The sequence below is a fragment of the Gouania willdenowi genome, unplaced genomic scaffold, assembly GCF_900634775.1.
Source record: "Gouania willdenowi unplaced genomic scaffold, fGouWil2.1 scaffold_208_arrow_ctg1, whole genome shotgun sequence".
In the NCBI taxonomy this organism is placed as follows: domain Eukaryota; kingdom Metazoa; phylum Chordata; class Actinopteri; order Blenniiformes; family Gobiesocidae; genus Gouania; species Gouania willdenowi.
Genome location: NW_021144961.1, coordinates 1 through 56,354, shown reverse-complemented (window position 1 = coordinate 56,354; position 56,354 = coordinate 1). Strand labels below are relative to the sequence as shown.

The 56,354-nt window shown below is 39.4% G+C and overlaps 2 protein-coding genes across 2 annotated transcripts; one reads left to right on the top strand and one right to left on the bottom strand.

The window, feature by feature from the left end:
- Positions 1–4,423: 4,423 nt before the first annotated feature.
- On the bottom strand, positions 4,424–10,630 carry LOC114458902 (nuclear RNA export factor 1-like). Its single transcript, XM_028441286.1, has 7 exons — positions 10,540–10,630; positions 7,768–7,837; positions 6,845–6,960; positions 6,584–6,762; positions 4,733–4,908; positions 4,591–4,651; positions 4,424–4,515 (listed from the first exon to the last, which is right to left on the bottom strand). The coding sequence occupies exons 4-7, from the start codon at positions 6,638–6,640 to the stop codon at positions 4,477–4,479; spliced, it is 333 nt and encodes a 110-aa protein (XP_028297087.1). The 5' UTR covers positions 6,641–6,762; positions 6,845–6,960; positions 7,768–7,837; positions 10,540–10,630; the 3' UTR covers positions 4,424–4,476.
- Positions 10,631–35,540: 24,910 nt separating this feature from the next.
- On the top strand, positions 35,541–54,545 carry LOC114458901 (NACHT, LRR and PYD domains-containing protein 4-like; the record flags this gene model as incomplete). Its single annotated transcript, XM_028441285.1, has 6 exons — positions 35,541–35,712; positions 51,667–51,721; positions 51,867–52,074; positions 52,274–54,080; positions 54,158–54,331; positions 54,419–54,545. Coding segments are annotated over exons 1-6 (2,418 nt in total), but the record flags the coding sequence as incomplete, so codon positions are not given.
- Positions 54,546–56,354: the final 1,809 nt, after the last annotated feature.

Genomic DNA, 56,354 nt, shown 5'->3' with positions numbered 1-56,354 from the left:
GTTACACTTACAACAAGACCCTAAAGTAACATGTGCAATAATAACCCCCTTTGCAAAACTACGTGCAATAATCTCTATATCAGCGTCACTTTATTCCCTGTAGCAGCGTCACTTCCTGACAACCTGCACTAGAACTGTAAACTTTTATTCAATTTGTATTTATTCTTATAACTCCATCCCCTTAAGATGTTTGCTTTTACTTAATGTACATAAGATCCCTCTTTTTACTATTTAACTGTCTGCACATTTCTTGTCTATTCTGCACACCCTGAGTGATCTTTCTGAATGCCAAATGTAACAAGTGAATTTCTCCATTGTGAGATCAATAAATGATTATCTTATCTTATCTCTTATCTTAATAGTTACATTACTGTCTAATAGGACCTGCTTTATCTGTGAACACGTGAAATATAATTCAATATATTATGTTTCACAAGCTGGCAACGACGTCGTAACGTCATCCAGTTCAGATGTTGATTTCACGCAACAGACTCCTGCGGTAGGTTAGCAGTGGCACTATCCACTCACCATAGGTTAGGGTTAGCAGTGGCACTATTCACTCACCATAGGTTAGGGTTAGCAGTGGCACTAATCACTCACCATAGGTTAGGGTTAGCAGTGGCACTATTCACTCACCATATGTTAGGGTTAGCAGTGGCACTATTCACTCACCATATGTTAGGGTTAGCAGTGGCACTAATCACTCACCATAGGTTAGGGTTAGCAGTGGCACTAATTCACTCACCATAGGTTAGGGTTAGCATGGCACTATCCACACACCATAGGTTAGGGTTAGCAGTGGCACTATTCACTCACCATAAGATAGGGTTAGCAGTGGCACTATTCACTCACCATAGGTTAGGGTTAGCAGTGGCACTATCCACTCACCATAGGATAGGGTTAGCAGTGGCACTATCCACTCACCATAGGATAGGGTTAGCAGTGGCGCTGTCCACTCACCATAGGATAGGGTTAGCAGTGGCGCTGTCCACTCACCATAGGTTAGGGTTAGCAGTGGCACTATCCACACACCATAGGTTAGGGTTAGCAGTGGCACTACCCACTCACCATACCGCTCGCTATTGGTGTTGGGAGGAGAATAGCCAACGTGAAACCAACTTCACCGCGGTGGACACAGTTATAAGGACTGATTGGAATTTATCTCATCAATATCTCACCATCTAAAGGAGACACGAGCACAATCTCCACCTCTGTGTAAACTACACAGCTGGTTTTATCATTAGAGTCTATCAAACCACGCTAACGGAATTCAGTCACCAGTTAAACACAGTCACCACTCAAACTATAACACCGGCTAGCTAGCGGGCTAAAAGCTAACCACGTGGCATCGCTGTTTCTAGCCCATATTTAACAGTGAATAATAAGATGATCTGCTCCAGCTGTGTATGATAGTGTTGTGAGATGTGTCTAAGGTAGGGCAGCTCAGTGCGTAAATGTGTGTGGCGCGGGAGAGTGACGTAGGTGGGCGCGCGCAGGTGTGTGGAAGAGAGAGAGACGCGGAGACGAGGGAAAGTCCTACACGGCGACTAGGAGATAGCTAGGCGAGTTAAAGTGTGTCAGAGAGGAATAAAGTGCAGCCTTGAAACAACGACACGGCCTGGTTCTTTTACGCGGGCGGTATCAACTCTGCCGAGCGGGTGTTAGCCCCGGAGGAGTAGCAGCCTCCGGCCCTGGAGAACGCGGATCTCCCCTGTGCCTTTCGACCACGGTTGGGAGGCTTAACAGGAAAGGTTTAACAATAAACTACAGGAACATTAGCAATGACTGTATCTTCATCATCACTAAGTCCATAAACATGATGAACACAGACAGGATGCTAACGTTAGCATCCTGTCTGTGTTCATGAAACCTCCACATCAGCCTAAATGCACTTTAAAACCATCAGAGGCTTTCAGTAAAACCATTAAAATAGTGTTTTTACTCTAAAACCATCAGTTAAACCATTAAAGTAGTGTTTTTACCTTCAGTCCTGACGGAAGGTGAACTTTAATCAGCTTCGGTGCTCAAGAAGTGATGTCTCCGTGTTCACAGATAGTAAAAGATGGAGGAGGAGGAAACACGATCGGTTCAACGCATGCGCGGAGACTACGTCACTTCCTACACTTGTAAAAAAAAAAAAAAAAAACTAATAATATTCTGCCGAGATATTTTAAATGGAAACGATCGTAAGACATTTAAAAAATATTGTTATAATATATGTAAATGTTTAACTGTTTTGCGGTGTGTTTAATTGTTAATTACAAAAAAAAATAGAAAAACCCTGATTTAGACGTTCACACTCGTAACATGCTTGTCAAGATGGATTCATCCATATACCAGCAGCAAATAACACGTTAATAAAATACTTATAGATACTAAAATAATATGATTATACTAATAAATAAAATAATAATATAATAATAATAATAATAATAATAATATATTTATATGAGTTATTTATATTTTGTTTAAAAATTTAACACACTCCTTCAACTGGCAATGTTTGTTATTTCAATGATCAGATTTACTATTAATTTTTTTTTTAAAGGAACAACACACATTCATAAACATTTCAGTAATAATGTGATTGATAATTAATTACAATTATGGTGCAATTATAATGGTAATTTAAAAAATCTGTTGCTGTTGTAATTCTAATCAAATTGTAATTGGGTTCAGATAATTGACATTGTAATTGTAATTGGCATGAAAATTCTATAAAAATTGTCAATTACAATTGAATGCAAAACTGGGGAACCATGTTATAGTTCTATGTACAGTTCTACACTATCTGTAATAAACAATTTTTAAAATATATTTTATATCACAAAAACTGCTGGTCTCTGTAATCGTAAATGAATTGTAATTGAAAAATGTAATTGACCCCAACCCTGGATCAGGGGTTCTCAACTGGTCTCACCCTGGGACCCACATTTTACCACCGTCAATAAATCATGACCCACTTTTTTTTTTTTTTAGAATTCAACCAAACAAATTTAGTTTTTCAAAAATAGCTGCTGAAAACACACACATATAATATTTTTTAAATCTAAATCTATATCATGTACAACATGCATTTTGCAGAATGCCTGTCAAAAAAGTTTCTTTCAAATTAAGAGACAAGTCCAAATGAGAGACATTAGGTATTTATTTATTTTTGACTAGCTGTCTGCGACCCAACCAGTACATGTTCAAGACCCACTTTGAGCTCCAGACCCACCAGTTGAGAATAGCTGACGTAGATTACCCAGTGTTTACCAGTTATATAAATAAAGACATTTTTCAAGCCTTTTTTCTTTATCTGCAAACCTTTTCAAAATAAAATAGTAACATGCTGACTTTGTGATAAATAGTAAATAACAGTTTAAATAAATCCAGTGATGTTTGGTTGAACCTGAGGAATTATTTACATTTTATTTTTATTGACAGATGTTTTAACTTATTTTGAAAAACAACAGGTTTTGCCGCTGGGTGGAGCTGTTTTATATACTTGGGTTTCTTCTTCTCCGCTTTTCTCCAAGTTTGAAGCAACCATTCCTTTACACAGGTGGTCGTGATGACGTAGCTCAGCCTTCTTCTTCATCATCATCATCATCATCATCACTGTCCGTCTCACTCAGCTTCACTTCCCTCCATAATATTTCTTCTTCTTCTTCTAGTTTAACGGTAGTCATCATCCAGCTCTGTCCGTCCTCCATTTCACTGCTTTGTTCCTGACTCTAGCTGGTTGCCAGATACAAACGATGATTCCCCACATGAAATATGTTGAATATCCACAGAAATGCCCCAAAAACCATCCGTTCATCATCCAAATAAAACATATATATCACCTTTAACCAACGTTAAACTGTTTAATCACTAAGTTAGTTATTTTATAATCTCACAATCAGCGGGAAAATACTCAACCTGGCAACCACTCAACCTCTGCGCTGACGTCACAACCAACTTTTAATAAACTTTAATAACAAACCAGTCAGAATAAATGTGTTTAATGGTGATTTAAGAGTGAATAAAGTAGTTACAGCCTGAAGGATTTGGTCTGTGGATGATTTCATGGATTTGAGAGATAATTTGTTGATTATAAATTAATTTATGAATAAATTATGATGGTTTGTTCTCTGAAACTATAGAAAAAGATCTAATGAATAAATATTTAATGAGCAGTGAAAGTAAAGTCACTGTAGATCACATTAAATCAACAGTTGCTTTTACTTTATTTGAAAAAAAATGTTTATTAAAAAAGAGAAATAAATTATTTAAGCAGACATTGAACCATAATGTTTTTCTTCTTCCTTTGAAAATAAATATATTTTAAAAGGTATTAACTTTGATTTTAGTGGAAAATATTCGGAAAATGGTTTTAAAAAATGAATTTGGAAAACGGATTAATAAAAAAAAATTAAATAAGTATTCAGGTCAAATATCTGATCAAACGCTTCACTTTGACTTTATTTAATACAAAAATACAAAGACGTTTTACTTTAGGAACGCCACGTCTGGGATCTTTCCCACCGTCTGAAACAGAAACAGTTGCTACTTTAGACATCAGCACATTTAAACCATGACGTAGATTGTTTAGAGTCGTGTCACCTTTAACTGAGTGAAGATATGTGCTGCTTTGTTCAAGTCCCACTTGTTGTCCTGCAAACACCTGCAACACACAGACAGTGTTTACCAGTGAGCTGTGACATTCATCCTAGTCTGGTAGACGTCATTAGGAGAGGACACCTACTTCAGGGACCATTCCAGGTTCATGTCTGACTTCAGGGAGAAGGTGCTGAGCATCTCCTGCTGTGGGGCAGTGAGGGTGGGCACTGGGCTGGAGGAAGGGGGCGGGGCACAAAAGCTCTGCTGATCTGCTCCGTTGTAGCCAGTCTGATGAAGAGCTGGTCGTTGATGATGCACAAACTGTTCAAGTATGAACGAGGACCACAGGGTTCAAAGGTTAGAGACTTTCTATGGTGTTAATATTACAGTAATATAGGTCACACCAAGGCTGTGTCCCAATAGTCCCTCCTATCTCCTTTCCTATCCACTGTCCTTTAACACCTGGAAGTGTTTAAGTGGTGGCCATGATAAAAGAGCATTTTCTGAGGAAAGGAGGCGTGGCCGTAGGATTATTACATCACCTAGTGGAAGTGCGTCTGATCGTCAAAACAAACGTGGTCACCTTTTCCTAACTCCTCTCCTAACACCTTTCCTTAACGCCATGACATCTTCCACAGGGTTAAGGAAAAGTGGATAGGAAAGGAGATAGGAGGGACTATTCAGACACAGCCTAAGCCTTAGTTCATCTTTAGTTTGACTGTGAGCAGGGTTTGGGGTCAATTACATTTTTCAGTTACAATTACATCTTCAATTATTCATGTTCAATCATGATGACAGTTACATTTTATCCAATTACAATGATTTTTTTATCCTCTGAAAGTCAGTTACAATTACATTCTCAATTACTAAAGTCCAATTACAATTAATCACAATTACTGAGCCTGAAATAAATAACCTATTAAAAGTTAACACTAATACACTAAATATCTATCATCTCATTTATTTCCTATATATTACAAATAAGCTTCCTAATCAATGAAAATATAGGTTTTAATATTTTTAAAATGATAAAATATGTGAAAGCTTGATATGAAACATATTGTTAACTACATGTGTATAGAGCTGTACATATAGAACTGTAACATGGTTTACCAGTTTAGCCTTAAATTATAATTGACAATTTTTATAAAATTTTCATGGCAATTACAATTAATTAGTCAATTATCTGAACTCAATTACAATCTAATTACGATTATGACAGCAACAGAGTTAAGAAAAATGACAATTATAATTATGCTATAATTGTAATTAATTATCAATTAAGCAATTATAATTATATTGTTGCTACAATACAAACAGATGTTGGTTTGATATATTTGTTAAAGTTGTTCGTTATTATTATAATCATTATTATTATTGATATGAGAAATAAATATGGTAATAACTGGAATATTTTGAGATTATATTATTTAATATTTACTACCACACAAAAGTAATAAAAAGTGGTATCGTTGAGTACCGATACTGATTTACGAGTAATGAGTATGGGTTTAAATGTGAAAGGTGCCCATCCCCAGTAATCTCTACAAGGGGAGTGGTGGCCTAGTGGTTAAGGACGCTGGGCTTGTAATCGGAGTGGTTGGCGGTTCAAGCCTCAGCTGGGCCATCACTGTGGGTTGTTGAGCAAGTCCCTTAACCCCGAACTGCTCCCCAGGCGCCGCAAAAATGGCTGCCCACTGGATGGGTTAAATGCAGAGGACAAATTCCATGTATGTAACAACATTACATGGCCAATTAAAGGCGAAAACCCTGATTTAATAATTTAATTACAATGGTTGTTGTGTAAAAGCGTTAATGTTTATCATTTTCTTTTATGGACAAATAAATATACATTAGGTAAATATAGGAATACACAGAAAACACATGTGGTGAAACAGTATTTACTGTTTGTTCATTCCAGTCATACTAGTGGAGGCAAGCATTATCTGAAGCTACAGCTGATAATGAGCACTTTTGTTTTACGTGTGTAACCTACCCAGAATCCACTGCTGGAACTGTGATGAAAACCTTGTAGATTCTTTAGATTTATCATCTACAACAACTGAAAAAGCCAGGAAAGCGTTAGTGAGAATAGATGAGTTGCAGTGGATCTTCTTATAACCATGACGACTAAGATTTGAAGACTCCGCCCACTGTGAATGACAGCAGCGTATTCTGTGAAAACAAAGCAGTTTGGCTGAGAGTGAACAACACAAATGATGTAACTCAGTGTGTGGCAGATCAGACATGAACTCACTGTGTAGGCGTTTATGTCCACGGTGAAAGAGATGATGTCATGCTGGGTTTATGGCAGCTCGTTGAGGAGCGTCACCACATTCAGTCGTGTGTGCTTCAGCAGATGGAAACGCATCACTAGGACAGTTAAAAAACAAGACAAACATCAGATGGGCTCCATCATTACTAGGGTTGGGTATCGGTTACTACTCGCTACTTTTTCAACGCTTCTGGTGCTTAATCATTATTTTAAACTAACTTCAAAATCTCAAAATGACCTTTTATTTCCAGAGTCAAATTTAACACATTTAACTCAAAACAACAAATAAACTATTATTAGATAAACTTAACATCAGCGTTTCCCACACATTCATTTATTTATGGAGGATAATGTCACGCACCTTCTTTCAGGACGTGTTTTGTGTATGTGCTACGGTTAGAAATGAGGTCATTGATCAATGATCTGAGCAGCGGCAACAACGTCATGTGTGTCAAGTAATGTGTGGCACCGACATCTTTGTTCTTATTGGGCCCGCTTACTAGCGTTTCCATGGGAACTGCTCCCATTCTCGTTCCAGGTTTCGGCACCAAACCCTAATCATTACAAGTCATACGTTGTAATGAAACAACACAATTCTTAAGATTTTAAATATTTAAACCACATTTTAAGTAATAATAATAATACATTATGAAACCAACTGTAATCAATGAATAATAATTCTAACCACTAAAAATGTAAACTGTATATAAAAGTATCACCTGGTGCTTCCAGCCTGTTAACCCAGTAACACAAACCATTTAGATTGTGTTTTAAAAAGCAGTGATTGATAAATACTTCCACTATATAAAACAACACATTCACAATCCAAGGTGTTTCCTTTGAGATGTCAAAGGAAGTGGTCAACATTGTGAATAATCTAAGGCCAAAAGATGTGGTGTGGTTACCTGTGTCTGTGTGAATACTGTTCAGATCCAAAGCTTGTTGTGATCCATCAAAACGTTTAGACATGCATTGCTAGAAAAGAGAAAAAAAACATCTTTAAAACATTCTTTTAAATCAGGGATGATCATAGTTAACTATTTAACCATTAACAGACAACAACTTTGACCAATTAAAGCTCTTATTAAATAAATAATAGCTCTAGTCCAGATGGCCATCCTTGACTATTGTAGGAAATTTAAATTATAAACTCAGATCTGCTTTTTTTGATGATGTGGACATAGACTAGTTTTTAATTCACTCTCCATGTTTAAAAAAGGCGTCATAACTTGTTTTTTTCTCTCCATACACTTATGTGTATGGTAATTACAGGTAATTACCTGTAATTACCATACACTTGTGTATGTAATTACAGGTAATTACCTGTTTAAAGGATGATGTATCATGCCTTATATTACACTTTATATGATTAAAAATGTTATTTAAGCATTGGATTGACACCTCAAGTTAAATGTTGTTTGTATTTAATGATCAGAGAAATGTTGCACTAAGTGTTCTACTAAATAAATGGAGAGTAAAGTTATTCGTCTGGTCTTTTTCTTTTTTTCTGCTGATCAGAAAAATGATCCGATCCGTGAATCAAAACCGTGATACGATCAGAACCGTTCGTTTTTTGATCCGTTGCACCACTACTAGTCAGCATGTCAGCATTACAGACACCAAAGAATTATTAAGTGCTTAAACAGGTCAGAAATACGCTCCGTAATATCACCCAGGCCTAATGTAACCAAAGCAGTAACGTTTTATCTTATAAAGGATATGATTGTATAAACTGTGTGAAATGAGGCGTTTAAACACTGTTTAAAGTAGGATTTTATTATTATGAGTGTGTTACTCAATAACAAACAAATCACTAGACTGATATGATGCCTTGTTATGTAGCAAGTGATGCTAATGCTACACCACTTTAGTTAAACAAAGTAAAAAGACTGAGACTAAAATAACTTTTTTTTAAAAACATGAACATTATAAATTCAGTTAATCACATGAAAGTACATTATCTTACTAAGGGTTATATTAAAAGCTCATTTACAATACATTTCAATGTCCAGTACAAACAATGACAAATTAAGTCAAAATAGAATGCAATTCTATATTTATTCATCTTTTGTTATCCAAAACCATATGTAATTGCTGCTTATTACATTTCCAGATGACTGATTGTAATACCAGAAATTTACACATACTGCAGCTTTAATGTGCTATAGGTTTCTATGTAAATAGCGCAAAACTCAGTTACTCTCCTGTGCTTCTAGCTATGGCTGGACAAAAAAAATCGATTTAATCGATTCATCGAATTTGTAGATAAGAACGACTTTTATTTAGCAAATTTTAGTTAAAAAAAATTATTTATTATTTATTTGTTTGTTTACCCTTTGAGTAGGCTGTGTGTGTGTGCCACATGTTTAATTTTTTTGTCGGGGAGTAGATTAGAACAGCACCGCTCAATCCACCACTTTGTATCCCTGTCTTTATATTATATTTGTATTTTTTGGCACTTAAAATATTTGTACATTATGTACATTATATTAAGAATTGGAAAAACTGTAATTAAAACTTTTGATCCCTAACTTAATGAGTTAAAAACATGTTTAACTCATTTAGAAAATGTGAAAGCAGCTTTAAATATTTACTTTTGTGAACGAAAAATGTAGTTGTACAAAAATAACACTTTTCTTCATCACAAAATTATTCTGAAAACCAGAATCCAGACCAAAAATGTAATCCTGTAATGAAATCTGTACCATATTTGTGTGCTTATGTTACGGGCCCCGGCTGGCACGGTGTCCACGTTAACAAATAGAATGTCTGTAAAGTACATGTAGAGTATAAGAGTAGGAACCACGCTGCACAATCGTCTTTTCCCAGATTGCGTATATTAATTCTCTCTTTGAAGCTCATTTACAATAATACAGTTCAGTGCTTTCAATATCCAGTACAAACAATGATGAATTAAATCAGAATAAAGTGCAATTCCATGTTCACTCATCTTTTGTTATCCAAAACCATATGTAACAACTGCTTATTACATTTCCAGATGACTTATTGTAACAACAGAAATTTACACATACTGCAGCTTTAATGTGCTATAGGTTTCCATGTAAATAGTGCAAAATTCAGTTACCCTTCGATGCCTCTAGCTACATATATTAAAGGTATTGTAGACGATGTTTAGCTTCCGGGTGGATCATCAAGACTATTGGTCCTCCTAATTGTCAATCATGTTTACTAAAGGCCGTCGTACGTGCTCGTGCCCGGTGCGCACCGGGTCCTTTGAAAATAGATTTTCACTTACCGGTGGCGAGTCTGACATAGTGGGAAAAGTGCAAATCTTCTTTTGTAAGGTAAGCTTGTATGACCGATGTCCACACCAACTTGTAAACAGAGCTGTGCACGAGGACAACGGGACTCGTGCACGCTCTCCCGCACACGTAGGCGTGTTGCGCATGCGCGTTTTTTTTTTTTTTTTTTTTTTGTTTTTTTTCAAAATGTGGAGAAGGCGTTTCTTTTTTTAAACATCGTCCACAATACCTTTAACTATAGCGGGAATTACACTAAATATCGCGATACTACCGTGGTGAGGCGGCTCGGCTCTACCGCTGTTAAAGTCTATAAAACTGACATCACAAGTTGCACAACTTATCAAAACAAAGTGACTTATAAGTAATACAAAGCCTAAAGCTTTCATTAACAGTTGTTTTAAACCAAGCACTAACCTGTAAAGTACATGTAGAGTGTTAGAGTAGGAACCACGATGCACACTCGTCTTCTCCCAGATTACGTATGAGCGGAAACAGGAAGTGAGTCACACTAATGTCTTCTTCTTCTTCTTCTTCTAATGGTTTCCGGCAGGCTGTACACTAAAAGAAGCGTAATGCTGCCCTCTTCTGTTCACTTAGAGTCACTCCATTTTAGATTCTCAAATAGAGGTTGGAAGATTGGAGATATCTCACGACTGCCTTATCTATTAAAATCGACTCTGCTCTTGATGCAAATATTGACTTTATTGAAAACACTGTCAGCCCAAGAGTTGAAAGTTCTTTAAATAACGTTCCCCTTTCAACAGAATAACATCCACAGGCCAATAGAACGTGGGAAATAGTCTCAAGTTGACCACACTGACATAATCCATCCGGATGTTTGCCTATTCGATTTAAAAATGCAGCTAGTCCACAATGCCCCAGTCTTAATCTGGTTATCTTAACTTGATTTGATCGGCAAGTTGCCCACAGGAGTCTAGTGCCCTGCACACAAGGTTGACACTTAAAATAATGCCTCCCTCTAGACTCATTCTCCCACTCCCTTTGCCATTGCTGATACACAGTAGCTTTGAAAACACTGACACACTCAGCCTTCCCCAATCGGACCACATATTCAATTTCCGTCTCAAGAAGAGCCTTCTTTGCTAGCCTATCAGCAGCTTCATTCCCCACAATACCTGCATGAGATGGGATCCAGGAAAAAACAATACTAGACCCCATCAACTCTATCCGGTGAAGGCAACACAAAATCTCTACCACAGTATCTATCCTAGCCCCGGAGGGATGGTCAGAAATTGCCTGCAAGGCAGCCATGGAATCCGAATATATATACGACATCTCAGGTTTATTTCGTTCAATCCAATCTAAAGCCCACCTAATGGCTAACAACTCAGTCGTGAACACAGATACATAATCAGATACACGCATACTTTTCCCAATTTCATAATTCATAATGTAGACTCCAAGACCGGCTTTTCCTGATGTCGGATCCTTAGACCCATCTGTAAAAATGTGACAAGCCGTTTCTTTATTTAGAGCCACAAATTCATTTACTTGGCCAAAAACAAAACTCTTGTCCAGCCCCAGCATGCCCAATTGAACGTCCGGCTCTGGCAAAAGCCAGAATGGGACAGGGGAACACATTAGCTCAGCAACACTCCCATTCTCCAAACCCACGTTACCAGCCAGCTGACAAATATGTCTCAGAAAATGCGCTTTTCCCTCCCTTTTTGCAAACTCCCAACAATCCTCCAAGAGGCAGTTGGCCGCAGATTTATGCTGCAGTCCTGCTAGTCTGGCCCAGTACTGGAGCCCCAGCTTCTGCCTTCTAATTTTTAAAGATGTTTCCCCCATTTCAACCAACAGTGCAGGTATGGGTGTGGTTCTAAAAGCTCCACTGCACACTCTTAAGGCTTTTGCTTGAACTCTGTCCAGCTTTTGTAACACAGTTTTTGCCGCAGCTCCAAATACAAAACAACCATAATCTAATGCAGATCTTATCATTGCTCTATAAATCATAATCAGAGTTGACCTATCTGCTCCCCAGTCACTGCCAGCCAAATTACGAAGTACATTTACAACTTTTTCACACTTACCAACAGTCTTTTCAATATGCGTATTCCATGTTAGCCTCTCATCCATCCACATTCCGAGAAATTTAAACACTTTTACCTTTTCTAACTGGTTTCCATATAAATACAAAGTCATTTGTGGAATTTTCTTTTTCAGGCCAAAGATCATGTACTTACTTTTAGATGCTGAAATCCTAAAACCCCACATTTTTGCCCAGTGTACTACTTGATCCAGGGCTACCTGAGTTTGCTTGATTAAGTGTTCTGTATTTTTACCCCTATGCCAAATAGCGCCATCGTCTGCAAACAGGGATTTTCCAAAACCTGGATTAACACCCTGAAAAATGCCATTTATCATTATATTAAATAAAACAGGGCTAATTACAGATCCTTGAGGCGTACCATTCAAAATACTAACGATTTTTGAAAGTTGATTTTCTACTCTTACCTGTATTGTTCTACCATTAAGGAACTCTTTAATCCATACAAACATTCTTCCCCTAATGCCAGCATCGAAAATTTTAAACAGCAAACCCTCCCGCCACATACTGTCATAAGCCTTTTCTATATCGAGGAAAACTGCCACCACGGCCTCCTTATTAACCACTGCCCTTCGGATATCCTGATCCAATACTGCAACCGAGTCCATGGTATTTCTTCCAAACCTAAATCCGTTTTGATAATTCACAAAATAACCAGTTCTTTCTAAAAAATACACAAGTCTATTAGTGACCATCCTCTCCATCACCTTACACAGCACTGAAGTCAATGCAATAGGTCTATACGACGACGGAGAAGAGGGATCCTTTCCCGGCTTCAAGATTGGAATTACTACAGCATGTTTCCACACACTTGGCATCGATCCAGCTTCCCAAATGTAGTTAAACAAGGCATGGATCTCTTCCAGCACTGGCTCATCCAGATGCTGCAAAATCTTATAACTTATCTCATCTTGTCCTGGTGAAGTATTGGCCCCAGCCTCTACTGCATCTTTAAGCTCCTTAAAAGAAAAATACAGATTAAACGAGCTGTTCGTGTCTTCACTGCATGTTAATTTCCAATTATTATCTCGCAGAACTTCATTTCTCATTCTAAGACTTTCATCCCCCAAAACTGTCGAGTTATGCACTTCTTGAAATACTTCTACACACATATCAGCTTTTTCTTTGCTACAGACAGCTTCTGCGCTGCTATTCTTTAACACAGGTAGAGCAGTATTACTCCTTTTCCCCACCATTCTATGAATCCGAGCCCAGATTTCTTTAACTTGGGTTCTTGGTCCTATCGTACTACAGAACTCCCTCCAACATTTATTTTTTGCCCCCTTAATTGTTTTCCGAGCCAAAGCCCTACACCTCTTATAATCAATAACATTTTCCTGAGTAGGATGCATCCTTAACTTTTTAAAAGCCTTCCTTCTATTGCTTACTGCTTCAGCACATTCCTTGTTCCACCATGGAACAATTAGTCGATCACGGGGCAACCTTCTACTCGGAATAGTCTCTGCAGCTACTCTCATAATCATATCTGTCAAAGATTTACACATGTTATCTATAGACCCGTTACTATCTACCCCATCCAACCCCTTATTAGTACCTTCTCTGAACTTGTCCCAATCCACCCTGGAAAAATCCAATCTGTGACATCTGTCTGATGATTCTACTATAATTGCTCTACCAAAAGTAGCCATAACAGGAAAATGATCGCTTCCGAGTGTATCATCATCCCAAACTTCCCACTTTGCTAACATTGCCAATGAAGGGCACGTAAAACTGAGATCAAGGCAAGAAGTCTTGTTTGTATTAATATCAATTCGAGTAGCTCTTCCATCATTCAAAATTACAAAATTGCTTCTATCTAAAAATTATTCTACCACTAAACCATTTGCATCCCTTTCCTGGCTTCCCCACAAAGGGTTGTGAGCATTAAAATCACCTACCCAAACCACAGAGTTACCTGTCCTCCTCTCAATTTCCTCAAGTTCTGCCAAAATCAGAGGTTTACACGGGTTATAACAATTTACAATAGATATTTTCCCCTCAGTGCTCCATACCTCTGTGATTAAACATTCCAATGCAATTTCACATTCACATTGTTTATAGTGAACACCTTTTTTGATAAATGTAGCACACCCTCCACCAGACCTATGCCCTCGATCCTTACGTAAACAATTATAACCCGGAATTGAGAAATCTAGGCATGGCTTCAGCCATGTCTCTTGGATACACAATATATCTGGTTTCACATCACAATCTCTGACAAACTTTTTAAAATCTTGCCCATTAGCTATAAGGCTCCTAGCATTCCATTGCAGGATGCAGACCATGAAGATTTAAGCTAAGTACCACTGAACCAGGCTTCCAGCCCCCCTTCCTCCATATTACTTAATGATTCCTCCTCTACTCCATCTCCCACCCCACTACTTACGCTCGACTGGATTTGAGCCTCCTGCGTCTCCTTCATGTATTTAAACAGGGACTCGGGGGCATATTCCTTAAGCCCCAAAAACCGGACTGCAGACTCGACCACCCACCTAATTAGATCAGATCTTGAATTTTTGCCACGTGATCCGTACACAACATCCACAATAAAAGCCATAAGGGACTCTTTATTTACAATAGGATCCTGACTAGAACTTCCCCCCGTCTCCATACCTCTTTTTAAGACCCTTGGAGGAGCCATACTTACACTCTGGGCTTGTGGCTTTGCCTCCACCTTTTTCACGGCTTCTGCATAAGAGATCTTGTGTTGCTCTTTCACCTCTTTTACTTGTTTAGCTTTTACATACATTGGGCATTCCTTATAGGATGCCGTATGACACCCTCCACAGTTACAACATTTTGGAGAAGGTACACTACAAGACATAATATCATGCTCTCCTCCACACTTGGCACATCGCCTCTTACCGTGACATGACGCCGCCAAATGCCCAAATCGCTGACACTTGAAGCATCGCATTGGAGGTTTCTGGTAACTCCTAAACGGAAATGATAAACAGCCAATAAACACTCTTTCTGGTAAAGTACTTCCACTAAACGTGATTAATACTGGGGCATTAGGATTTCCACCTTCACGAGCTTTAAACCGTTTTACTTCACAGGCAATCCCACCCTTGATACTTTCCTTTATTTCACACTCTGATATTTCATACGCCCTGAATTATTTCCTTTTTTGTTATTATTGTTGCTTCCACTCTTTTCCCGGCAATCTTTGTTACCTTGGCTACTTTGTCCATCTGCTCCTTGCTTTTACACAGAGCCAGCAGTGCTCCATTTGCCAACACTCGAGCATCCAAGCCCTCGCCTACATTTTTAAGTGACTCGGTGATTTTTAACGGATTTACACACCTAAACCCGTCCCCAGTTTGCTCTTTCAACTTAAAGATAACTCTAAACTCTTCAATTGCCTTTGCCATTTTCATAAATCGGCCTCCGTCTCTTCCGAGTGAGGTGTCGGCACCCCTCTTCCTATTCCCTATTTTACTTCTGTCCTCTTCCTGACTTATCCTTCCTCCTCCTCCCGAGGAAGAAGCCATCACCTCCTGTACTCGTCCCGCCAAACTCAGTGAAATGTTCAACAAACGCGGGTAAAACTATGACGATCTGCCGGATATTTTCAAGCACTTCAAATCCTCCTCAATCTCCGCGGGAATTTCTTCTGCACGTCCGATCCGGTTAGCTTCCAACTACCTGTGTCGTCACTCTCTGACAGGGAACAAACACAGCTGTTTGCAATAGGTGACCGAGCTACGTGATTGGCTGAACGTAATCTCGCGAGAGTAACGTGGAGTGGAGGAAGTGACATCACACGCTTAAAAGAAATGAGTTTTAGCAACAGAGAACCCCTTCAAAACCACCCAACTGAACTTAAAGCTTGAATACTTTATTATTATATCTAATAAATATAATTCTGTATAAGTATAAATTACACTGTCAATCCTATATAAATATATAGATTAATATTATAAATATTAATCACATATATAGTTATCAGGGCTACACAAACAGTCTTAGGTAAGGTTTACAAAAGAACGTATTGTTGTTTGTAGGATGCTGGCAGGAGGTCCAAGGTGCAGGTTCCTGATGTTCAGTGAGTGAGATGTGATCCAGATGTGAGGTGGAGGGGCTGAACGTTCAGTTGCAGGATGAAGTTTAAAGATGACGGTTGGTAAACTGATGATCTGACATCAAGTGGTAGAATGAGCCTGATCTTATACTGTGGAGTGTGTAGGTAGCTTGATTGGAGATGAGAAGCAGCTTTGCAGACTTGATTGCAGACGAGGTGGGTGGAGCCTGTTCTAAGGAAAACACACAGGGAGGAGAAAACATAGACAAAGAAAATAGACTAGGATCCTCACAGTGACAAATATGTACTGTACATTCAGTGTAGTTATTTAAAGAAACACAATGTAGAAAAACAAAACAGTGTTTTATTATATATATATATATATATATATTATATATTATATATATATATGGGATGCACCGAAATGAAAATTCTGATATGGATTTTTTAGGGCCGATGCCTTAGCTGATGACAAATACAAACTGCTGAATTTCTTGAGCCGATATTTGGAGCCGATACTACTTTTGCTCCTTCAATTAACATCATAAAAATGACACTATAATTATAACAATTGGTACAAGTCTATTTTTTTTTTAAGAACATTTATTGAAATTAACAAAGGTGAGGCAGAACGACAACAAGTAAAAAATATAGAATAAATATTAAAAACAGCTGATGTAGAACAAGAACAAGTAAAAATATAGAATACATATTAAAAACAGGTGATGTAGAACAAGAACAATTTAAAAATATAGAATAAATATTAAAAACAGGTGATATAGAACAAGAACAAGTAAAAATATAGAATAAATATTAAAAACAGTTGATGTAGAACAAGAACAAATCAACACAGATAACTTAAAAATCATTTCTAAAGACTGATATCTGAGGTCATCGTGTAGATTCTAAATGAGGGTTTTCTGCTGTTAACAAGTCTTTCCATGGTCCATCAAACCTGGTTGATGTTGTTCAAAAACACTTGGTCACAGACAAATAGATGTGAGTGTGAGGTTGATCAGTGTAACGTGAATACAGATTTAGCATTCAGAAGTTATTGAAGCCCCAGTGGTGGAGTTACCAACAGAAGAGTCCACTTCACATGATGTCATGTTCATAACTTTTTTTAACTCATTCAGTTCCAGCCATTTTCAAATTTTCTACCCCCCTCAGTGCCAGCTGTTTTTGAGCATTTTGACTGATTATAAAGACCCACAGAATATTTTCTACAATGACTATCTGAAATCTGACACCACATTCTGAAAGATTGAAGCCTCTACTGTCATGAAAAAAAACCCATTTGTTTCTGTCAGTGACTTTAAAGCTTTTTTTTTTTTTTTTGCTTTACAACTCTAACATCTGAACATTGTGTCCTTATATAAAACATTAAAAAAAAAACACTGAGACCGGGCTTTTGATGGCAAAATTATTATTATTTATCTATCTGGGTCAGAGTTGAATGGATTTCTTTCTGTATTTTGACATTCCTCCAGCTTTCTCTCCCATCAGTCGGTACACAGACGTAACTTCCTCTTCCTCCCGACACGCAGCAATGACCCGTTTAGCCCGGTTAGTTGATGGTTTTATCTCACGATCACAACATTATCAATAATCTACTCAGGTCCACATATGTTCTGTGTTAGTATGTGGAGCTGTGAGCTGCTGGATACGTCACAATATCACTCTGTAGCACCATAATCTCACTCGTTCCTCCTTCTCCCACCCAGCTAATAGTAGCATCAGTGGCTAATCTCTCATCTAAAGATGCACCGCTGCCATCGTCAGGGCACAGTTGGTCACTACAACACCCCACAGCTTAGATATTGATGAGGGACCTCCGCCAGGGTGTTTTCTAGTAATCCCCGTGAAAAAACGCAATTGACGAGTTTCTCGTCAATGGCGCTGAGCGTTTGGATTTGAAATGATGAGATATCTCATCAATGGCACTGAGTGAGTTAAGTGTTCTTTAACATGTTTGTGAGCAAACTCTGGGATATGTTGGAAATGCTCAGTTATTTTCAACTGTATATTTTTTTCCTGCAATCAAAACTTCTAAAATAATGTTTCATTTTATGACTGTGTTGGCCTTGACAGTGTTGAGGAGTATGGAGTCGTGCAGGACTTGGCAGAGGTTTTGGTTTAGCCTTAAAGCACATGGTCCTGCTTTGACTGAAGAAGAGAACGTCCAGATCATCACCCAGTGGCAGGTGTTGGGAGAGTCTTATTTGTATGTTCAATGTGTTGTTAGTGTCATTTATTGTCATTTTGTGTATTTTTCTTGCTATTATTTTACTTTGTTTTGTTTGTGCTTTGTGTAATTTTGTACTCTTTATGTATTTTGATGTATTTTAAAGTCATTCTGTACATTTTAAATTTGTTAAAAGTTGAATATTACAGTGGCAAAAACAGAGATTAAAAGTGGTAAAATGATTAATGAATTCAAACTGGCAAATAATGGGTATTATACCTGGAACTGATGAAAACGTCTAAAGTCACTGATTAAACTGAGACTTTCTCTGGGTTAGATCATGAATCACACTCAGTTACAGAAGCTTCACTCTCTGTCAACACTCAGCGTTGGTGGAGAACCATCACATGTGGAACTTTGGTCTTTATCAAACACATTTACATAAGAAACGCTTTAGTTGTTTTATTTTGGTGACCGTACGTCACATAAAACCTCTCGTCTATAACCTGAGTTTAATGGTTCACCGTCCTCCTGTTTTAATACACAACAATGTTTTATTCTCACGTAAAACACCACCATCATGTGACCATGTGTTTATAAAGTAGATCAAACCATGTTGGTCTAGAGCAGGGGTGTTCAACTCTAATTCAAGAAGCTCTGGAAAATCACATCATTTTGTGTTGTTTTATTTATTTATTTTATCTAACCACATGAATTCTGCTCTATTTAAACGTTTTTACACAATATGTATTATTACCTAATATAAGTGAACATATACATGTATCTATAATAAATATCTTAATCATACAGTTTCAGAGGTGACAAGTAACTAAGTATAAATACTACTTACTACGCCCAAGTTACTGTACTTAAGTAGTTTTTATGCTATCTGTACTTTAATTGTGTATTTATTTATTTTTAATTACTTTTTACTTTTACTCCTTACTTTTTAAAAATTCATAAATACAGTCATATGCGAATCGATCCACAAACACACTTTGCTCAATCCACAAGTACAATTAAAGATTTATAAATATTAATTAATGATAAATACACACATATACATGATAAAACACATGTAAATTGTGGATATATTTGTGAATATTTGAGACAAATCTATCTCCATATTTATTATATTCATTATTTACACATTTAGGATTATTTATTTATAATATATGAGTTGAATCAGTGAAGATAAAATCTATGAAGTAGAAATAAAAACACTTATTAGACGTATATGAGGTGTTACATACATGATTCATTATAAACACTATGTATATTTATAATAGTATTATTAGGAAAAGCACAATGACAGCTTTGTGATACATAACACTAATGTTCTAATGAAAACATAAATCAATTGTCTCATTCTTCTCTATCAACTATTAATTTTACATTAAATTATGACATTATGGTCATATTTAATTTCATGTTTTAGGATCAATTACATTAAGTTTAATATGAAAATAGTTTTGTTCTCACACAACATATTTTCCAGAACAGAAAAGTTTGTCATTTTATATGGTTTGAACGAGATAACACGTGTTTATAAAAAGTAGATATTTATAGTAAATGAAACATGTTTTATTTTTACATCCTAAGTTCATTATGATGCTACTATACATTTCACTGCTATGTGGAACATTTAGAATGTTACACTGTAAAACATAAATATAGACAACATACATTCTATAATGTCTCATCTATGACTAAATAAAATAACTTTTATATGAGCTGTTTTATTTTAGTTATAGTTTAGAAACAAATGTTTAGTTTTCAGCCCTAAAAAAAACAAAAGGATTATCTGAGAAAGAAAGGGGCGGTCCTCTCTGTTCTTCTATACCAAGGGTTCTTAATCTAGGGGTCCAGACCCCATTTGGGGTCACGAGGCACTGGGAGGGGGTCGCCAGATGCCTTCAAGAAACAGAATATTTATGAACAATTTGAGCCCATTCTTGCTTATTTTTACCTTTTTTCTTCAAATACACCAAACTCACTATATTTGAACCTATTTTCATCACTTTTTTTAATCATATCTTTGCTTTTTTTAATACATTTTTGTTACATTTCAATGTCTTTTCATCATTTATAAACCTTTTCCACCACTTTTCCACCTAATGTCAGACATGTTGACCCATTATTGTCACTTTTAATTTTTCACCATATTTCATGATTATTTTAGTAAATTTAACCACATTTGACATGTCCATTATTTGTTCTCTATGTCTGATATTAGGCTGAACTGTGATCAATAGATCAGCTCACTGACTTTATCTTATGAACACACAGTCCCAATGGTTAGACATGTGTTCAGTAGACCAATGACCTCTGGAGTTTCCAAGGTGAAACATGTCAACGCTTTGGATCCAAAGGATTGAAAAGATGTGAAAAACTGCAGCTTTTTCTCCTTTATCCTAAAATCACAAACTACATGTGATTATTGTGGAGATAGTTTGTCAGAAAGCAGACGATAGACCTTCACAGTTGAGTCTGATCTGAGTGTTTGTAGATCAAATAAATCATGTGAGTACAATGAGTGTGAGAAAAGAACGTGAGCAGCGTAAACACAGCAACAGAAGGAAATATGAATCAGGTGGGATGTAGAAGTGGAATGGAAATACCAACTATTTACTAATGCTGACGTTAATGCTGCTTAGGCCACAGATTGTCATCTACACCAGTGTTTCTCAAATGGGGGTACGCCATGCCACTACAGGGGTAGTAGAGGGAGACAATGACATTTACAGTGATTTCAACTCAATAAAAGACACAGATGTCTAAATATAATACTTTATTATTAAATAAAAAAAACACCTAAAAGTAAATGAGATGCTAAAATAAATGTAAAAAATGAGGGTCTAGATCAAATGAAATAAGTTTTTTTTTTTTTTTTACTTTTTTCAACAAATTTCAACTTTTTCACCCATTTCAAGTTTTTTTTACATTTTTTCAACCTTTTAAAATTTTTCAAAACTTTTTCAACTTTTTCAAACAATTTCTCCTCCTGTGTCCTGTCTGTTGGAGGCAGCTTCTCCTATGTTAGCATCATCGCTACAGGTTCTGCTACTAGCTAAGTTAACTGCTGCTACTAGCTATGCTAACTGCTGCTACTAGCTATGCTAACTGCTGCTATTACTATGCTAACTGCTGCTACTAGCTATGCTAACAGCTGCTACTAGCTATGCTAACTGCTGCTATTACTATGCTAACTGCTGCTACTAGCTATGCTAACAGCTGCTACTAGCTAAGCTAACAGCTGCTACTAGCTACGCTAACTGCTGCTACTAGCTATGCTAACTGCTGCTATTACTATGCTAACTGCTGCTATGAGCTACGCTAACTGCTGCTACTAGCTACGCTAAATGCTGCTACTAGCTAGCTATGCTAACTGCTCCTGCTGCTCCGCTATTTCCACAGAAACAACCTTTAGCTCAGGCTTAGCTTCACTTATTGGCTGAAAAAACTCTTTAAATCCAACTGACTTTTTTTTAGCCATTTCTACAGTTTTCCAAGCTGACAAGACACTTTTTTTGAGGAAAATCACACTTTAGACATAGCTTGGGGGCGTGGCCTGACTTTCCCCTCTCTTCCTCACTCGTGCTCAGTTTTTACTTCAGTTTTTTGTTTACAATGACATTTCCAGTGATTTCAACTCAATAAAAGACACAGATGTCTAAATATAATACTTCATTATTAAATTAAAAAAAACACCTAAAAATAAATGAGATGCTAATAATAAATATAAAAAGTAGGTTCTGGATCTAATGAAATAAGTGGTGGATGTTGTTCTGAGGCCAACCCTGGGGTCAAACACAGGTTTAATGGTGTAAAATAGTGTAAATGTGTGATGTTTAATAACAGGATTATTGATCTCTCTCTCCTCCCTCTGATTGGCTCGTATCACTCAGGTGTTATAAAACATCAACTTTGGACCTGTTGCTCTCAGCTTTGTCTCCGCCCCACTTCCTTGTGTCCCAGCTTTTTGTCTGTGGTTAGTTAGTGGAGCAGGTGTGTAGTTTGGAACTGTTGTGTTTACACACTCAGAGACCAACAGCATTTTCTTAGTTGCTCTCAATGCTGCTGTTGCCCTTTGTTGCCTCGTTGCCCCACTTCACCTGCTGCGTTAGAGCTCACCTGTCCATTCAGTGACACCACCTGACAGGTATGTTTATCCTGTTCCTCCTTTCCCATTAGCTACGCTAAGATAAGCTACGCTACGCTACGCTAAGCTAGTGTTATTAGAGAGGTGGAGACGCTGCTGCTTTGCTTTGCTGTGATTCCTGCAGTCAGGGGCTGTTCTAGTGATTTGGAGGCCCCAGACCAGGGTGTCCAACTACCAGGGCCATCTTTAAAATGCTTCCTTCAGGGAAAAGGTTTCGCTCTTTCAAATGTTGTACTGCTCGCCATTTGAACAGTTTCTTCCCACAAGCTGTGATGACTCTAAACAAGGCACTTTAATTTTGTATGGACTTTGTATTGTACAGAATCGACCCTAAAGTATTTTATGTGGTTTTATGTGACCCTTTATTGCACAATATTTTACCTTTTAGTATTTATTGTGGCATTGATTGATTGTTGTTTTATTGTCTTTTTAAATGTTGACAGTACATTTTAAGCTCCTTTCACATTTTTTTCTAATGTGGTTTTTCATACTGTAAATGGTTAATAAACTGAACTGTTGGTTGAGCCGGATCTGGTAGTTAATCATAAACAGCATAAAGCTGTAAAATCCCTGTGTCAGGTTTATGATGAGAAGTGATCACACACACACACACACACACACACACACACACACACTTATACATGAGAGCAGAGCAGCATTAGAAGCAAGCATAAGATCAGAGGAACATTATTTATTCCAAGTGTAAAATGAATTAAGTCAGTGAGCTGATCTATTGATCAGAGTTCAGCATAATATCAAACATATATAAATAAAGTTACTCTTTCTGTTAGCATCTCTAATAATAATAAATCAGCTGTAAAATACACTAATAAATATTATCTATCATCTTTGTTACCTTGTTAGGCCTCATAAATCTTAATATTGGGATTAATATTATTGGTGTGGTTGTTTTGTGTCAGTATTCTCAGTTTCATTTTTTAATGTTAAAATGACCCTGAAGAAAAGTAATAGGTAGTGGGAAAACTTGATGTGAAACATATTATAATAATTATTAAATACATGTGTGTGTGAGACATAGAACTGTAACATGGTTCACCAGGTTTGAGTTAAATTACATTATAAATGACAGTTTTTATAGAATATTAGTAATTGCTAATTACAATGAAAAAGTCAATTATCTGAAATTACAATTCAATTACAATTAAAACTGATATTTTCAATTACAATTATAATTAAAGCCACAAGCGTCGTAGGGTCAGAAGGAGTGGCCAGAGTCGGTAACCCATGTGTATCAAATATGACTGTTTGAACTTTGTATATGAGAGTTACAGCAGTTTTTCTATTATGGCGTGCAAAATGGCACCAGTTGAAAAAACCCAGTATGAAAGTTAAAATCAGTTAAAAATCACTCTCAGTGAATTTGATGTGAATCCATTGAAAAATAACCAAGATACAGTATTTAGAATGTGATGGTGAAGTATTTTCCGGTGACATTATAGGCCCCTCCCACTGATCACATCCTGTATTTTCTTCATCAGCGACCTGCTCCCATCTTATAAGATTCATCCAACATTATTTTAAAGTCAACAGAACTTATCGTCTTCCCCCTAGAGCTGTTAGCATCGGAGCCCTCTGGGAACGCAAGGCATGATGGGTAATTTTGACATTGAGTCCTGTTTAGGAATGGACAGTCATGTGTATGAAATATGAAGTAGTTTGAACTTTGCATTTGAGAGTTACATCGAAAACATTAACCCAAGATGGCCGACTTCCTGTTTGGTTTAACTTTATTTTTTGTTCATATTATGGTCAAGAATACATGTGACGAATTTCATATGAGTCGGGCAAACCTGCCGGTCTTGCGGTTCCATCGCATTTTTGGGGTCTATAATGCGCGCCATGTGCGCATTTTTTTTTATCATTTTTTTCCTTATGCCAAATTATTTATTTTTTCAGAAGGTCTGAGGTGTGTGCACATTTTGGTGAAACCTTGGTTATCCTAAGGGGTAAACTGGTATCTAACTCATTTTAGTTCAGGGGCCAAATATGGACCAGTTTGATCTCAAGAGAGCCACAGATTTTATGTTGAAAAACCAGTCATTTCAACATTATTGTGCCCTAGTTTGTAATTCTACGTATACATAAAATACTAAATATGTAAGAAACTGACAATATCGAATCAATAAGTGACAGATATCAGTCCTAACATGATCTATACTTTACATTTCTTGGATTTTTTTTTTTTTTTTACCAATTTCTATTTAATCAAAGTCATAATTTGACTGTTAAACATTAACTTAAAAATGACTAATATCAAAATGGGGTCATGGTCCAAAAAGGTTGGAACCACTGAACTAAATACAGTTTATTTCATTTATTTACTAAATAAGATTCTTTAAAATGTGTGTTATCACTCATTCATTCCATCATTACAGTGCTCGAGACTGCGACCAAATTGTGCGAGTAAAAATTTCTTGTGGTCGCATCTGTGCGAGTGTGAGTGAAAATCCAAAAGGAGGAAATTTCCTCATCCTGTTGAGTCTTCCTCCTGTGAATCAGGGTCTGACATGGACACTACACACACTACCATGTCTTCAAACACACACTGCTGACTCACCAACACTGGGGAGAGACACGGTCCGTGCTGCGTTCACGGACACTGGGACAAACACACACTGGGGACAGGCGTCTGGCACACGGAGCAACAGAACGCATGGGGGGCACGACGAGAGCACGTGGGGTGGGGGATGAAGAGGACGGTGGGGTGGGAGAGCACGCTGAGCTCACCGGGCATAGTGACGGAGCGCATGTGGGGCGCTGAGCGGAGAGTGTACACACGCAGCACATACATAATTTCACACCAAAAAGGAGGACCTTATCAGAATCATCATGGAGGGACCAGAACTGATGGACTATGATACCAAGCCAGATGTTCAGCTGTGGTTCTCTCAGAGCAGCTGTCTGCAACATGTGGTTCTGGAGCCTAATGTGGCTCTTTGACTCTTACAGTATACAATGGCTCCCTATAGCTTTAAAAAAAATATTAAAATAAATAGTTTTTTTTTTTTTGCAGAAGCTATTAATGATTAATGACAAACAAATTCTAGATATAACAATTTATTAACCTAAAATAAATCACGTTGTGCAATGACACATTCCTACTTCACCTCCTGTGATGTTTTTGTCTTATTTCAGTGACTCATAATAATGTAGCAGGACTGTGCAATAATTCCATGGTGTTATATTTGTATTCCTTCTATTTTAATGTGTCTTTCTGTATTTAAATCTTATTTGTTGTCTGTAGGTTCAGTGTAAAATGACTCTGTTCAATGGATGATGTGTTAGCAGCTTATTTATGTAGCTTGGAGTCCAAAAGTCATTTACCTACAGGGACACCACAGTGTATCATATGGTGTCTTTAATTGTGTGTGTGTGTGTGTGTGTGTGTGTGTGTGTGTGTGTGTGTGTGTGTGTGTGTGTGTGTGTGTGTGTGTGTGTGTGTGTGTGTGTGTGTGTGTGTGTGTGTGTGTGTGTGTGTGTGTGTGTGTGTGTGTGTGTGTGTGTGTGTGTGTGTGTGTGTGTGTGTGTGTGTGTGTGTGTGTGTGTGTGTGTGTGTGTGTGTGTGTGTGTGTGTGTGTGTGTGTGTGTGTGTGTGCGCGCCTCACTTTATTGTCTGTTTTCTATTGTTCTTTATAGCTTCAACTTCCCCTATCCTTAAACTTTATTATAGTTTTTATTATTATTATTCCCTCTTGCATTAACTACTTCTGCATTTTTAACACATTTCAACAAGTTTGGTGTCAAACTGTTCAAATAATTTAATTTATGCTGTTTTAAATAACTTCTAACTTTTTAAGTTTTTAAACTATTATGTTATTTTTTTTTATTTTCCATCCACTTTTTCAACATTTTAAACCTTCAGCTGTTCATCCATTCTTCAACAGATTTCAACCTTTAACATGTTCAGTTGTTGTTCACTTTCAGATAAATCAACTTTTTATACTTTTTTTAACTTTATCAACCCATTTATTAATTTAGTTTTTAATTTTTCAACCCATTTCAACTTTTTCAAGTTTTTTAAAGCTTTTCCACCAATTAAAATTTTTTCAACCTTAATGCTAATGTTCAGCTATTGCTCATTTAATGTTTAGCTAATGCTAGGTCAATGCCAATGCTAGGCTATTTCTAATTCTCAGTTAATGCTATTGCTAGGCTATTACTAATGTTAGGCTAATGTTTACGCTGGGTTATTGTTAATGTTAGGTTAGTGCTAATGTTAGACTAATGCTATTGCTAGGCTATTGCTAACACTTCACTATTACTAACACTATGTTGATGCTACCGCTAAGCTAATGTTACCATTAAACTAATGTCAACGCTAGGATAATGCTAACACAAGGACAACGTTAATGCTACGCTAATGCTAATGCTAGAATAATGTTTACGCTTATTGTTAATGCTAAGCTAATGTTAGGTTAATGATATAGCTAACACCAGGCTATTGCTAACACTTAGCTAATGCTAACACTTAGCTAATGCTAACGTTACGCTAATACTAATGCTAAGTGATTGCTAATGCTAATGCAGTGCCAGCACCTGCATCATCACTTGCATTTTCTTCAGGAAATGCAAATATTCTAGTTTTCATTGTTTAGTAGTGAATATGTTGTTTTCTTTTCCCTGGGATCCTCAGCATTACCTCCTCTTCTTCATGGTTAGCCTTAGCACTGATCATTTTATACTCACAGTATGCAGCTTGGAGTCAAAAAGTCCTTTACCTTCAGGGACACCACAGTGTATTGTGTAGTATCTTGAATGGTTTCCATGATAATAAGGCAGTTGATGATTGACTATTGTCTAAAGTCTACACTCTGCGTGTGTGTGTGTGTGTGTGTGTGTGTGTGTGTGTGTGTGTGTGTGTGTGTGTGTGTGTGTGTGTGTGTGTGTGTGTGTGTGTGTGTGTGTGTGTGTTTTATTGTTCTTTAATCCTGACATTTCTCATTGTGTACATTGTGTTAAAGTTTTGGTATAATTGTAGTTTGTTCATTTCTCTGTGGTGTTTGCTTTGTCGTTTCTACTAGAGTTTCTAGTAGATAGTTTATTACATTTGCAGTTTTTATTATTATTATTCCCTCTTGCTTTAACTACTCTTGCATTTTCAACAAGTTTGGTGTCAAACTGTTCAAATAATTTAATTTATGCTGTTTTAAATAATGTCTAACTTTTCAACTTTTTTAAAAAAAACTATTTAACTTTTTAACTTTTCATTTTTCATCCACATTTTAAACATTTTAAACCTTCAACAGTGAACTTCAGCTGTTCATCCATTCTTCAACTGATTTCAACCTTTAACATGTTCATCTGTCTGTTCACTTTCAGATAAAACAATCAACACATTTCAGCTTTTATCAACTTTTTCAATGCGAGGCAATTGCTAACACTAGGCTAATGCTAAAGCTAATGCTAATGCTAAGCTAATACAGTGCCAGCACCTGCATCCTCACTTATATTTTATTCAGGAAATGTAAATATTCTAGTTTTCATTGTTTAGTAGTGAATGTGTTGTTTTCTTTTCCCTGGGATCCTAAGCATTATCTCCTCTTCTTCATGGTTAGCCTTAGCACTGATCATCTTATACTCTGTTCATTTTCTTCCCTTTTTGTGTGAATGCAGTTTCTAATGGTTTTTAAAAGTTTTAGTAATAAAGTCACTTATGAAAAGGGACCATGTTAACATACAGGTCTGAGTGTCGTGTTATATTTTGTTGGGTGAAAGTCCAAAGGTGGCGTTGTCCTCCGTCTTTGTCCACATACTGGTGCCACACTGTAAACTGGTGATGGACCATGTCATTGTGATACACAAAGGAAAAGACAAGCACTGTATAGCACAAAGACACAGAAAAAAACTACTCAAATGTAAACATATAATGGACATTCCCGTAAGAGAAAACTCTACATCACGTGTGTCAAACTCAAGGATCAGGGGCCAAATCCGGCCCCTCAGTGCATCCAATTTGGCCCCCAGGAGAAAATGAGGTCACACTTAACTTGAAGTTTTATACATAAAGGCTGACATTATGCTGTTTTTATTATGACTAGAGATGCACCAATCAGCTTTTTTCACCTCCGATACCAATATCTGGTGTTTCCTATTGGCCGATATCGATCCGATACATAAAAAAAGCACTGAATTACCCAACAAATGGTTTGTTTCATTGTGTGGAAAAGACTGGGATCCTTCTTTCATGCATCATACTTGACTTAAACATGTCTTTTGTATTTTTTATAAAACAAATAAACAGATATAAATGTAGTGGTTACTTGTTTATATAATAACTCTGCACCAGTACAATAATCTCTAACCAATAGTTTCTCTAGCTTGGTCAAGTAACATGTAAAACATAACAAATTTAACTGTTTCAGTCAGTGCAATTAACAATGTAAAATTAGATAAAAAATAAATAATAAAGGAACTGAAATTGAGATATAAAAAACAGCTTAACTAGCTTGGTTGGTAGACATTAAAAATAAACAGATCTTCTCTTTAAAATGGTTTAGTGAAAAACAGCTTCTCCAGCTTAGTAAATAAAGAATATACAATCTGACTCCTAATACCACTGGTTCAGTCAGTGTAATCAACAATAAACATAAATCAGCTCTTCAAAATGGTTTAGTGCAATTTGAAATGTAAAAATACATTTAAAAAAAGCGTAGCTGGTGTGTGACCGGAAGTTTGTAGTATTTAGCGTGAGCATCACACTGTGTAGCATTTAGCGTTAGCATCACAGTTTGTAGAATTCAGCGTCAGCATCACAGTTTGTAGAATTTAGCATTAGCATCACACTGTGTAGCATTTAGCGTTAGCATCACAGTTTGTAGAATTTAGCATTAGCATCACAATTTGTAGAATTTAGGATTATCATCAGTGTGTAGCATTTAGCATTAGCATCACACTGTGTAGCATTTAGCCTTAGCATCACACTGTGTAGCATTTAGCATTAGCATCACACTGTGTAGCATTTAGCGTTAACATCACAGTGTGTAGCATTTAGCGTTAGCATCACAGTGTGTAACATTTAGCGTTAGCATTACACTGTGTAGCATTTAGTGTTAGCATCACACTGTGTAGCATTTAGCGTTTGCATCACAGTGTGTAGCATTTAGCGTTTGCATCACAGTGTGTAGCATTTAGCATTAGCATCACAGTGTGTAACATTTAGCGTTAGCATCACAGTGTGTAGCACTTAGCGTTAGCATTAAACTGTGTAACATTTAGCGTTAGCATCACACTGTGTAGCATTTAGCGTTAAAATCACAGTATGTAGCATTTAGCGTTAGCATCACAGTGTGTAGCATTTAGCAGTAGCATCACAGTGTGTAACATTTAGCGTTAGCATCACAGTGTAGCACTTAGCGTTAGCATTACACTGTGTAACATTAGCATCACAGTTTTTTTAATTTAGCATTTGCATCACAATGTGGCATTTTGCATTAGCATCACAGTGTGTAGAATTTAGCGTTAGCATCACATTGTGTAGCATTTAGCGTTTACATCACATTGTGTAGCATTTAGCGTTAGCATCTCAGAGGTGTAGCATTTAGCGTTAGCATCACAGTGTGTAGCATTTAACATTAGCATCACAGTGTGTAGCACTAACTCTCATCCAGTCAGTGTGCTGTTAAACTTCAGAGCTCCAGATATTTGTTGTGAAACTCAGAGCTTTGACATCTTTTATCTTCTCTAATGTGTGTTTACACTCTTTACCATGATACTCAGGTAGCGCTGTCTGTCTCACACTCATATCTTCAGCTCATCATCTCATGACGTGGAGATGGATCAGGACACGGTGAAGGAACAACATGAGATCCAGACTGAAGATCAGAGGTGAGACCACGTCAGAGCTCAGCACTCACACCTCTGTACATCAGTGTTACACTGTGTGTGTGTGTGTGTGTGTGTGTGTGTGTGTGTGTGTGTGTTCAAGGACCAGGAAGCAGCTCACACCTGAACCTGGACCCAGCTGTGTGTCCTTTAGAAGTGACCAGTCCATGCACAGACCCATTACATTCAAAGGTGGTCCATCTACTGACCCACAGTGAGTCCACATAAAGAAGGTTGCTGGTTGTCTTCCTGATGGTCCAGGGGCCTCATTTATTGATCCGTTCATAGAACTGGTTCTAAATACGTTCAGACCAATGAAATGTAGAATGTGCACCAGTACAAAAAGAATCAGTATTTATGAAGCGTGTGGACAGAGGTCGTACACACAGCAGTGTTAATTAATCCCACCTGTTCTAAAGCTAGCACACGTTCAGGATCATTTGCATTTGTTGTTTGTTTTTCTCCATATTTCATGACTTTTCCTAATTTGATACAATTGATTAAACATAAGATGATCATGATGATATTTATTCATTGTGATGAACATATATTACACACATTGGTGTAAAACGTGTGTGTGTGTGTGTGTGTGTGTGTGTGTGTGTGTGTGTGTGTGTGTGTGTGTGTGTGTGTGTGTGTGTGTGTGTGTGTGTGTGTGTGTGTGTGTGTGTGTGTGTGTGTGTGTGTGTGTGTGTGTGTGTGTGTGTGTGTGTGTGTGTGTGTCTGTCTTTACATCTCCACACCTACAGAGTTGATACATGACATAAAGTAAAACTAATATTTCATTTTTTCATTTTCAAACATGTGAAACCCCTCACACACAAAAAACAACCACAAAAACATAAAAAAAACCCATAAACTAAAAAATGAATAAATAAAACTGTTAAAAGAGGAGTGAAACTTTATAGTGAATAACTCCATAGGAATGTGTATGAACTGTGTATGAATGATGGTGGTGGTCAGAGGGGCCGTAGGCACCAAATGGTAGCCACACTTCTGTCAGTCTGCCCCAGGACACCTGTGGCTATAATGTAGCTTACCACCACTAGTATGACTGGTGTGAAGGAATAATTGTTTCTGTTCATGCTTTGACTCTATTATTATCATTATATAAAGAGATAAAAATAAGTAAATATATATGTCTATGAATGTTCACCAGATCCACTAACTGTAAAAGTGAAAGTTTGTCCTGATGGTGGCGCTAGAGAACAGGTCAATGTTTATTATCAAGGTTTATTATTTATGGATTCAACAAATAAACAAAGTGTCTGACACTAAGGCCCTATGCTACTAATCTAGATTATTATATCCTGGATTAATGTCTGTTAGCTTCAACTAACCAAACATTCCCTGTCAGAGAGAAGTTGTCCTACGAAGGTCGATAACAACACGCTAATTATAGCCAAGTGTTTTCAGTCTGGGTACGTGCACATTCACATGAAAGGGGTGGAGCTTGCAGCGTCTGACCAATCACTACAATGGAGAAAACTGGCAGAGCTTTACAGGAGGAGGAGCTTATCATCTTATACTTGCTGTATGAAAGGAGCTTCTTTTTATAAATAACATTTTATTGATTGATTGATTTAAATAAATATCATGAATTTATATCCATAATGACTGTGAATAGCAACAGTAGTGCAGCTCACCAGGAGGCGGAGCTTTTATTCTCCCTCAGATCTGATCCACTTCATAATCTGGTCTGACCAGGTCAGGTGTTACTGAAGTTTAAAATGATGAAAAATTAAAATCCATAATTCAAACCAAAAACAACAAAGTTGTTACAGAAAAGGTAGGAATGCAAGAACACAGACAGGAAGCTGTTGATACTGTTAATGTGTAAAAGTGAGATTATTTATGATATTAATCTATTAGATGGAATATCACATTTAATGGATTATCATAAATAATCTCATGCTTTTACACATTCACAGTCAGCTAATGAAGCCTCTGTCTAGATCTGTATGTGTGGACGAATGAGGTCATAAATTAATTCATTCATTGAATTAATATATGACTTCACCCGTCTGTGCATATGATCTGTCATACTGACTGTAGATCAGTCTATCTGATATAAATCTATATCTTTACTAAATGATGTCATCAGTAAATGAAAGGATTGCATCAATATTCTGACTTTATCACTCACTAAGATCCGAGACAGAGAAAAACCTGGTGCTGAGCAGGCAAGCCGTTCAGCATAAGTTACCATGGTGATTTAGCTCTGTAAGACGTTAGCTTTGTAGTCCAGGACACACTGATTAAATCCTGGAAGTTAGCGTTAGATAAGAGGTAATCTACATTTGTAACATACCTGTTAGGTATTTGCAAGTTTCTTTGTGTTTATTATATTATACATTTATATGACTTTAAGACATTGTTCTTTTTATTTCTTGGTTATAAGGTAGTTTTTGGTGTGATTAAATTACCTCTTCTTTATTTTTATACTGTTTTCCAATTCGGGGATTTTTTTGTTTCAGGCAGTTGAAAAGCCTACGGCTCCGCCTATAAATAGGCTGGGCCTGGAGTGCACACGCTCTCTCTCTCTCTCTCTCTCTCGCTCATTCACCTGTAGACGCGGAGCTGGGCGGAGGTCTGTTCCTGCTCCTCCACCTGCGCTTCTCTTTTTGGGGTTTAGGTATATTTTGTTTGTTTCTGATGCGACCGGCTGTCCTGTTTTCGTTTTCAGTTGGTTTTCAGGAGTAGATTGGGTTTTTCTTTCTTAGTTTGGATGTGGTACTGGCTTCTACGGCCCTGTAAAGGGTTGGCCCAGTACTGCATCTTTTTCTTCTTTTTGGCCACCCACCAGGTAAACTTTGTTTAAAGTTCAATAGTTTAAGGATATGGGATGGTTTGGGGTTTTTTGTGTCCTTTATTTGTGTTTAACATTATTCTGTTCTTCAGGTTCCTGAGCTTTCTTTTTTTTTTTTAGGAGAAGTAAAATAATAGTTAACAGCCATGAATAAAAGTTATAAAATCCTAATTGTTTTCCCGTGTCCTTCCTAATGTGTTTATTCCCTTTTCGGGGTGTAACAATACCCCATAAAACTCAATATCGTCCATCTGCGGCCAAAAATGGGCGTTTTCGTTTATCACGGGAACACCCCCTATCTGAAACAAGAATGCCCACCGCTTCTTCTTCGGCTGCTAGATGTGTAAATAAAACAAGGTGGTGACACCTCCTGTCACTGTGGATGTTTTTTAATTAGATAGCAGAGGAAATAAACATATAAAGTTGATGTAAGAACAGTATGTGTCCATTTTAAAGAGACAATAACTTCCTACACAATTTTGAGAGTGATTTGAGTTATAAATGTACTAAATATAAAAGCATTTAAATGTACATAGATATACAGTATGCAGCTTGGAGCCAAAAAGTCCTTTACCTTCGGGGACACCACAGTGTATTGTGTAGTATCTTGAATGGTTTCCATGATAATAAGGCAGTTGATGATTGACTATTGTCTAAAGTCTACACTCTGCGTGTGTGTGTGTGTGTGTGTGTGTGTGTGTTTTATTGTTCTTTAATCCTGACATTTCTCATTGTGTACATTGTGTTAAAGTTTTGGTATAATTGTAGTTTGTTCATTTCTCTGTGGTGTTTGCTTTGTCGTTTCTACTAGAGTTTCTAGTAGATAGTTTATTACATTTGCAGTTTTTATTATTATTATTCCCTCTTGCTTTAACTACTCTTGCATTTTCAACAAGTTTGGTGTCAAACTGCTCAAATTATTTAATTTATGCTGTTTTAAATAATGTCTAACTTTTCAACTTTTTTAAAAAAAACTATTTAACTTTTTAACTTTTCATTTTTCATCCACATTTTAAACATTTTAAACCTTCAACAGTGAACTTCAGCTGTTCATCCATTCTTCAACTGATTTCAACCTTTAACATGTTCATCTGTCTGTTCACTTTCAGATAAAACAATCAACACATTTCAGCTTTTATCAACTTTTTCAATGCGAGGCAATTGCTAACACTAGGCTAATGCTAAAGCTAATGCTAATGCTAAGCTAATACAGTGCCAGCACCTGCATCCTCACTTATATTTTATTCAGGAAATGTAAATATTCTAGTTTTCATTGTTTAGTAGTGAATGTGTTGTTTTCTTTTCCCTGGGATCCTCAGCATTACCTCCTCTTCTTCATGGTTAGCCTTAGCACTGATCATTTTATACTCACAGTATGCAGCTTGGAGTCAAAAAGTCCTTTACCTTCAGGGACACCACAGTGTATTGTGTAGTATCTTGAATGGTTTCCATGATAATAAGGCAGTTGATGATTGACTATTGTCACTGATCATCTTATACTCTGTTCATTTTATTCCCTTTTGTATGAATGCAGTTTTTAATGGTTTTTGTAATAAAGTCACTTTTGAAAAGGGACCATGTTAACATACAGGCCTGAGTGCCTTGTGTTTCGTTGGGTGAAAGTCCAAAGGTGGCGTTGTCCTCCATTTTTGTCCACATACTGGTGCCACACTGTATGCACCAATCTGCTTTTTTCACCTCCGATACCAATATCTGGTGTTTCCTATTGGCCGATACCGATCCGATACTTATATGAATTACAGTCAGTGCATTTAACAATGTAAAATTAAATAACGAAGAATCTGAAATTGAGAGAAAAAATTTAGCGTTAGCATCACAGTGTGTAGCATTTAGCGTTAGCGTCACAGTGTGTAGCATTTAGCGTTAGCATCACAGTGTGTAGCACTAACTCTCATCCAGTCAGTGTGCTGTTAAACTTCAGAGCTCCAGATATTTGTTGTGAAACTCAAAGCTTTGACATCTTTTATCTTCTCTAATGTGTGTTTACACTCTTTACCATGATACTCAGGTAGCGCTGTCTGTCTCACACTCATATCTTCAGCTCATCATCTCATGACGTGGAGATGGATCAGGACACGGTGAAGGAACAACATGAGATCCAGACTGAAGATCAGAGGTGAGACCACGTCAGAGCTCAGCACTCACACCTCTGTACATCACTGTTACACTGTGTGTGTGTGTGTGTGTGTGTGTGTGTGTGTGTGTGTGTGTGTGTGTGTGTGTGTGTGTGTGTGTGTGTGTGTGTGTGTGTGTGTGTGTGTGTGTGTGTGTGTGTGTGTGTGTGTGTGTGTGTGTGTGTGTGTGTGTGTGTGTGTGTGTGTGTGTGTGTGTGTGTGTGTGTGTGTGTGTGTGTGTTTTCAAGGACCAGGGAGCAGCTCACATCTGGACCTGGACCCAGCTGTGTGTCCTTTAGAAGTGACCAGTCCATGATTAAAGCCATTGACTTCAAAGGTGGTCCATCTACTGACCCACAGTGAGTCCACATAAAGAAGGTTGCTGGTTGTCTTCCTGATGGTCCAGGGGCCTCATTTATTGATCCGTTCATAGAACTGGTTCTAAATACGTTCAGACCAATGAAATGTAGAATGTGCACTAAAAGAATCAGTATTTATGAAGCGTGTGGACAGAGGTCGTACACACAGCGACTTTTCTTAATTTGATACAATTGATTTAACATAAGATGATCATGATGATATATTTTCATTGTGATGAACATATATTACACACATTGGTGTAAAAAGTGTGTGTGTGTGTGTGTGTGACTTTACATCCCTACACCTGCAGGAGTTGATATATGATATTGTAAAGTAAAACTAATATTTAATTTTTTCATTTTCAAACATGTGAGACCCCTCACACACAAAAAACAACCACAAAAACATAAAAACCCATAAACTAAAAAATAAAGAAAGAAAAACTCTGCCACTGTTAAATGAGGAGTGAAACTTTATAGTGAATAACTCCATAGGAATGTGTATGAACTGTGTATGAATGATGGTGGTGGTCAGAGGGGCCGTAGGCACCAAATGGTAGCCACACTTCTGTCAGTCTGCCCCAGGGCACCTGTGGCTACAATGTAGCTTGCCACCACTAGTATGCCTGGAGTGAATGAATAATGGTTTCTGTTCACGCTTTCAGTTAATATTATTATTATTATTATTGTTATTATACAGGGATTAAAGTTTTCCGTCAGGGTGACGGAATTCCGTCAAATTAAAATTATGAGACGGAAAATTATTATTGTAATGACGAGCCTCCAGCCGTAATTTAAGTTTTGTAGTTTAATTTAATGACGTACGTTGAAACCCGACTACTGTGGGCCGTAGTCGACGCCAACAAACAACAGAGCGCAGGTACCGTCTTACTCCCTCCAAACTCACCCCCGACTCTCCCCAGCCTCCCAGCCAATCACCACTTAGAACTCCCGTAAACAAAGATACTCATTGGTAGGGAAAGCTGTACGTAACGATGGTGCATTCAAAGCCATGGGACATCTCAACATTAGTGAATCATTGAATACACAACAAGTAGTACAACATAAACATAGGACCCAGTCCGTTACATTATTATTATTATTACAACAATATTATTATTACGATTACACCGCATAAGAAGAGGAAGAAGACTCTTCTTCCTCTTCTTATGCGGTGTAATCGTTATTATTGTCCGGCCGGAAACGACGCTCAGTGAAGGAGGGTCAAATCGGGAGAATGGTGGCCCCGGGAGGTACACTGAAATTCGGGAGTCTCCCGGGAAAATCGGGAGGGTTGGCAAGTATGTATGGATATGGTTGGGCCATGGATAATGATCAGTTTATAAGGTAAGTTAAAAAAATTTCTGCTTTTCATGTTGGCATTTTGTCGTTCTGCAGTAAGCTAGCCTAGGCTAGCGGCAGTATAACCAGTTGAATGTATAATCTTCAGTGTAGCAGTAGACATTTCGCTATTCTACCTTATGGTTTACGGTAGATTATTGCGGGGCGCGTTTCTCTTTGTTGTTTGGATTCAGCATGCTTAGTTCGTAAAACCTTCCCAGGTAACTTGACTGAGCCTAATGACAGCATGGAGTCGTTGTTTGCTGAAGAGGGTACTGACACTGGTCAAATTGACGGGAAGATCAAAAACAAATGGAGATGGGCTTGGTTAGACGAAGCGGGGGATGATGGAAAGCTGTTTCGCACATGGTGAAAAAAGATGACATTGTCAGGTGTGTGTATGTGCGTTATTTGTCATAAAAAAATCCCGTATGGCGGCAATGGCAAGAAAGTGTTAGCACGGCATGCTGCAGATGCTAAGCACAAGGCTGCTGTTCGAGCGCTGAAACATAACTCCTCTCTGCCTGGTGCCGTTACAGTAACAGCCGAGGCCCCCATTTCCATGGCTGATCGTGTGTGCAACCAAAAAGTGCGCATATGTGCTTTCATAGCTGAACACGATCTTTCGTTTACTCTAGCCCAGCCCCTAGTAAAACTAGTTACTGCCATGGCCGAGGATCGAAGTGCTCTTTCTAGATTGTCGATGTCAAATACACACGCGTCGTACCTGTCTACACATGGCATTGGTGCCCAGTTCAGGCCTCCTCCAGGGCCCCTGGGCCTTCCACTGCCTCTACTTCCAATAGAAAGTCAAGCCAAAAAAAACGAGGGTCAGGTGTAGCCATGCTTGAGACATTTGGCTTTGTGGCTAAAAAGAAAAAGTGACTTCTGAAGTTTTGCCATGTTTGCAGCTGTTTGGGGTCCAAAATAAAATGTTTACTGTAGTCTGTTTTTGTGAGGTTTAAATAAAATGTGCACTGGAATCCTATGTGGACAAGTATTTCTTAAATAAGCTAGGTAAAACCTTTCTTGAAATTATTGAAACCTAAATGGTTTGACCATATTCTTAAGGGCCTTTTTGAGACCAATTTCAATTAGTACGATACAACTATGATGATTGTTGATGATTGTCATTCTGTTTTATAGGTGTGTGCAGGTGCCTATGTGGCAGCCGCTTGAGTCGGAAAAGCACTTTGGATGTAGTGGGCTACTGTTAAATCACTATATAATGCATACCATGTGGGTTGGGCTTGCCAATTTCTTTTCAGTCAAATCATTTTTTTTTCACTTTAATCCCTGTATTATATACTAGTACAGTGCCCGTCGGAAGTATGTATTCATGCGGGTGCAAAATGTGGGTGCAATTTTCCTGGTTTAATTCTATGGGACATGTGCATGACCATCACTTTTATATTTTTTTGTATCGTGTATTTTTCTGTAACGTATGTTTTTTGGAGTCATGTGTATTTGTGTATCTTTCTGTTGTCTTTTTGTGCATAAATGTTTGCTGTTTTTTATTTTAATTTTTTTTTGTAATGTATGTTTTTTTGGAGTCGTGTATTTTTGTATAATTACTGTTTTTGTTGCTATTGTAGTGTGATTTAGGAGTACTTTTGTGCATTTTTTGTATAAATATTTAGTTTTGTGTATTTTGAGCCATTGTCATATTTTTGTTGTATTTTTCTGTAAATGTATGTTTTTTTGAAGTCGAGTACAGTGCCCGTCGGAAGTATGTATTCATATAGTGGGAGCTTAAGAAGAGTTGTCAATTATGGGCATAATAATAACAACATACTCTGTAACATTATAAAGGGGTATATTTGCAGGTGCAAAGTAAAATAGTGTGCAATTTCCCTGGTTTAATTCTATGAGACATGCGCATGATAAATGTGTTGTTTTTTATTTTAAGTCATTTTTATATTTTTTTCGTTTGGTGTATTTTTCACCAAACACACAGACGGTGATCGATAGTGAAGCACACCTGATCGGTGTGTGTGTGTGTGTGTGTGTGTGTGTGTGTGTGTGTGTGTGTGTGTGACTCTCTACCTTGGACACAAATCTCCTCCGTTGGTTCTCTCTCACACGCGCGCTGCTGAGAAATGTGCAGCTTTCAACACAGCAGCCATTGCCGTCAATAACTTCAGGGTGAGGTCTGTCCGGTCTAAATAGTGAACGGTCAAACTAACATGAAAATAAAATTTTCGAAAAGTCATCACCAAATGAAGAACAGTAAAAAAGTATTTTTCCTCAAAAGAGAAAAGAGAAGTCCACGGGAGCTTGTGCACGCACCGGAAGTGAGCTGTGCAGTGAAATAGATATAGATGATGCTCTAGCGCCCCCTCACACCCTGAGGTCAAAAGCTGAATAGGTTTCATTTCGGGGCTGTCCAGAAGTGAAATAAAATTAAAATAAACATTTGGAAATGACCAAATTACTCCAAAATAACAGATACACACACTCGGGGTATTTGGAACAAGTCGACTGAGTTTCAGGTCCAACTCGACCGAGTTTCAGGTCCAACTCGCACCGCGTCGGGGAGATTTTTGCTCCACACACATCCACACACACACAGACGTCCTTTGCTTTTTAGTTAGATGTTACAAAAAAGTACAAGAAATGAGTAAATGAATTTATTGGGGGTGGGGGAGGGGAGGGGTCACCAACATCAATTACTATGATTCATTGTTAGAGTCATGAATGTTCACCACACACGCAATGCATGTTTTGTTATTGCAATAAAATACATTGATTTATTTTATTGCTTAATTGTGACCATCACCAGCCCTCCCTAAGGAAGGGTAAGAAATCTTTTATTGGAGGGAGGATATAAAAAGGGAGAGCAGTGTTACGCCTAAGTGGAGGGGGAGGGGGAAGGGGAGGGGAAAAGGAGCAGGGAGGAGATACTCAAGGTAGGAAATAGAAAGGGTGGGGAAGAATAGATTGTTTTACAGTGAGGGTGAGATGTGAAGTTGTAGAATATATTGTGCTTATTATGTTGTGTAATCAAGCCAGTATAGTGACAAGTGTGAAGCTTAGCTATAATGGTGGTGGCTGTGGACAGGGGGAATGAGTGAATGGTAGTACCTAAAGCAGGTATTTGGGATTAACGTGTCTAAAGTTAAGCCCAGTATGAGTTTTATCCCACATCCCAAGGCGTGTGTAACAAATCAACAACACACTAGGGCTCAGGAACTGACTACGGAAAAGGTCAACAGAAATAGGTTCGGCTGTAGAGCCAAGGTGTGTGAATAATTGGACACAGAAACAAGGATTTCGTTTTAGTATATGTATATTAAAGATATTATATATATTAAAGATATTTGGAGTCAATTTATATTGATATATATTATTTAGTTGTTATTAATAATCAGGTATAGGCAATAAACAAACAACCAAAATACAATTACAAAACAAAGACAATATTTTCTTCTTTCAAAACTTGTAGTCAAAGTTCAGTTCAAGGTTCATTTCCTTTGGTGAGTTCAGTTCAGTTTGTTTGATTTCGCCAAGTTGGAAAGCGAAGGGTTTCGCAAAGTTCTTTCGCATTGGGGGAAAAAATACAAAACAGAAAAGGTCCCCAGGGTATATTCCAAGTATTAGGTCCGAGTGTCCGAGGAAACAAAAAGATCAAATATTCCTACCGCGATGCAGCGGTGGTTGGGTGGTGGCTCGCCATCTAGTGGTCGAGAGTGGAAGGTGATCCAGGACTAACATAAAAACCTGACCTATAAAACAAGGTCAACAACAATCAGTCAAACAGGAATTAACTTAAGTATATTTTAAAACAGAAGATACATTCACCTTAGCACATTTAAACAATTTGTCATTGTTAAATAAATAAACAGTTATAAATAAATGCTATAAATCATAGCAGAAAAATCCATATCAAGGTAAATCAAATTGAAGCTTCATTCTATATTTTCAGAGATCAAAAGGAATAAAGTGCACTTTTAAATCAACATCATTAGCTGTAAAGCTAAGTCATATCATAAATTAAACATGCATGTTTTAAATAGATTCTTCAAATAAATCATCTCATTCAGTAGGTCAAAGCCTATTCAAGACCACATAGCCGAATGCGCATTTCTTTCAAAAAGTAACAGAAATGGTCAAAATCAATCAAAACTACAAAAAGCGAAGTATTATTTTACTATAATACTATTTATTTAACAATTCGGCTTTGATTATAAATTAGAAAATAAAAGGATTACTTAAATAAAAGTGCAAATGGTCAGACTGACCCTGTGTGTTCCGCAGCTAGTGGTGGCTTAAATTTGCAGGAATTTCAATGGAGTCTGGTACACCACAAATCCGCCAAATACTTAATAAAACACATTGAAATACAATGTGAAACGACTCACCGGTGAGTGGAGAGATATCTAGTTTCTAGGAGAAGATGTTCATCCAGGTATTTCTTATGAAGGTTGTGTTTCAGTGGTGATTTTCCATCAGTAAGCCGACCATGCAGATGCCACAGTGAGAGCAGCCATCACAGCATTCAGTGGAGCAAACAAGAGTGAAGGGGGAGGAGCCAGGGACTTTAAAGGTGTAGGGCGGGCTCGTCACAATAAAACCATGGCAGGAAGTTGGCCTCTAGTTCACATGGGTTACACTTTCCCCCCCTATCCCAATGTACGTCCTCGGACATGGACCAGGCTGGCAGCGAATAGCTGAATGTCTGGGGTTGACAGGAACCTCATCGCCCTCATCCTCTTGAAGAGCGAAAGTAAAGACTGAGCTCAGGCCATTAAACAGGCTTTGGATGCTTTTCAATACTGGGTGGCCGAGCTGTGAATACTGGAGTCGCTCTGACGGGATTCTTGAGCGGCCTGATCGACGTACAGGTTGCACAGGACTTGTTGGTTCTGATTCCAATGGTGAGTCTGGTTCCAGTTGACTGCTGGAAGGCTCTGGAGATTCTGGTTGAGGAGGACTTCCTTCCACACTAGAGGCTTCAGCAGGTTCTGATTGTACAGGTTCAATGTCATTAAGTTCAGGGTCAAGGCCGGTTCCCACTGTTTCCACAGCTAATATTTCCTCTTCAACTGAGGGGGACCCTTCATCCTCAGGCTCTCTAAGATTTCCATCATTCTGAGTGGTGAAGCCTTGTGGTGAGGGGTTGAGGTGAGTAGCAGGCGGAAGGGCAGTGGGCAGGTCAATGACTGTCGTAAATCTTAGAGGTTCAAGGCTGGCGGGAACTTGCACAACTGAGACAGAATCATCATCATCTGCTTCCTCTTCAGCAGGATCTGGAGGAGGTAAGGTAAGAGATTTTCCTTTCTTTGCAGGTGTGTCTTTCACAGGCAAGTGCTTTTCTTGAGAAGGTAGGTACCCGCAAGGAAGGAGGAGGTCTCTGTGCAGCGTTCTCAATGGCTTGTCTTTGCCCTCCGGTTTTATGGTGTACACGGGAAGAGTGCCGGCTTTCTTGACCACAATGTACACGTCGGGCTCCCATTTATCAGCCAGTTTATGCTTGCCTCTCAAGCGCACATTCCTAACTAGGACTCTGTCACCAGGCCTCAGCTCAGATGGCGTGACTTGAAGGTCAAAGCGGAGTTTATTCCGATTCATTAGTTTTTGGGAGTTCTCAACGGCCAGCTTGTAACCCTCTTCCAGGTGAGATTTTAACTTTTGGACATATTGGGAATGGGAGTTAAGATTTTCACCATTCAGTGGCAGTCCAAACGCTAGGTCCACTGGAAGTCTGGGTTGACGGCCGAACATGAGTTCATATGGGGAAAATCCTGTAGCGTCATTCTTTGTGCAGTTGTAGGCGTGCACGAGTGGTTTCACAAACTCTTTCCAATGGCGCTTTTCTTGGTTTGACAAAGTTCCCAACATGTCGAGTAGTGTTCTGTTGAACCGCTCCACGGGGTTGCCTCTCGGGTGATAGGGCGTAGTTCTTACTTTGTGTATGCCAACCATTTCACAGAGTTCCTTGATGATCTTGGACTCAAAGTCAGTGCCCTGGTCACTGTGAAGTCTTTCCGGAATGCCGTAGTGTACGAGGAAGTTGTCCCAGAGACACTTGGCAACGGTTGTGGCTTTTTGGTTGGGGGTTGGCACAGCAATGGCATACTTTGTAAAATGATCTGTCATAACGAGAATATCCTTGATTCTCCCATCTGGCTCCACAGAGAGGTAATCCATGCACACCAGCTCGAGAGGACGGGATGTCCTGATATTGACGAGAGGTGCTGCATGATCAGGTAAAGTCTTCCTCCGAACACATCTCTCACAGGTCCGGATTTTATTGACCACATCAACGGACATTCGAGGCCAGTAGAAGCGGGAACGAACAAGGTCCAGCGTCCTTTCAATTCCCATGTGTCCCATCTGATTGTGGAGTTGGCGAAGCACCTCAGCCCGGTACTCTTCTGGCAACACAAGTTGGTAAATGTGCTCGCTTCCCACCTGTCTCTTCCTGACGAGAAGGTTGTTACGGAGCTCCAATTTATTTACTTCTCTCAATAACAGAGGCAGGTCTGGAAGCTGTTCTCTCAGCAGTGGCGGTGGCGACTCCCCACGCTCGAGCTGTGCGATGACGTGCTGGATTATGGGGTCGGCACGCTGCTTGTAGACAAGTTCAGCAGCTGAGAGTTGAGGGAGCACAGAAGAGGCAAACTGAGTGTCATCCACATAACTATCTGGAACACTGTCGGCATGGACTGAGGTTGACAATATCAGGGCATGGTGAACATCATCCGGGTCTTGACTGTGCAGCAGATGGCGTTCTGAGACGGCTCTGACAATCTGCTGGTCGAGAGAGATGTGGGCTGGTTCAAGATGATGCTGGGTAAACTTCAGGATCCGTTCATATTCTTTCCTGGATGCAGGGTCGTCAGACAGCCCACCATGCGGTCGGCGGGACAAACCATCAGCGTCTGCGTTCTGCTTGCCAGCTCGGTAGACGATCTTAAAGTTGAACGTGGACAAAGCAGACAGCCATCTATAGCTGGTGGCGTCAAGTTTTGCAGATGTCAGCAGGTAAGTTAGCGGGTTGCTGTCCGTGACAACTGTAAACTGTGCACCATACAGGTAATCATAAAATTTTTCACAGACTGCCCATTTGAGAGCTAAGAACTCTAATTTGTGGGCAGGGTACTTGGCTTCACTCCTGGAGAGACCTCGGCTGGCGTAAGAAACGACTTGGTTCACTCCATCTTGCTCTTGATAGAGTATGGCCCCAAGACCGGTGGAACTTGCGTCGGTGTGGAGCGTGTAGGGCTTCACAGGATCTGCGAACGCCAGGACAGGAGCAGAGGTAAGTTCAGTGATGATGGTCTCAAAAGCAGCTTGACACTTGGGTGACCAGCGTCCTCCAAAGGGCTCTTTGGGGTTCAGGTAGGCCTCAGGCTTGATCTTTGACCTGAACTTCTTTTGAGATGGAGGATAACCAGCAGTGAGATCATGAAGTGGTTTTACTATGGTGGAATATCCGTGCACAAACCTCCGATAATACCCAGCGAACCCGAGGAATGACCTTAACTCTTTCAAGTTCTGGGGGACTGGCCATGAAGTGAGTGTCTTTATCTTGTCTGGATCAGTCTTTATGCCATCTTGTGAAACAATGTGGCCAAGATATTTCACTGACGTTTGGCAAAATGTACATTTCTCGACGGACAATTTCAATCCGAATTCTCTCAGGCGATTCAAGACTTTCATAAGACGCACCTCATGCTCCTCGAGAGTAGGTGCAAAAACAATTAGGTCGTCAATAAAAACAAGGACCTCCTTCAGGTGTAGCTCCCCCATACATCTCTCCATCAGCCGTTGGAATGTACTTGGAGCGTTGGTCACTCCCTGTGGCATCCTGTTGAATTCGTAAAATCCCAATGGACAAACGAATGCTGTCTTTGCTTTGTCTGCCTCATCCATCTCAATCTGGTAGTAGCCAGATTTTAAATCAAGGACTGAGAACCACTTGGACCCTGAAAGTGCAGAAAAGGTTTCCTCAAGCTTGGGAAGTGGGTAAGCATCCTTTATAGTCTGCAGATTGAGTTTCCTATAATCGATGCACAGGCGCACACTCCCATTTTTCTTGCGCACAACTACAATCGGTGATGCAAACGGCGACTCAGACTCACGGATCACTCCTGACTCCAACAGCTCCTGCAGGTGCTTCCTTACAGCATTGATATCCTGAGGGTGGATTGGCCTGGGCCTCTGTTTGAATGGCCTTGGATCAGACAGTTTAATTTGGTGTTTCACTCTGTCCGTCCGGCCGAAATCAAGGTCATGCTTTGCGAAGACCTCAGGGATACTGTTGAGCTGCTCAATGATGCGCAGTTTCCAGTGAGGTGGAAGTGGTGAGTCTCCAAAGTCATATTCGAGCGCCGTTGAAGTGTCTGCAGACCGGACCGGATGGACGTGTTGTTCTTTAGAGCAGATGCTCTGGAAAGCACATACCTCCGCAATGACTGTCCGTGCCGGGATGGTAATGGCGTGGTCAGACTCATTGGTCACAATGACTGGCAAATGGCATGGCTGGCGTTCAGGCAGGTCAGCAAGACATGACTTTACAAGGAGTCCACCAGGCAAGGGACAGGAAGTAGGGTGCTCAATTACAATAGCCTTTTCACCTTGCAGCAATCGTGTGGCCAGAAATCCCTCGAGGACAGTGGTTTGGCCAGCAGAGATGGTGAACGGGTAGTCGAGCTGCAGGGGGGCCCACTGGTCATCCAAGTTAAATTTGTGCCGTTGCTGGAGTATCTTAATGACAGCTTGATAACCAGAGGCAGCAGGCAAAAATAACTGATCAGGGTGAGTGTCACAGTGTTCTTTGTAGGCAGAGTCAAGGGTGTTTGTACCAACTAGTATCAGCGGTTGGGACTGTTTCAGGTCGGGGACAACAAGAGCCAGGGTGTCTACTGTGATGTTAGAGCCGAGAAAATCAGGTGGGAATGTAATGTTTAGTTCAATGTACCCCAGGTAAGGTACGGATTGTCCATTGGCACCTTCTATTTCAAGCAGGTCGTTCAAGAGCTTTATTTCGTGATCAGCAAGGTAGGTATTGTAAAAAGAGTGGGGCACTGTGGTGACCTGGGAGCCAGTATCGAGTAGACAGCTGAAGTGGTTCCCTTTTATTTGGACTTGCGCAGTGCTCTTTGTTCCCACAAGTCCTCTTGGCAGGGCTGGCAAACTGTGTGGGTTCTTGGGACTGACGGTGGTGGCAGCTCCTGAGTGTCCCATCACAGAAGCTGCTTTTAGTTTAACTGAGGATTCTTACTGGTCCAGGTTTGCTGTTTTTGGCGAAGCAGTTTCTTCTTTTGCTCGACCAGACTTTGATTGGAGGCATTTGTGCAGGAGGAGGAGATATGGCCATCTTCACCACAGTTGAAGCAGTACCATGGCTTTGGTTTGACTGCGGACTGAAGCGAAGGGCGGCTGGATTGACGTGCTGCTGGTTTGGGCTGTGCTGGACTTTTCTGTGCAGACAGGAAGGCAGACATTTGGCACTGGAGCTGTTTCATTTGCTTTTTCAGTTCTTTAAGCTCGTCACTGGAACTAGACGAATGGCCGCAGGAACAGGTGCTTTGCGACTGGATGTTGGCTTTTTGCTTTGAAGAACTGGAACTGATGTGCTTTTTCATTAATGATTCTTTGGCCTGTTGTCTGTCTTCTTCTGTTCGCAACAACAGCAGGAGTTCTGAGAAAGGAGGTGGGTTTTCTTTGCGCTGCTCCAGCTGCAACTTTGTTATTACTGTGTTGTCCCAGCATCCACGCACAAACTGCTTCAGTAAATGTCTGTCGGTTTCAGCAGCCGAAATGCCTCCTCTTCTGACAACCGTGTTGAGCGTTAACTGAAGCCGCTGAAGGTAGGCTGATGGCCGCTCTCCTGGATTCTGCAAGATGCTCAGGTATTGGGCGTACAACTCTTCACCATCCTGCACCGTTCCGAAAGCTGAATCCAATACGCATAACAAGACAGCAGGCAGAGTGTCAGGGCCCAATCCTTTGACCAGGTCGGCAGCAGGTGCCAGCAGGCTTTCAATGATTCGTCTGGTGACGTGTAGAGCAGACAGGTTTGGGTCAGCAAGTAGCAAATCTATTTGTGTTCGCCACGACTCATAATCGGCTTCATTACTTGGCTTTGGAATGCGGCCAGAAAACGAGCGGAGACGAAGCGAAGCAGGAACACTCAGGTCAGTATTTCGGACAACATGTTCAACAACGAGCCTCTGTACTTCCGGAGGATTTAAATCGTGTTGGGAGACGGAAAATTTTGGTGAGAAGCCAGTCCCCATGGGTCCAGTTGGATGACTTTGTCGAGTCCGTGGGCCCAGTTGAACGGGTATTTGGGAGGGCTGAAGTGCAGGCACTGACATATGTGTTTCAGACACGGGCTGTGTTGTTTTAATGTTCACCTTTACTTCTTCTTCTTCACTATCATCTTCATCATTTACTTCTTCATTTTGATCATTGTTTGCTCCACTTAATACTAAATATTGTTGGATCTGATCCATAACTGTTTTGAGTAGGTCTTCAAAACGTGTACCGCTGCGGTCGGCCATTTCTTTGAAATTTCTTATGTAATCGGGGGTGGGTTGGCTGCGTCCCACTGTGGCGGCGTACTCATTAGCAAGGGCAGTGACGCGGTACATGCGGTCAGCAGCTGAGCGGGAAGTGTACTTATGAGGTAGAAACGGTTTTATGTCAGAGAATGAACTTGCGGTTTCAAACTCAGCAATCAGGTTTTTATGAAAAGTGCTAGTTGGATCATTAACGGGCAAAACTGTTTTGAGAGCCCCGTACTCTCGCAACCAATCTAGAATTTCTTCATCAGCACTAGTATTAGAAACACCGGTAATAAGGACTTTTTTTTTTTTTTTTTTTTTTTTTTTTTTTCAAAAAAAAATTTTAAAACTTTTTTTTTTTTTTCCCAAAATTTTTGGACCAAAACAATTATTCACACAGCAAGGCTCCTGGCTGGCTCGCCAAATGTCACAAATCAACAACACACTAGGGCTCAGGAACTGACTACGGAAAAGGTCAACAGAAATAGGTTCGGCTGTAGAGCCAAGGTGTGTGAATAATTGGACACAGAAACAAGGATTTCGTTTTAGTATATGTATATTAAAGATATTATATATATTAAAGATATTTGGAGTCAATTTATATTGATATATATTATTTAGTTGTTATTAATAATCAGGTATAGGCAATAAACAAACAACCAAAATACAATTACAAAACAAAGACAATATTTTCTTCTTTCAAAACTTGTAGTCAAAGTTCAGTTCAAGGTTCATTTCCTTTGGTGAGTTCAGTTCAGTTGTTTGATTTCGCCAAGTTGGAAAGCGAAGGGTTTCGCAAAGTTCTTTCGCATTGGGGGAAAAAATACAAAACAGAAAAGGTCCCCAGGGTATATTCCAAGTATTAGGTCCGAGTGTCCGAGGAAACAAAAAGATCAAATATTCCTACCGCGATTGCAGCGGTGGTTGGGTGGTGGCTCGCCATCTAGTGGTCGAGAGTGGAAGGTGATCCAGGACTAACATAAAAACCTGACCTATAAAACAAGGTCAACAACAATCAGTCAAACAGGAATTAACTTAAGTATATTTTAAAACAGAAGATACATTCACCTTAGCACATTTAAACAATTTGTCATTGTTAAATAAATAAACAGTTATAAATAAATGCTATAAATCATAGCAGAAAAATCCATATCAAGGTAAATCAAATTGAAGCTTCATTCTATATTTTCAGAGATCAAAAGGAATAAAGTGCACTTTTAAATCAACATCATTAGCTGTAAAGCTAAGTCATATCATAAATTAAACATGCATGTTTTAAATAGATTCTTCAAATAAATCATCTCATTCAGTAGGTCAAAGCCTATTCAAGACCACATAGCCGAATGCGCATTTCTTTCAAAAAGTAACAGAAATGGTCAAAATCAATCAAAACTACAAAAAGCGAAGTATTATTTTACTATAATACTATTTATTTAACAATTCGGCTTTGATTATAAATTAGAAAATAAAAGGATTACTTAAATAAAAGTGCAAATGGTCAGACTGACCCTGTGTGTTCCGCAGCTAGTGGTGGCTTAAATTTGCAGGAATTTCAATGGAGTCTGGTACACCACAAATCCGCCAAATACTTAATAAAACACATTGAAATACAATGTGAAACGACTCACCGGTGAGTGGAGAGATATCTAGTTTCTAGGAGAAGATGTTCATCCAGGTATTTCTTATGAAGGTTGTGTTTCAGTGGTGATTTTCCATCAGTAAGCCGACCATGCAGATGCCACAGTGAGAGCAGCCATCACAGCATTCAGTGGAGCAAACAAGAGTGAAGGGGGAGGAGCCAGGGACTTTAAAGGTGTAGGGCGGGCTCGTCACAATAAAACCATGGCAGGAAGTTGGCCTCTAGTTCACATGGGTTACACGTGCCAGTGCATCGTATACTAGTATATGTGAAAAAACCGCTACCGCAAACCCAGGAACTGCCCCAGGCCCGCAGATGCAGCCAGGCCAGCAGAAAGAGCGGGGGCCAGGGAGCCCCAGGCAACCCCCCCACGGCCCAATACTATTAATCTAGATTATTATATCCTGGATTAATCTCTGTTAGCTTCAACTAACCAAACATTCCCTGTCAGCGAGAAGCTGTCCTACGAAGGTCGATTACAACACGCTAATTATAGCCAATTGTTTTCAGCCTGGATTCACATGAAAGGGGTGGAGCTAGCAGCGTCAATCACTACAATGGAGAAAACTGGCAGAGCGTCTTTACAGTAGGAACAGTTTATGATTTTACACTTGCTGTATGAAAGGAGCTTCTTTTTAAAAAATAAAATTTGATTGATTGATTGATTGATTGATTGATTGATTAAATAAATATCATGAATTCATATCCATGATGACAGTGAAGAGCACACAATAGTGCTGTGCACCAGGAGGCGGAGCTTTTATACTCCTCAGATCTGATCCACTTCATAATTTGGTCTGATCAGGTTAAAACGTTGTTTGTTTCTACATGTAACACTATTTTAGTAACAGTTGGTGGCAGCGTGGGTAACATTTGGTTCAGTTTGTCTCAGATAGTGTGAACTGTAGCACCTGGAATACAGTGTGTGATGGCATTAAATAATCTGATGTTCCTAGTTATTGAATCACCAATAATGAGTGACTAGGAATGTGTGTGAACCTGTTACTCTGATGGTGAGAGGGTCACTGATGGCTGATGGGGACTCTCCGTCATTGGGGTCTTTCTGCGTAGAAGCAGCTCTGCAGCAGGTGGAGTAGAGCGGTGTTTGTCGATGTCTGTAGGGCTGTACGTGGAACCAGAGTGTCTCTGTACTGCTGCTCTGAGAAGTTTTAGACGGGCTACGGAGGATTTGGACTGATGGGAATTCAGTCCCAGCAGTGGTGGAGACGTTTTCCTGGTGGTTGTTTCAGTTGCTCAATTGGACTGAGTTTGTCTCTATAGAGGGCTTCAAAACGATTATGGGGAGTAAGCAGAGGAGGGACAATAAAAATAAATAATTTCACAGTATTTTCCACCTTTAATGTGACCTATAACCTGCACAATGCAATTGAAAAACAAACTGAAACGTTTCAGGGAGATGAAGTAAAAATAAAAATAAAAACTGAGAGAAAGTGTGCACACCCTCTTATACAGACCCTTTATAAAAAATTGAATATCATGGAAAAGTTGTTTAATTTCCATAATTTTATTAAAAAAGTTAAACTTTCATAGATTATAGATTCAGGGTCCACAGTTTAAACAATTTCAAGTATTTATTTATTTTTATTCCAATGAAGGGCTAAGAGCCCACACATGTCAGCCTGGGGCATCTTGCTTGGCTGCACAGTGACACACATGGTGGTTTGGCCATGTCCTTCACCTACCTCCTGACCATCTGACGAAAGCTATTCTACAGTTTGACCCAAGGGCAGCAGATTGGAGACAACCAGGAGGCAAGACCCGCACACGATGGGTCAACATCGTAACAGGTGATCTCAGACAACACAGACTTGTTGTGGAGGATGCAGATCTGCTGGTACGGGACCGCCAGCTTTAGAAGAAATTGGTTTACCTGGACCACCCTCACCGCAGGAGCCCTAGTTAATTAGTTTTGTATGTGTATGGTGTTTTCATAATTACTTATTATTTTTGTATATATATTGTGTTTTAAATGTTTGCCCTATTTAGTGTGGTGTGTTAAAAGCCAGAATGAAAAGTGGCCCATTGAGAGTGGTAAGCGCCCCGAATAAAAAAAAAAATCAATTTTGATGGACTATGTTTGTTATTTGAAGTGGTGTTGATGTAAATTTCAGCAAACAGTGGAAGGTGAAAGAGAAAAGGCTTTGTAGGAATGGTCTCCAGTGTGTAGGTGAGTCTTAGACAGCATGTGATCTTCAGATTTATGAAGGATTGAAGACAAATAAAGCCTCAGTCCAACAGACTTGTTCTCCTGTTCAGTGGAAACATGCTGAGATGTTCCACACGTGAGCTGAGCTCCAAAGGCTGCTCCACACTCACTGCACTGTGGCTCTGCAGGACATCACCCACTGTTACTGATGTTCACATGATGTTAGCAGAGCTTCCTGTGCTTTCCTCCAGCTGCTCCTCAGCATGTCTGAGTGTCTGTCTTCTCCACAGCCGTTTGGAGGGTGTGGATAGTTCCTCTGGAGCTGAGCCTGACTCCATCTTTATGGTGTGTACGTCTACAAAGACACTAAACCTGTGTCAGCCTGTGATCAAACCACTGTACACACACACACACACACACACACACACACACACACACACACACACGGAGCAGGACTTCACTCATCACCTTTAATGTGTTTGTGTTCCAGCTGCTGGAGGACAACATCATCAGCTTTGTTAAGGCTGAACTCAAACACATGCAGAAGATTGTGGATGGAGATGATCCAGAGTGCTCAGAGAGTAAGATGGAGGGTGAAGATGAGGAGCAGAGGAGGAGCAGGGAGGCCTTTCTGAACATCACACTGTATTTCCTGAAGAAGATGAAGCAGGAGGAGCTGGCTGAGCGTCTGCAGAGCAGTAAGAGCATGTGAACATCTTCACTGTGAGGAACATCACATGAAGGACACAAAGCTGGCTTTTCTTTTTCAAAGCATGATTCAATCAGTCACATTTAATCTGAGGAACCATCCAGACTGAGAACATCACACACTTTGATCTCCAATATTCAAACCTGCTCTGACTTCTCCACTCTAACATTAAGTTTGTTTTCATTCAGGAACAAAGGCTGCTCAATACAAACGTGAGCTGAAGTCCAAGCTGAAGAAGAAGTTCCAGTGTGTGTCTGAGGGCGTGGCTAAAGCAGGAAGTCCAACCCTCCTGAAGGAGATCTACACAGAGCTCTACATCACAGAGGGAGGGGGTGGAGAGGTCAACCAGGAACACGAGGTCATACAGATAGAAACAGCATCCAGGAGATCAGACACAGCAGAAAGAGCCATCACACTAGAAGAGCTCTTTAAAGCCCCTCCTGGAAGACCTCAACCAATCAGGACAGTGATGACAAAGGGCGTGGCTGGCATTGGGAAAACACTCTTAACACACAAGTTCACTGTGGACTGGGCTGAAGATAAAGCCCAGCAGGAGGTCCACTACACATTCCCACTGACCTTCAGAGAGCTGAACGTGCTGAGGGGGAGGAGCTTCAGCTTGGTGGGACTTGTTGATCACTTCTTCTCTGGAAGCAAAGAAGCAGAAATCTGCAGCTTCCAGGACTTCCTGGTTTTGTTCATCTTGGATGGTCTGGATGAGTGTCGGCTCCCTCTGGACTTCCTCAGCACTCAGACCCTGACTGATGTATCAGAGTCCACCTCAGTGGAGGTTCTGCTGGTAAACCTCATCAGAGGAGAACTGCTTCCATCAGCCCACCTCTGGATAACCACACGGCCTGCAGCAGCCAATCAGATTCCTCCTGAGTGTGTGAACATGGTGACAGAGGTCAGAGGGTTCACTGACCCTCAGAAGGAGGAGTACTTCAGGAGGAGGTCCACAGATGAGGAGCAGGTCAGAAGGATAATGTCCCACATTAGGAGGTGTCGTAGCCTCCACATCGTGTGCCACATCCCGCTCTTCTGCTGGATCACTGCTACAGTTCTGGAGGACATGTTGAAGAGCAGAGAGGAGAGAGAGCTGCCCAGGACTCTGACTCAGATCTACAGCCACTATGTGGTTCTTCAGAACAAAGTCAAGACAGTGAAGTTTGATGGAGGAACTGCCACAGATCCACACTGGAGTCCACAGAGCAGGGAGATGATGGAGTCTCTGGGAAAACTGGCTTTTGAGCAGCTGCAGAAAGGAAAGCTGATCTTCTATGAGAGTGACCTGACAGAGTGTGGCATGGACCTCAGAGCAGCCTCAGTATGCTCAGGAGTGTTCACACAGGTCTTCAGAGAGGAGAGCAGTCTTTACCAGGACAAGGTGTTCACCTTCATCCACCTGAGCCTTCAGGAGTTTCTGGCTGCTCTTCATGTCCATCAGACCTTCATCAGCTCTAAAGTAAACCTGCTGGAACATAAACCACAGAAGAAGAAGAGCTTCAAGATTTATACATTTCAAAAACCAACTCTGAACCTTCTCCACCAGAGTGCTGTGGACGAGGCCTTACAGAGTCCAAACGGACACTTGGACTTGTTCCTCCGCTTCCTGCTGGGTCTTTCACTGCCGACCAATCAGAGGCTCCTACAAGGCCTGCTGACACAAACAGGAAGTGACTCACAGAACAATCAGAAAACAGTTAAATACATCAAGAAGAAGCTGAGTGAGAGTTTGTCCACAGAGAGAAGCATCAACCTGTTCCACTGTCTGAATGAAGTGAATGATCGCTCTCTGCTGAAGGAGATCCAACAGTCCATGAGATCAGGAAATCTCTCCACAGAGAAACTGTCTCCTGCTCAGTGGTCAGCTCTGGTCTTCATCTTACTGTCATCACAAGAACATCTGAATGTCTTTGACCTGAAGAGTTTCTCTCCTTCAGAGGAAGCTTTTCTGAAGCTGCTCCCAGTGATTAAAGCCTCCAAGAAAGTTAAGTATGTGACTTTAGAAGAACATGTCTTTAATTCTGTCACAGACAAACATCTGTAAGGTTTCTCTGATTCTTCATCAGGTTGAGTTCCTGTGGTCTCTCAGAAAGAAGCTGTGCAGCTCTGTCCTCAGTCCTCAGCTCTCAGTCCTCCAGTGTGAAACATCTGGACCTGAGTAACAATGATCTGCAGGATTCAGGAGTGAAGCTGCTGTGTGAAGGACTGAAGAGTCCTCACTGTAAACTGGACTATCTCAGGTCAGTGGATCACATGTTCCATCAATATTGTCCTGTTCCTCGTCTCCTCACTTGTTTCCTGAGTTGTGGATGTTTTTCTGAATCCAGTCTGTCAGGTTGTGTCATCACAGAGGTGGGCGGGGCTTCTCTGGCAGCAGCTTTGAGCTCCAACTCATCCAGTGTGAGAGAGCTGGACCTGAGCTACAACCATCCAGGAGACTCAGCAGTGAAGCTGCTCTCTCAGAAACTGAACACTCTGAGGTGAGACACATCACAGCAGCTCATCACATGTTCACATCAATCCCCATCACATGTGTGACAAAGAGCTGTATCAGAGGAATGTGATGAAGGTGTGAGAGGTGGGACACTAAAGGAGGAGGACTGGGACAGGTTAGAGGGATGAAGGACAGAGATAAGAAGGTAGTGAGGAGTGAGGAGAGGCTGATGGAGAACTATGAGGAGCTGATGAAGGAATGAGAGAGAAGATCAGAGGAGGTGGAACCAATCAGTGAGGATTGTGTTCATACAAAAATATAAATATATCTTATGAAATTATATTTTAATTATTGCTCTGACACAAGTTATCAAGTCAAAAAATTAGGGATGAACCAAAATGTAAATTACTGGCTGAAGCCTGAAATAAATTATTGCATTTCTAGCTCTAAATGTTACTAACCACTAAAATTAAAACATTGCAATTGTATAAATTATTCCCAATGTTTCAAATAATCAATCAATTAAAGGTAGGGTAGGGGATTTTTTTTCCAGATACACTTTTTAAGTTTTTGGTTGAAATTTTTTTAATGTTCTGACAGAAACTAATCTTATGAGCTCTGAAAAAGGAACAAAGAAAATCCATCATGTGTAGCAGCTGTAAACCTGTAAAAACTTTGACCAATGAAAAAAGATTGTTCGTTTTTTTATGAACCAATCATGTCTCTCTCTGTCCCTACTCGTTCTCCACCCCTCACGTCCACGAGCCCACACTCATAGCGCGTCATTGGTGACGGACTTAAAACAGTTTTTAGTTTTTAGTTTTTAGTCACCGTTTTTTTTTTTTATATATATATTTTTATTGCATTTATCATTTTAACAACATACATACAACAGAAAACAGAAAAAAAAAAAGGTGGTAACACGTACAAATAAACTTAAGACAGATTATAATACAGATGAGTATTTCAATTAAGTCTATCCAACAGGGAAATAGCTGGTTGCCATATTTTTAAAAATAAAATTTCTTTGTTAATTAAATGGTATCTAATTTTTTCCAGATGGAGCACCTTCCCAAGTTCTTTTACCCACATATCAAAAGCTGGAGGTTTGTCTGATTTCCAGCAAAGCAAGAGAACCTTTCTAGCTAGCAGAGTGCACAATGAAATTACATGCTTTTCATTCCTATTGCAAACCCAGTCATGTTCTGTAACACCAAACAGCGCCGTGAGGGAGTTACACGGGACATTTCTGCCCAAAGAGTTTTTCAGAAAATCAAATACAGAGTCCCAAAACACCTGAAGTTTTTGACACTGCAAAAAAAACATGTGACAATGTCCCTCGATCACTTGAACATTTAGCACATAAGTCTGATACGTTACTATAAATTTTGTTCAGCTTAGAAGGAGAGAGATGCAGTCTATGTACAACCCTAAACTGAATAAGAACGTGCCTTGCATTAATTGAGCTGTTATAAATATTCTTGATGCAGTCCTGCCACCTTTCCTCTGTAATTTCAATACCTAATTCCTCTTGCCATTGGTCCCTGAAAAGGTAAGATGAAGGACTACTCACACCTAGCAGAACCTTGTAGTATGTAGATATAGCCCCTTTGGTATAAGATTTTACAGCTAATACACTATCTAAAGCTGAATGTTGAGGAGCAACCTCACACAGGGGGTTGCTAGTTCTAAGGAAGTGACGCAGCTGTAGAAAGCGAAAAAGGTGGGAATTTGGTATGTCGTGTTTTGTTCTAAGTTGTTCAAAGGATGCTAAATAACCGTCAATATAGAGGTCTTTAATAGCCAAAATGCCCCTCTCTCGCCACCTA

Coding starts and splice junctions, on each gene's coding strand:
- LOC114458902 (XM_028441286.1), bottom strand. CDS start 6,640: ATGATAAATCTAAAGAATCTACAAGGTTTTCATCACAGTTCCAGCAGT. Junction 4,909..6,583: donor GTTCCAGCAGTGGATTCTGG/GTAGGTTACACA, acceptor ATACTTGAACAG/TTTGTGCATCATCAACGACC. Junction 4,516..4,590: donor ATATCTTCACTCAGTTAAAG/GTGACACGACTC, acceptor TTTCTGTTTCAG/ACGGTGGGAAAGATCCCAGA.